At 28.2% G+C, this 66305-nt stretch overlaps 7 protein-coding genes across 9 annotated transcripts in view; 4 read left to right on the top strand and 3 right to left on the bottom strand.

The window, feature by feature from the left end:
- The first annotated feature begins 5694 nt into the window (after window positions 1-5694).
- On the top strand, window positions 5695-7745 carry LOC124835930 (transcription factor bHLH19-like). Its single transcript, XM_047310963.2, has 4 exons — window positions 5695-5815; window positions 5917-6489; window positions 6820-7203; window positions 7309-7745. Exons 1-4 carry the CDS (start codon window positions 5777-5779, stop codon window positions 7393-7395), a joined length of 1083 nt encoding a protein of 360 aa, XP_047166919.1. The 5' UTR covers window positions 5695-5776; the 3' UTR covers window positions 7396-7745.
- Window positions 7746-13878: 6133 nt separating this feature from the next.
- Window positions 13879-16209, bottom strand: LOC124835943 (transcription factor bHLH18-like). The gene is made up of 4 exons (XM_047310982.2): window positions 15901-16209; window positions 15357-15827; window positions 14437-14796; window positions 13879-14301 (listed from the first exon to the last, which is right to left on the bottom strand). The coding sequence occupies exons 1-4, from the start codon at window positions 15940-15942 to the stop codon at window positions 14203-14205; spliced, it is 972 nt and encodes a 323-aa protein (XP_047166938.1). The 5' UTR covers window positions 15943-16209; the 3' UTR covers window positions 13879-14202.
- Window positions 16210-19524: 3315 nt separating this feature from the next.
- On the bottom strand, window positions 19525-21805 carry LOC124835933 (transcription factor bHLH25-like). Its single transcript, XM_047310968.2, has 4 exons — window positions 21709-21805; window positions 21290-21619; window positions 19977-20324; window positions 19525-19903 (listed from the first exon to the last, which is right to left on the bottom strand). The coding sequence occupies exons 1-4, from the start codon at window positions 21742-21744 to the stop codon at window positions 19823-19825; spliced, it is 795 nt and encodes a 264-aa protein (XP_047166924.1). The 5' UTR covers window positions 21745-21805; the 3' UTR covers window positions 19525-19822.
- Window positions 21806-29549: 7744 nt separating this feature from the next.
- Window positions 29550-33664, bottom strand: LOC124835915 (transcription factor bHLH18-like). The gene is made up of 4 exons (XM_047310946.2): window positions 33448-33664; window positions 33192-33362; window positions 29886-30218; window positions 29550-29776 (listed from the first exon to the last, which is right to left on the bottom strand). The coding sequence occupies exons 1-4, from the start codon at window positions 33487-33489 to the stop codon at window positions 29705-29707; spliced, it is 618 nt and encodes a 205-aa protein (XP_047166902.2). The 5' UTR covers window positions 33490-33664; the 3' UTR covers window positions 29550-29704.
- A 10803-nt stretch (window positions 33665-44467) lies between these two features.
- Window positions 44468-46235, top strand: LOC124835864 (putative UPF0481 protein At3g02645). The gene has a single exon (XM_047310874.2). It carries the CDS (start codon window positions 44541-44543, stop codon window positions 46233-46235), a length of 1695 nt encoding a protein of 564 aa, XP_047166830.2. The 5' UTR covers window positions 44468-44540.
- A 5431-nt stretch (window positions 46236-51666) lies between these two features.
- Window positions 51667-55058, top strand: LOC124835866 (envelope glycoprotein B). The gene is made up of 9 exons (XM_088101407.1): window positions 51667-51748; window positions 51869-52008; window positions 52561-52751; window positions 52830-53111; window positions 53255-53313; window positions 53404-53440; window positions 53570-53641; window positions 53725-54052; window positions 54633-55058. Exons 1-9 carry the CDS (start codon window positions 51667-51669, stop codon window positions 55056-55058), a joined length of 1617 nt encoding a protein of 538 aa, XP_087957533.1.
- A 4180-nt stretch (window positions 55059-59238) lies between these two features.
- LOC124835940 (mediator of RNA polymerase II transcription subunit 15a-like) overlaps window positions 59239-66305 on the top strand; it is a 14674-nt gene continuing 7607 nt past the window's right edge. The window contains exons 1-6 of one of the 3 annotated variants that reach the window (XM_047310976.2): window positions 59239-59471; window positions 61099-61221; window positions 62277-62388; window positions 62510-62618; window positions 64251-65432; window positions 65517-65587. In XM_047310976.2, the coding sequence (XP_047166932.2) occupies window positions 61112-61221; window positions 62277-62388; window positions 62510-62618; window positions 64251-65432; window positions 65517-65587 (1584 nt within the window). In that variant the 5' untranslated portion in view covers window positions 59239-59471; window positions 61099-61111. Of the gene's footprint in view, window positions 59472-61075; window positions 61222-62276; window positions 62389-62509; window positions 62619-64250; window positions 65433-65516; window positions 65588-66305 lie in introns of those variants that run through there. The other 2 variants (XM_047310975.2, XM_047310977.2) reach the window with 2 other exon arrangements.

Here is a 66305-nt window from a genome sequence, read left to right as displayed (position 1 = left end):
AAGAATCAACACAAACACATACTTTTTATACCTTTCCCAAGGCAACCCTTTTGCTAGTGCCAATACTCACTTTCATATAATAATATGAATTACAAACAAAACAGTAAAGTATGGTCTTTTATTTCATACATCATCTTTTCTCTTCACTTCCTTTCAATCTTTCAACTCATCCCACAAATATGCAGACCTTTTCTCTTTTTCTTTCTTACTTTCCTCCAAAACTAAACTAAACTGGTTTTCAAGCAGTTCATAAAAAATATAAAACTTTAATTGTTTTGAGAAATTGATGCATGGTTAATTTATAATATATAATCAAATACAAATTTTATAAGATTGAATATAACTTAAAATTTATTTTCTAATATACTTTTTTACACTCGATGTTTCATGTTTGATGATCGAGTTTAGATGAGTATAATTTTTCATTGTAAGATGAAAGCCTCACAATCGATCGGTGACAGATAGTCAAATTGTTTCAGTAGGGATTGAGACCGAGACACTGACCTCGACTTGTGCGCTTCGCTTGTTTGCTTCCAGTTTGGACCGATCGGTCACCTTCAATATTGTCCGCTCGGTGAACGACGCTCAAGTTAGGAGCGGTTTTATGAATTGTTTGTTACAGTTAAATATTGAAGTCCTAATAGGACGTAAATAGGGCGTACTGTATTATGAGTTGAATCTGTCTTTACCTCAAACCTAAACCCTTATTTATAGTGTTTAAAAAAATCTAAATTAATTTACCTCTTAATGGTCATTAATGCAAACCTTAATTGTTTAAGCCGTTATCACATTCATTGTACGTTAACTCTGCTCAATAGTTGTCGAGACCGGATGTGAAGCTGGTCGAGACCGATCGGTAGCCTATGAGCCTATAGTAACACAAATGAATCATGAATGGATTGGTGGTTAACAATAAGTTCTAGTGAATGTGTAGGAGTAAACATTGTGTGTGAAACGGAGAGAATGTAGGTGAATGGAGCATGGGCGTGTGTGCGAGCGGAATTGGAGAAAGTGAAGTTGGGTTTTTGAAGAAGCACGCCAAGTGTTTGGTGTTGTGCAGAGTGGTCATTGTTTGGACCAAGAGATTTGGCATTGCTTGCAATTGCATGGAGTGAAGAGTAAGAATGCGTTCGGATTTTGCAAAAGAAAGAGAGAGAAAGTGTTTTACACAATCCCAAGAAGAAGAAGAAGAGACAAAGAAAGTGTGTTTCAATGATATCTTTATCATTTTCGTACTTGAGTGCTATGCCAATTCGTGTAATTTCTTCCAACTTTCATGCCTCTCTGCGAATTCCCACCTTTTGCCTAAATGATCTAACCTTTTTCTCTCTTCCATCTTCTTCTCTTTTCTCTTTTCTCCTTTTTAATGCCATTTATTTCATTATAAATAACTCCAATTTACTTATTTATTCAACTCTACTCATGGAAATAAAACGATATTGTATATTACTCAAATAACCGTAATTAATTGAATTCGTTTTACTCAAATTGTGAATTTCTTTTACGATTTTTAAACTGGAAAATCATTCTTTTAAGGTTTAATTTTCTTTTAAATGCAATTTAAAATTTCATATCACGGTTAGACTGTGTTTGGATTTGAATAAATGAATTTAGGTGGGAAAAAATGTGTGTTTGTTTGAATTAAAAAATATATAATAAGAGATGAAAAGATTTTAAATAAAAGTTGATGAATGATATAATTTGATAAATTAAAAAAATACTCTAATCGATAAAATAAAAAAAATAATATTATTATCTATATTAAAAATTAACTTTATTTAAATATAAAATTATTTTGATCTGCTGAAATAAACATGCCTATAGGCTTAGAGATATTATATTAATTAATTATAAAAAAAATTATGATATAAATTTTATCTTATAAACTAATTTTCTATGGATAAATATTGAACTTAAGTTCACTTCTTAAATGTGTAAAAATTATTTATATATGTTAAGTATGTATTATTGGTAGACCCAAACTGAAAGTGTCATTTCCAATTAAAGTACCCAAACCAATAGACCGGTTATCCTTCACCTTAAGGTAGCCCATACCCAAGCCCAAGCCCAACCTATTGTGTTGTTGCTGTTTTGGTTCTTTTTGTTTCAGGGAGTGCGACCACGTGGTTTTATGGTCCAAAAATGGGACAATAAAATAAACATACGTTTTTATTAATATATTGCATTTCATAGAAATAAAATAATGACAGAAGAACGTTTACTAAAATCTTAAATCTAATATGATTATATTCCTTTAATAAAATTTAATTAATGATTATTATTTTTTATAAATTTCGGAAATAAAAGCAAACATAAGCCCATCAATATATTTAAGAACACAAATATATATACTTTCTTTAGAGACAATTCGTCCTTTAATGTAGATTCTTCCCCACGTTTCTATCTCTTAAATCCTTGAATTTTTACAAAAGTTTTTCTATAAATAAATATTCTTTTCTAAATAAGAAAGTAAAAGAAAATGAACAAGTGCATAAAATAAATTATTAAAGCATATAAGTTGTAAAAAATTAGGAGATAAAATAAAAAAAATAAAATATTCCAATGAAACTGTTAAACTGTGGCCATAATTTGACACTGACCAAACAGAATAATATTTATTTCACAACTTAAATAATATGATTTTAATTATTTTCTTCTTGATTTTTAATTTTTAATTTAATTTTTTAATATACTTTAGTATATTATTAAAGTGGGTTGTAAAATGACTGCAATTTTTTAGGAGTATCAAAATATTATTTTTCACATTAAAAAATACGGTAGTAAATAGAGATGATAAACGACTGCAATTTTTTAGGAGTATCAAAATATTATTTTTCACATTAAAAAATACGGTAGTAAATAGAGATGATAAACGCACGGTTAAATGTTTAATGTTTGTAACTTCTAGTTATAATATAAAAATTTTATATTAATTAAGTATATTAAGTATGGATAGAGATAATTTTCGGTTTTTAAAATTGATACGAAATATTTATTCCCATTCTCATATTCATTTTAATACTCATCATCATCGTTTTGAATTACTATTACTAAAATATTTTAAATGTTTTAAACAATCTAAAAAGCTTATAATAAATTATTTTTTAGGTCTTAATTTAATAACTTATTTCTAATGCATATATTTGATAATTTTTACCGTATAATACTACAAGAGTATAGTAGAAATGAAAATCATAGAATGAATTATGTTTTTTAACCTTGCTAATTTTGGTAATGAATTTTCAAAGACTAGTACGAGTAGGAATGACAAAAAAATTCACGTCCGTAAATATTTGTGGATAAAATCTATAACAATGATATGCATAAATATATACTATTCCTAAGTCGCAAATATTTTAATATCCACTCGTAAACGAATTTGGTATTACGAGAAGCACATGCAGTAGTTTTCGTCCACAGCACACAAAAGTGAATTTCAGCATGCTATTCTGTATCCACTTTCTTGGTATACCTTTTCCAAGAATTACATGAAATCGTTGATTAGGTAATATATATTAACGCAAATGTTTTAGAACATTTTGATATAATATATAAAAATATAACTATGAATTTATATACACATAATATAATATATAATATAATGGTAAAATATTTTTTTACAAATAGTATGAATGTAAAAGTTTGGCACAGAACGGACAATGGTGAATATTTATTATGATAGCTGAAGAACTGTCATTGAATCGTCGTTGAATCCACAGTTACAGTTACCCGACAAGAACAACAATTTGTTGTAAAAAAACATCTAAGAATAAAGAATTAGAGAATGAAGAATTAGCGAATAAAGAATAAGGAATTTACGTGAATCGATGCTTGGATTTATACCATGTTCCGTAGAAGACAAATGCGAATGTTAAAAAGGACGTGACAAACCTCCTCCAGCGTAAGAACACGACAACATTTGGATGCTTTGGTAACTTTTTCATTGGACAGGTGTGAATGGTAATGCTCTTTGGGAACAGTGGATGAAACTCCAAAAAAATTAAATTTTATTTTATAAATCAGTTTTATAAAATTAAATTAAATTTATATTTACGTCAATATATACGAGTTATCTGTTACAATTTATTATAGTAAAATTATTATTTATTGCATTTATTAATACTGAGTCATATATATATATATATATATATATATATATTATTGAGGAAGTGTTATCTTTAATACATATATGCACGGCAAAACCTTGGAAGTTGCAACATGAAATGACAGTTTTTGTTGCTGATTCTTGTGGGGTGATATGTTTCAGAGAACATGCAATGCAGAAGCGATAATAATAAGAAGAAGAATAATGCCTTTTTCATTTTGACCAACAATGTCTTCTTTTTTTCTCCTGGTACTATGCAGATTACAGAGGAATCATCTCTTACTAAAACATAAACAAACAATTGCAACAAAAGTTTGTCTAATTTACGTATCATTTGAGATTTAATTAACCTAAATAATGAAAAATGTTTAACAGTAATACTAATTACCACCACATCTCTCACTTGTTTTTTTATTTTGTTTTTTCATTCTATTTCACTGTTTTTTCATCTGGGTACGTATAAAACAAAAAAAGGAAGTGGCTTTATCATTGTTCATTATTGCTCCCATAGAAGGTGTTGATTGCATCTTGATTGCTTTGTTTGGTGTCCGAGAAATTCGGCCTTTTATGCTTTATGTTCAGACATTAATTGTACTGTTTAAGCAAAAAGTTACTTTTACAATGAATTATTTTGTGATTTTTGACCGCGGAACAACAGCATATACCTTCCAAAAGTGACTGATACACAGCTTACACAGTAGAATATAGAAATGGGAGCAAAATAAAATAATATATCAGTAGTGTAGGAATGAAAGAAAAGAGAGAAATTGACAAAGAAGACGATGAAATATAAAAAGAGATAGAAAGGAAATGGAAGCAAGTTGTATGTAAGACAAATAATCCCAGAAAACAGTTCAAGATGTGATAGATATTTTGAAATCACAGGGTCAAAAAATCAGAAAAAGTAGAGATATTGTACATGCATGTGTATTATATACTTGAGAAAATTTAATTCAAAACCTTTGAATCCGTAACTATATATTCAGAAAACATAAAGGGGTAAAAGGTGAAAGGTATCTACAAATTACAGAAAAGAAACTGCTATACAGTATGAATTGTCTCGCAGAAAAGGCATGAATGTACGATGTGTGTTAAAGAATAGCAGATTTTCAAAGCAGTGTTTACAGAAAAAACTCAGTATATAAATATGGTTAATAACCGGTCAGGTTTATATATAAGTACATATTCTTCTTCTGTGTTATTCAGTGGTGGCTTTCAACATTTCTACCGTGAAAATATGTATGATAGAAAAGAACCAACAAAAGGGTGTTATAAGAGAAAGCAAGGTTTTCACAAGATTGGCAAATTTCAAAATAAAATTACTCAAACCTGCAGAATTATGTATCTGCTAATTATCTGGTTTAATGCTTTATTTCTGTAAGAGCGTCACCATCGTTAGAAGTGAGACAGATGAACCCGTAGCATATGTATGCTGCAAAAAAGGATGGTAGGTAAGATCACTGTCCCACCATGTGGTCCTTGCTCGTGATGATTTCCAAATGATAAGAACATTGCGTGAAATCGATGGAAATCTAACGGTGGAAATAAAAGTTGCATGTTCAACGAGTTTTTGTTTTCTGTCATTCTCATTCCCATTTATTATTCACCATTCTCCTCTCAATCCCTAGAATCAAATTCAAAACCGCTTTCTTTTCTGTTCATTCACTGCAAATGGGGGAGCCATGCCAAAAATATTGGTTCTCTGATATGGTAACACTGGCCACTCACACACCATCATAACATATATGTTTATCATGTTCCATAGTTTTATGTAAAGATTGGTGATTGAATTTTCGCATTTTGTTTCATAGGATATACAAGATTTTGATTTCTTTAACCAAAGCCACAACAAGATTGAGTCACTGGATGATGAGGATCAGATCTTTCGGGAGATCATGCATCAACCAGCTTTCTCTTCTGACAGTGAAACTCACTCTCCCAAAGTTCAAAGCAAATCAACCTACGGTGGCAGTGATTACACAGCCCTCACAAGCAGCAAGAGCAGCAACCTTGTGATGAAGACCAACAGCTCCAATAATTTCCTCTTCACATCACAACTTGCACCGGAGAAACCTGCCACAGCCATTTCTCCAACTGCGTACATTCTATCTTTCAATGACTCCACCGTAGTTGCGGCTACCTGCCAAACCTACGATGGAAAACAGCCGTACCAAGGGGATGCATTTGCAGGGAGTGGTGGCGCGTGTCTTCCCTCAAAAGGGGTCTCAGAAAAACATGAAATTGAACCTAAGACCAACTCAGCAACAAGAAAAGGTAGAAGTTCTGCAGAGACACTAGACCATATAATGACTGAGAGAAAAAGGAGACGGGAACTGACAGAGAGATTCATTGCACTTTCAGCCACCATACCTGGTTTGAAGAAGGTTAGTGAGTGATGTCACATAATTTAGTAACATTTCATATAACTGAGTTTAGTTTTCTATACACAATTGTTGCAAATCAAATGTTCAGAAGGCATTATACCAGAAATTTATAGAAAATGAGATTCTTTTTAAGTTGTTCTTCTTTCATTCGCGTGGAAGGTTTATACTTTATGTGATGCTATGTAATACTTGAAGTTCACAAATTTGATGAGGTAGATCAATACCAAGCAAACGAAGAAATCTATGTATCTACCTATCTCTCTACGTATAGTTTGAGAAATAGAAAGAATGAAAACCAAAATTGATTTGTATCTCAACAATGGAGTGTAGATTGACAAGGCCACCATACTTTGCGAAGCAATCACTTATGTGAAACGACTTAAAGAACGTGTAAGAGAGCTAGAAGAACAATGTAAGAGGACAAGGGTAGAGTCAGTGTCATTTGTTCATCAGAGATCCAACATTATTTCTACTGATAAAGGCACAACCTCAGGTGCAACGAAATCTGATGAATGCTATAAAACCAATGAAGCACTCCCTACAGTGGAAGCAAGAGTGTTTAAAAAGGATGTACTGATCCGGATTCACTGCAAGATACAACATGGCATTTTGATAAAAATTTTGGATTATCTTAATAATCTCGATCTCTCCACAACCAGCAACAGTGTAATGCCATTCGGAAGTTCCACTCTTGACATCAGCATTGTCGCTCAGGTACATTAGCATCATGTCTCTTATCCACCAAGAACTATGGTTAGACATATTTAGAGAGCATTGATTTTGCAAACTGCTATAAGCCTATATCTTTAATTACCGCAGATGGGTGAAAAATTCAACGCAACAATGAATGATCTAGTGAAAAACCTGAGACTGGTTCTGTTGCAGTCATCTGAAGTTCAAAAATGATCCATGCTAGTGAATCAATGATCAAAGGAGTCTGATGATCACAAACTTCTTCTTGTTAGCTCTCTGTGTGGGTTTGATCTAAATTCTGGAATTAGGTTATGTCTTGTTATTCATGAGGGAGAGTCTATTACTGTTTGATGAATACAATGATTATGATTTCATGCATGATACTTTCAAATATATATAGATGACACCATATTTATATAGACGATCGCTACGTTTTCTCTTGTATGAATTAGATCATCTAGCTGCAACTTGCAAGATAGCTAGGTTTGTTGGTCTCAGTTTGGTGAACTTACTGTCCTCTCAGATTATTTTTGGAATAAAGAACACCCTCGCATTCTTCTCTCGATGTACTGACTTCATGCTTTATATTTAACATAATATCCATACATTTCGTATGATTTAATACTGAAAATTCGAATGATAATTAACTATGTATTTCCATGTTGACTGAGGGAAAGACTCTATGATTGGATGGCAATTTGAAGATTTTGCATAACTGCTTAAAAAGTGAATTAAGTTAATTTTAACTGTTTATAATAATATTATGAAATTTACGGTTGAATGTAAGTCTTTGGAATTATACATCTACTTAAAAATAAAATCAATTTATAGTATAAAAGTATGTGAGTGTAATCCCCGTCTTATAAATTTTGTGAAGTTGAATTAATTTTAAAAATTCACTCCTTACTTATAATATTTTATGTTAAAGTTTATATACATATTCATCTCTACGTTTCATAATCTAAATGTGTAAAGATACATGAAGAAAAATCACTTTCTTTTAAGATGTTTTTTAAATTGGTTATAACATCTTTTATATTAGTATATTTTTTATTGTTGATAGAAAAAAAACAAGTTCATTTAGTTTGAGATATATGTAAAATAGAAGTATATTGTCGGATGAATATTGTGAATTAGAATAGATTGAGATTTTCTGTTTACTTTATTTCTTGTTATTATTTATTTACTTAAAATAATTATGAAGTTTAATTTTTAGATTGACAATATTTCTAAATTTAGAGTATGAATATTTCAATTATTATTTTGATAATAATTAAAAGGGTGATGGGGTGCGAGAACAATAGAATAGACATTCGTATGCTAACCAAATCTTCTGCAGCCATGTGGACTTGGCCCAATTTATTGTGTTTCATTTTATTTCTCATTACTTTCTATCATTCTCCATTTTGTTTTTGGATTACCATTAGAAAAGAAAAGTTAAATATCACTTTTGGATTTAAAATAATAAAATTTTGAAACTAAAACAATTATTTGATAATAATATAATAACATGAATTGATGATTAATGAAATATTTTAGTATGAAAAAAATTTAAATCTCAATTCATAATTTTTTTAAAAAGACATTTTCACAACTAAAATAATTATTTAACAAAAACATTATACTTCTTATTATTATAAGCAAGAAAAAATATATTTAATCGAGACAATTGGTTACTTCAACTTATATACAAAATTATTGAAATATATATATATAACAAAAAAAGATTTGCGACCATAAGGTCACTTTTTCTTGCATATGAATTTAACTCTTAATATTGTGTAAAAGTAAAAAGATTGAGCAACAGATAAAAAGAATACAATGCTTTAAAATTTGGTATTAGAAAGATGTCATTTTCTTATTTGATTTGTCTTATGTCTCGTTATTATTATTATTAAATATTTTTAGTAATTTTTTTTTTAATTTAGGAATGGCAATAAATCCATCCCTGTAGAATATAAATTTAGTAATTTTCATATTAATTGAGTATGTATGTGAATATAAATAATATCTAATTTTCAAATATCTTTATCTTTATATCTGCCCGAATATTATCTTGTTTTATAATTTTATTTTTCTTTCACTATATACTTTTTTTCATCTCTTATAATAGTTTAACTTGTTCTAAATCAACAAATCTATATAACTTATATAATTTAGTGAATTTACGGAACTATAAAAAATAACATTTATATAAACTATTAATATTTATAAGGTCAAATTAGTTTATCCAATCAGTGTTCTTTTAAAAGAAAAGTACTATTATATGCCACTTATTTTATTTATTTCGTAATTTAATTTTAAAAATTTTATTACGTTATTTTCTTTTGTATGATATATTTTGTGATAAACTTACATCGTTTTCCATACGAGATTTCGAGATCTGAAGCAATAAAAATGGAGGCCCCATACAGGTTTTGTCCCATGAAGGACACTAACAATAAAACATAATTTGCAGAATTTAAACCTTTGTCTTCGTGAAATTATCTTTTTCACCCCCAAACCAGCTCATCTTGTGCGATCTTCAAATCCAGTGGGGACAAAATAATGTGGATACACATTAATTAATTTTATCAATTTTACTTCATTTTATATATATATATATATATATATATATATATATATATAAAATACGTAAAGTTTTGTTATTACAAAAATAAAAATTATCGACGGTCATAATTCGTCAAAAACTATCAATATTTGTCGATAATGTCTTTATTATTGACGGACTAACGACGACTATATATTCGTCGATAAATCCTTTACTAATAATAATTACTGAAGGATATGACTCTCGGTAATTACGGAGGCCGTTTGTAACTAGCGAAGGTAAAGAAATATATATTAATACATGTATTTTTATAATATTTTGACACAATACACGAATTGAGAAAATACATTTATCTTTATTCAAAACCGTAATGCGATAGTTTAACAAGTGTTTACCTTTATATGTTGTTCCCTTACTTATTTTTTTATCTAACGTAGGATTTAGATTCTAACATATATTATCTGTATTGAAGGTCCCATAGCTAAAATATAAGACCAATTTATAATATATAAGTGGGTGCAAACCTTATCTTATAAACTGGTTTTGTGAGATTAAGTTAGCCTTAAAATTCAATAAATATTGTTAAAAAATTGAAGTGAAAATATCTTTTTATTATTAATATTTAAAAAAGTTGAAATATAATTTACCTATTTTTCCACGTGTTCATTTCTTGAAGATTCTACATTTTTAACTCAATAATGTTTCTTTGGACACACATGAAATTTGTATTGTTCTTAACTTTTTCTTAGTCAAAAAATGTTTTTTTTTATATATTTGTCTTTTTTCTATGCACCAAATACAAACTATTGCCCTGGTAGCAGGCAGAATTGCTTCTATCAACCACAGATAAAAGTTTGTTTGTATCTGCCTTTTATTTAACCTAACCTAGAAAGAGACACAAATTCTATACTCTAACTTATGGCATATTTACGTATATATCCAAACAAACAACAATAGTCCAAGCTTAAATCACCCATGATTTAAACAAATCATATTGAGCATCTTAAAGGGAATAATATAATATATTTAAATTAAATGTAATTTTAGTGTTTAATTTATATATTAGATTTTGTTTTTTTATCAACACTAAAATTATATGAATAATTTTTGGTCATTACACCAATTTTAAATAATAATACGAAATAACAGTACATTCCTTAATCACCAATATTATAACTTCTAATTAATTATTATCCTAAAAAAGATTAAAAAAAAATGGTAAATTTGACAACGAATTAGGAGACTGAAACTACTCCAACTTAATTTTAATTAGTATTAACACATTTAGAAAAATAACTTAATTAGAAAAAAAATGTTAATATTTATTTTAAAAAATGACTGAGGTGTTATTTTTTATCGAAGAGAAAAGAAATATCTAGACAACTTAGTTATTTAAATGTTTAATAACCTCTGCCTCTCTTTCGCTACACCCTCTTATAGGAATCGAAAAATTCGAATGGTGTGAATAAATGGAAATGAATGAGGAAATTTAGAAAACAAATTAACGAAATTTAGTATATTAAAACATATTAATAAGTGAATTTTAAATAAGTTATTTATGTTAAAAAAATAACAAATTGTAACACTTTAAAAACATTGTGAACACGATGACAACTCCAATAATGATAATTATAGTAATTTGGGTATATGGTATCATAGATTTTTTTTTACTAATTTTTACTTTATCCTTGGTTTTATTTTGCTGTATTTACATTTCCAGTTTCTCTGACATCTTTTATTTTTTTACCTTCATCTTTAATATTTTCATTCGTATCAATAAAAACAAAGTTAATTTTAATATTCAAAACCTTCTAAAGAACTAAAAATCCAAATTATTGAAAAATAGATTAATCCTTGATTGATATTTTTATAAAAAAACAAGACATATTTATAAAATTGATTCACAGTATAAACAATTTATAAATCACTTTTGTATTAATTGTGTAATCCGAAATTAAAATATTCTAACTTAGATTAAAAAATAAATTATTTACTAGTCCTATTGCAAGAATCTACATTCAATTGAATTAAATTAAATTGGTTCTAAAATAGTACATTAAATAAACACGGAGCCAAATTTTCTATAAGCAGCACCACATTGTATTCAATTAACTTTTCTATGGTATGTTGAAAAAAAAAAGAGTAAAAATAGAATTAGACAAGAAGTATTTTTTATTATATCAATCTTGTTTATCATGTTGTAATTATTTGTTATTATTACTATAGAAAAAGAAATATAGTTTAGAATAACGAAATATAGTTCGAATTTATTTTATGTCTTAATAATAATAATAATAATAATAATAATAATAATAATAATAATTAAATTTTAAATATTTATTATGTATGAACTCACACCACTTTTGTTTTCTTTTTCTTTCTTTTTTTTATTATAACCAAAGTCACATTTTCTTTCCTTTAAAGTCATAAAAAGAAATACGTCACCTTAACCTTAATCATTGTTCCATTTACTTTTTTTTTTTTTTTTATGTTTTCTTGAAGCTGATTGTAGTGCTAACGGTTTATAACTAACATAGTATACAACGTATTTTAAATATTTAATTAAAAAAAATTATATGTTGCTCATTTATCAATTTTTGTGATTTAAGAGAACCAAAAAAAAGACATAAATTTTTTAATTCTCGGACAAAATATATGACCAAAAATTTATAAAGCTTGTGACCTGAAGAATATATATCTTTATCTATCACTCTCAATCAAAAATCAAATATATATATATATATTTATATATATATATATATATATATATATATATATATATATATATATTTATTTGTATGGGTGTTTGAGTTTTTTTTTTAAAATTAAAAAGATCATTATTATCATAATTATATAAATGAATATAAATAATTTTTATTATTTTGTAAATAATTATTTTAATTTATAAAAATAGTAAGTTCTAAAATTAATTAAATAAAAAATAGATTAGACTTGGATTTAGTAATTATGATAAGGTTAGGCTCAAACCCATACAAAATATAGTTAATTTGAGTTGTTCTTCTAATTAAAAAATAAAAAAGGAAATTCTTTACAAGTTAAAATGATCTTATACATCACTTAAAGTTAAAATTTAAAGAAATTAAAACAAAAGTTATATAAAATATTTTAATTTTTAAGCTAATTTTAATTTATGGAAAACAATTATTTTAACTTCTTTATTTTATATGTATTTATAGAAAAAGTATTCATTAGTCAAACAGGCCACCTATGTATGCTCCACCGTCCAGTGAAGTGACTTTTTTTGAAGTTATTATATTGGTGTTATTATATAACAGGATATTTAATTGTCGTCACAGATAAATTTAATTATATAAAAACATTTCATATTATTCCATTTTCATTGTTTTAGTATTACTTTTTTTAAAAAAAATCCAACATGTATATGTTTATGCATGTCAAATAAGAATTACAATAAATTTCTTAAAATGAAATGAAAATTAAATTTATATATGTTTCCTATTTTTTCTCATGTTTAATTTGTAACCTCCTAAAAATTTTATAATCTAATAAATATGTTATAGATTTATTTGATATAAATATATGATCCATTAGTTAATATCATTAGATCATCAAAAGACTAGGACTTGTATACATACATTCGATCATCATCAAAAGACATTTTAATAATTGATAATATAATCATATAAATTTTAATATTTTTATATTTCACATCAATCAAATTTATTATAAACTTTTTATTTATTTTCCTTTAATTAAACAAATTCACGGTATCACTGGATTAAGGATGAAAAAAAAAACAAATAAAAAATAACTTTACGTTATTGGTAATTATATTATAATGGAATTTATGTGGATACAATAGTTGAAACATAATCTCAGTGCAATCATTTTCTTCACTTTGTCCATTAAAGTGAAACTTAAAAAAGTAACCTCAAAAGTTCACTCCATTCAACTAACAAAAAAGGAAGACAATTCTTCTTGCAATTTAGAACCCATTTTCTCTCTGTTTTGGACCTTTCGATCAAACCGTACGATGAAACATCAAAGTAAACTTCAGCATTTATGATTTGTCGTGCGCAACCTCTATCATCTACATTTTTGTTATTATTAATGCTATCATTCTCAATTATTTATTACTTTTTAATTATTAAAATAAAAGCTGATAATTAATGATAGAGCTGAACCATGGATATTTTTACCATAAAAAATATTAAAAATTACATATTTTTCTGCTTGACAAACATACATCAAAAAGGAGTTGTCGTACATCTTGTTACATGTGCTTCTCTTTCAGCATATTTCACTGAAAAACAACGTATCACTCTCCTTTTTCTCTCTCTCTCTCTGTTTCTGTCTTTATAAACAGCAACATCATACATGACAAACCAAGCCATATTGATATATAATCCACACGAAAGCCGACCAAAATCATAAACACCACAAACAAAAAATTTCCAATTTCACACTACAACCCCTTGTTTGATACACTAGTACGGATCACTGTCACTTACCAAATGAGACTTCGATAGAACTTCTCTCAGGTTTTTCACCAGATCATTCACTGTCATCTCATACTCCTCATCCATCTGCACTTAACAAACACCAAAGTGTTACAAATTTAACACCATTACAAATTTAGAATAACCATAGATTCATTGAATCAGATCACAGTGATTAGTCGATATAGAATTATTAAACTTGATTAAGGCATAATAAGATACCTGAGCTGTGATGGTAATGCAGAGAGCGGAATTCCCAAATGGCAAAACACTGCTACCGGTTACGCAGAGATGAAGATTTTCAAGATGGTCTAATAATTTTAGCTCAACACCATATTCTTTCTCACAGTGGATCTCAATGAGCACCTCCTTCCCCAACACTCTCGCTTCCATCTCAGGAAGCATGCTGGAGTTCGTTTCAGTGGAGTTGGTGCTGTCTTCATTTCCATTTGAGTCGGTTTTATTCACCAATATTACTGTCTCTGCTGCACTCTTTCTGTTTTGCTTCTCCAGTTCATCTACCTTTTCTTTGAGTTGTTTCACGTAATCGATCGCTGCTCGAAGCACCGAAGCCTTGTCCGTCTATAAATGGAAATTTCAATACTATAAGTAATTCCATTATTTTTTCCTTTTAATAATGACTATAACTTTTCTTTTGTAATCTTGTGCTTTCATCACTCCACCACGTGTTATCGCTCAGTGCTGACCTAAAAGTGATTCTTGTAGGATACAGATACACACAAACTCTAATCATGCGGAAAATTTGGCAGCCTTTTTTAAATCAAGTTCCCATCTTTTAACTTTATATCTCTTTTCATTACCTAATCCAACGAAAATAAGAAGATGGGTGTTTCCAATATAAGATTTTTCTAGGTCAATTCCTACGCACAATAATTAGTGAGAGATTAACGAGTTTACATCATATAATATAGCAAAGGTCGGTGACCCGGACAATGAATCTTCCTTTCACGATTGACAAGATCATATATATATATATATATATATATATATATATATATATACCAATCGATAATTAATCGTAGTGAAGTATGAAGTTGATTTAGGTTATAAAATGAGTTCAAGCTTCAATTTATGTTGTATTCGAATCGAGAACAGAAGATTGAGCCGATGAATTGGAGTACCTTGTTCAAGCCGGGAATGGTGGCTGAGAGTGCTATGAATCTCTCGGTGAGTTCTTGCCTCCTCTTTCTCTCGGCCATTATGTGATCGACGGTCTGAGAAGAGGTTCGGGTTCTCTTAGATGCTTGATTGGGCCTGGTTGTCGGGCTTTGAGTGTGGAGGGCCCGTTTAGCGGGTAAAAGGGAAGAAGGGACGGAGGGTTCGGGTGTGGCGGGTACCACCGTTGAGCTATCGAAGGAGAGAATGTAAGTCCGGGGAGCGGAGCGTTTGGAAGCGACGGTGTTAACGGCGGCGCTGGGGAGGAAGGAATTGGTTTGGACGGTCTTGGAAGCGCGAAAAGAGTGATCGCTTTCGCTCTCGGAGGAGAACGGCGTGGGCGGTGCCGGCTGGAGGATGATGTCGGTGAAGAAATCATCACAGTCATCGTTGATAGGGTCATAGTCGTAGAAGAACTCGTTCTGGCAATCCATTTCCTGCACGAAACGATCGATGAGTTTTGAATATAAGAAATCAACCAGATTTGACGGCGGTGGGTGTTGCAGTTACCGTTTGAGGATGCCAATCATTCTGCCATGAAACCTCCTTCATGGGAGTGATGAAATAATACAATAGATGTTTCTCAGGTAAGAGATAAAATAATAATAATAATAATAATAATAATAATAAAAAGAAAAAGGAGAAGCGGTGGTGTTGTGGTGGCAGAACTGCGTGTAACGTAGATATAATATAAGATAGGTAAGGATGCGACAAGATGATACTCGTTTTTCATGCATTTTAAATGTGAGTCGTTGGATGAGTGATTTTGAGATGTGAGATCATTCATGATGGGTCGCTGTGGTGCGCTCCAGAGTGTCGTATAGGCCCACTTTCACATCTCCACAATGTTAGCTCTCCTTTTCTTTACCATATCTGAGTTTATTTATATTAAAATTAATACGTTTAAACTATATTTTATACTTAAATTTTTAATAAATATTTAACTTAATACTACAAATTTATTGTTTAGGTGGTTAACAGTGTTAAACATTCTAATTTTCACACTCGTATGTCGACACGTAGACAAATATTTGATTAGAATAATCATATATATTAATATCATTAATTTAAAATTAATAATATATGTTTGTTAAATATGGAATAAGAAAGTACTGATTTTTTTTTCAGAGCTATAACTATGTTAGTAATGACCAATTTGAAAGTACAAAAATTTATTTAATTATATTTGTAAACTATTTTGTATTTTTCATTCAATACAAACAATCATTTTTTCTATTTTAATAAATTAATTTTAAATATCTAATAGCAAATGAAATAATAAATTTGACAAAACCAAATTTAGCTAACACTGTAACTTATAACTTTAGTATTATGTATTAAAAAATTAATTTTAAATAGTTTTTATTAGTAAATGAGTTTTAAATTTAATATAATCTCACAAAAAGCGATTTATAAAGTAAAATTTTTATTTAATTATGTATTTTAAATTAGTTTTATTTTTAGTTGAGAAAGGAATTTCTTTAGATTATTTATCTTAATAAAATTTATGATTGATTCGAAAAACGTCTTAAAATTTTGCTGATGATGATATAATCTGAAATCATTTTGATTTACTTGTACATTATAAATTACTGTTAAAAGTTTAGATTTTGGAAACACTTTCATTTTTTTCCGGTCAGGGTGAACAGGTATGCACATGCCGTGTTTGTGAAAATGAGTTTGGTGAGGAAGATTATCTCTTTGAAAGGCATTGAAGATGAAGATTTTCTCATGCAGGAAAATTCAAATAATGGAAAGGAAAATGATACTTGAACAACCATTTTTGACAACATTTAGACACGCGCACACGTGTCAAAATCTGAGTGGTCCAGTTGGAAAAATTAAATAAAAATGGACCACTCAGATTTTGACACGTGTGCGCGTGTCTAAATGTTGTCAAAAATGGTTGTTCAAGTGTCATTTTCCTAATGGAAAATGTTGTCATATCAAACCATAAATGCCTTTCTTCTAGCATTGATTGTCAACAATGGCAGCTCAGGGTGATGGGCCTGCTACTTGAAAGGTACAAATAAACTTCATAAATGTTATATATATATAACATCATAAACAGCAAGAAGAGAAAGAATAAATAAGCATTTTCCGAACATTAATTACACCAATAAGAATAGGTGTTGCTGCTTCTGTTAGCTCTGGGTGAAGCTCATGCTGTTCTTAATTAGGTCAAACTCAAACTCCATTAATACATATTTTTGTTAAGTCAAGAATTAAATATAAAATGAAATAAATATAAATTGTGAATCCAAGGTGATGATGATTCAGAATTCCATGCATGGTGTTATTATGATTGCGCATGTCAGAAGAACTGTACTCGTGCGAGTTTTCATAATTTTAGTGCCTACAGAAGAAATCAAATATGAGACGTATTGGAACTGGATCCTCTGCAATTAAAAAATAAAATCCACAAATATTCGTTTTCAAAATATATATTATTTTATAAATTCAAATATAAGAAAAGAAAATACTAGTTAATCATTTTTGTTTTTCAAACAGTGTCAAAAATAAAACTGTTGTAATGGATCGTGCTCCGAATTAAGGATATAAAAACATCCATGTTTGTAGATATCTTGAATGAAAGTGATACTCATCAACGTTTATTATTAGTAGGGAGATATTTAAATATCTATTAATAGATTGGGATGTGGGTATCATCTTTTGTATTTATTATTCGAAAAAAATAAAAATAAAATTTAATTTATAATTTATTAAATTAAATTATAATTTATATTATATAATTTTTTTGGATAATTATATAATATACTACGAAACTACGAAGGAAATGTTAGATATGAAGTTAGAGTGATACAAAATATTATATACATTTATCTAATTTAATGTTTTGATGAATAAAACAAGAAGACGTGGCTTTTGAAAATAAAACATGCGTACAATTATTCATTAGAAAATAAGCCAAATTTTAAAATTACGATAAAATAAAATATAATTTTAATAATTAATTTTAGATTATTATTATTATTATTATTTAACATCTAATATCCATATATCACACTTTATGGAGGAATCAAATAGCAAGAAAAATGGTACCAAAATAAGAAAACTAGTATGAATTATATCCTAAATACGTGGTCCTCTCATTTGGAAAAGGACAAAATAGGTAATTTCAGTCTGTGTTCTTTTCGCGCATGTGTTGCTTCTGTCTATCTTGGAAAATGAACGCAATAGTAACATCTCTAAAAAAGTATAATACACGTATTATATATATACATACATACATACTACAAAATGCTCAAATAGATTAGTTTTACAACCCAAATACTATAGTTTTTAAAATACTATATGCACCTCCTCTGTGCTAGGACGAGACGACTACTTTAATATTATATGTTTTTATACTAAATATCATTAATTATAAATAGAAAAATAAAACTAAGAATAAAACCATGCAATTGTATTAGAAATATAAAATTAATTATATAATTTTTATATGACATCACTTTAGTTATTTATTTATTTCTTTCCACCCTCACACTGATCCTTAAGCATTAAGGTTATTAAGAATGAATTAAATTACAACTAAACTAATAACTTGATGACTTTTAAAAAATACGCATCAAAATCTACTCACTATGTTTGCAGAAAATAAAAAATTGGATATTTCATTCCATTTAGTATAACAAATTTTCATCGACTTTTCAATCATAATAATAATATTTTTGTTTATGGTACGTGGAAATTAACAAAACCTCACTATTTTCTTTATATAAAAGTTTTACCACTCACTATAAGCGTATTCCACTAAGTAAATTACCATATTTTCATATTTGTAACTATGATTTTCATTAATCGAATTTAATAAAGCACAGCATCACATGTTTCCCCGCATATAAATTCATTTAACCTAAGTAACATTACAATCTTAAACATTTATCTAAATCAGTATATCAATCCAATTACGAAGGCATTTTCAACATGAATTAAATAATTACTTTAACGAGTTGTCTTATTTTTTATTTGTTGGAGTAATATTCTTTAAAAGAAAACATAATTGATTCAAAATTTTCTCTCATAAACAAATCTAAATTCTGCACTTACACAATATAACATTATTTAAGCATTTACTGTACTGCGCAAGTTACCAATTTCTACAACCTTTTTTTACCAGAGAAATTTATGGACTTTAAGCTACTATATTTGTTAATTAATTCTTTCAGATTAAAATAATATAAGTATATAAGTTTAAGTCTTATACACCATTGACAAAAGTTTTGCAGTATCAGACCTTTATAATGGATCTAGCTTTGAATCTATTGATCTTTTCCTTCCTTTTGTTCCATCTCCCGACATGGTGTTGTAGCATTTCGAAGAAATAAACGTTAAAAAAGAAACAGTAACATCATTAATAACGTGAGAACTTCAATTCAATGAACAAATGTTGGAGAACTCGATCACACAGTTACACCTCATAAAACACGAAAAGATTCTGCTTCAACGTCTTAACCAAATCAGTCACCGTCAAGTTGTACTCCTCACTCATCTGCATCACAGTCATTATTTATAATTTCAAATTATGATATTGTGGATCCTACGACAGAAATCAAATGGCTTACCCGAGCAACAATGATGATGTTGAGAAGAGAGTTTCCAAATGGCAATACGCTGCTACTGGTTACTGAGAGATGAACACCTTTTAGAAGGGTCATTAGGTTTAGCAAGATATCCTTTCGTTTCTCACAGTAGATTCTAATCAGCACTTCATTCTCTAACCCACTTGCTTCAACTTCAGGGAGCACTTCAATGTCAGAATTTGCTGAACATGATGCTGAACAAAGGTGTGATTTGGCTATGATAAACGGCTTTACACTGTTATTGTTGCTCGCTTTTTCCAACACTGCTATGCGTTGTTGAAGTTGTCGCATGTACTTTATGGCTTCCCCAAGGATTGATACCTTGTCTATCTATGTTTTAACAATGCATATTTTTACCCCCGAGAGTCAAAAACCAGCTTTCAAAAAGTAGCTTATAATAACTATTAAAATCTTTAGACATATAAAATAGCTAGTATTGAGGTAATTTGTGTTAGGTCTGATTGATGAGTATTTTAAACCTAACTTAATTTCAGAAAACAAATTTAAGAGTAAGGTTTGTATCCACTTATATACTATAAATTAGTTTTATAACTAATTGATGTGAGACTTTCAACAAATCTCTTAATCTAATATATATATATATATATATATATCGTGCATAAGACTAAATATTAAGAAATGATACTAGTGGTTCGATAATAAGTGAAACAATGTATCCACATAAATTTTGCTAAAATAAACTATAACCTGATTATGATATCATGTTAAGAATATTTTCCTCATTTGATCTTATTTCCTGATTTGAAACAAATACAATAATCTTAAGACATATATTTAGAAAAGTAATTCTTAATATATAATTAGCTAAAATACAGTAACAAAATATATTTACATATATATTTTAAGAAAGAAAACACATGCAAGATTCAATATGGTTCTCAAAAGGTGATAGTTTAGATAATTAGTATAATTCATGCCCTTTACACACTGTGTCAGTGTGTTGGACACTCTGAAGTTCATAACTCCAATCTCAGACTAACAAATTAAAACATAAATCAAAGTTTGTGCCATGACTAATGTTATAAGAGAAGGTATACACCATGGATAAAGATTGAATAACATAGATATATAGATAGATACATGGAGGTATGAGATTAATTCAGTGATAAAAATTAGAAAGGAAAATGAAGGAAGGTTGAACTTTCTCACTGATATTTGAAAGCTATCAAGGATTATAAGAAAAGTTAAGAAAGATCACAAGTTCAACTTCTCTCACTAAGAAACAAAATAATACTGACTATATATCGATAAAAAATAAAAATATAAATAGATACCTTCTTCAAGCCAGGTATGGTAGCTGAGAGTGCTATGAATTTCTCTGCTATATCCTGTCTCCTTTTTCTCTCAGAGATGATGTGATATTCTATCTCAGAAGAAGTTCTTGCCCTTTTTGTTCCTTTCTTCTCCCTTCCCTTTGCCTCCAACTCTTGATGCTTCTCGACACCCCTTTTACGCCAACAACACTTTGAATGTTCCTCTTTTACCTCCATACATGCTACCTCGTTATTGGAGCTATCACATCCCTGCCCAGCACTATTCAACCACATCATCTCTTCAAAGAGTACACCGTCATTGCTGGTGCACCCAAAGTTGTCATTCATTCCCTTTCAACACAAATAAACAGGTTAATTGGCTACACAACGATCGATCCAAGTCTGAACAAACAACATCTTATGAAACGATGAGTGATTACCAAATGAGAGAGCCAGTTTTGCCACGAGTCCTCCATCGTGAGAGCATGTGGTTGTGTTTTTTCTTGGTGCTTCTAGAATTAATGCTTGAAAACCTACCATATATTTTATGGATTTATTTTAAATGGATGGTTATGATAAAGATGTATTAAAGTGAAGATAATGTGCAGTGAGAGATAATACTGGATGTGAACCGTTGGATGATGGAGCATCTAATAATAGGGTAAAGGACTCTGAGTTGTCGACGGAGGAAAAAGCTGTTTGGCAGGTTGGGACTTGGGACATAACATAACGTAAGACGTGGTACACAGTATAAGAGTACGTACAGTAGAAGAGTACGTGTATAGTTTTTTAACTTTCATGGATAAAAAAAAAATAAATAAATAAACAAGTACGAGTTCCACAAACGAGAAAGTAGAGCAGTATATAAAAATGAAAGATTCATTAATTCATTATTTTAAAATTTTGAATAAAAAAGACGTCGATCGATGTCTTGTATAGTTGATTCACAATTCGCTATCGATATTCTTTTCATATTTCTTAAGGATTAAAAATTACTTTTCACAAACAAACCGGAAAGTATAAGGGTGGATATTACTAAGTTAAACCGTTAAACTGTAATATATAGGACCATACGAGTTCTACTGTGTTTAGAAACGAACAAAGAGATCATGAGAAAATTTTTGGACAACAAAGTCAAAAGTTTGGCCATGGTTGAGAAATAAAATATCAAAGAGAAAAATTTTCATACTCTTATTGGTGTCTATGTCCAAAAACATGTATTTAATTTGTCCTATATTAGTTTAGAAGTGAGATAAAAATAAAGGTCTCATATGTTATTATCTTTCATTCTAATCCTTATTGTCATCACATATGTTATATGTTGTTTTTGTTGTTAAGATTTTTAAGCAAACTAATTACAAAGATTAGCTATGTCTTGGAATCATGAGAAACAAGCACTTAAAAAAGAAAATTTCGATTGTTGATTCAGGTGGAAAAGATGATTTACGAAAATTTGTTGGACATCAATTTTTTACAGATATATTGTATGGTAGATATAGAATGTTAAATATATTTCTTACAATACAATTGTTTAAATATATATTTTTTTAATATTTTGATATGTAAAAATCATAAGTATCACAATTGTGTTTTGTCTTGTGGAACGTTTGAGTGTTGTTTGTTAGTTTTGTATGTTGAAAATAAGATACAGTATTCATAAGTTTAAATTTTTTTCATCTTTTACGTTTTTATCGGTATTGTACACGGTTGAAACATCCTTAATCTTTCATTCTTTTATTTATATATAAGTGATTATTTAAAAAATATTAAATAAAATAAATATTTATTTAAATATTTTAAAGAGTAATATTTTAATTATGTTGATTTCATTTTTTAATTTCAATTTTTAATATAACTTATTATATATATTATGAAAGTGGATTATCATATGAGAGAAAGATAATGATATTTTGACAACATTTTTTTATAACATTTTAATATCATTTACGTGTCATTTTATGATTAGTCTATGTCAATATTTATAATTATTATTATTGATTGTGAAGTAATTTTGAACTAATCACATATAATATGCAGATGATACTAAAATGTTGTGATAGTATCTCTGAAGAAATACCTAAAGAATGAGAAAGTAATAGATGTCCGGTTTAATGTCTCAATAGGTCCCTATTTTTGTTCAGAATTTGAAATAGGTTCCTTTATTTTTTGGCGTCTCAATTGGGTCCTTATTTTTGTTAATTTGATGCAAATAAATCATTTCCGTCAATTTCATCAAACGCGTTAATGAATGTGTGACGTGGCCTGAGGACAGTATTGACACGTGTAAGGCCACGTCACACATTCATTAACGCCGTTTGATGAAATTGACGGAAAGAATTTATTTGCATCAAATTAACAAAAATAAGGACCTAATTCAGACGCTAAAAAATAAAGGAACCTATTTTAAATTCTGAACAAAAATAGAGACCTAAAAAGACATTAAACCATAGATGTCCTTCGTGTAACAAAAATTAAAAAAGAAATAGTGAGTGAGTGAGTAATAACCCTAGCTTGGAGGCACAATAAATAAAGATGACGTGAGAATGTGAAAAATATACTGAAAAGGTCGGTAGAATATTGGATGTGTCCATAGCATAAGACAGAGTATTGCATTGATGACAGATGTGATTGAGCTGAGGACATAGGGAATGAAATAAATGGAACTAACAGCTGAAATTAATGACAGTATTCTGCTTTGCATCTGTACCTTCTTCACTTCACAACAAGATAATTATAATAATCATTATTTCTCTTTCAGGATTACTTTTTTTCTTCTTCTTATCTTATGTCTTAAATTACACTTATAGATATTAATTTTAATGATTTAAAATATGTTAAAAAAGAATTAACATATAAAAAAATTATTTTTAATATTTAGTATATAAGAAATCAATTTTATAACTCAGTCAATTTTTATAGCTACAATATCCAAACAACACAAATTTACCATATTATATATATATTTATGGTTATTAATTAAAAATAATATGAAAAAGAAATAATTTTAAATATAGTTAATTATAATGGATGTTAAAATTTTAAATGAGAGTCTAACTACATAAAAATGAAAGAATGAACAACTATATAAAATTGAAGATGTATTAACTCATTAATTTTAAAATTTTAAATATAAAGTAATATCAATTTTTTATATAGTTCGACTCAAGTCTCATTAGTTTTATGGTTGAAAGTTTCACATTGATTAGAAATAAGATCAGTTTAAAATATATAAATAAATACAAACCTTATTTTAAAATTTAAAATATATCTGTGGGATTGAGTTAGACTTAAATCAATTTTTTAACCTGATATCAGAGTTAGATTAGAATTTATCGACACTGTCTTGTTCAATAAACATCCTTCGTATACCCAAAATATTCCATTCCGGATGGATCCAACATGTTCTTCTCTTTCCTAAAGTATAAATTTGAAACCTTATATAGAATATTGAAATAGAATTGTAGATGTATAAAGTAGTAAAAGTATGGTTAAGTTTGGATTATTTGAATGTAATATAGGTGACAGAGTAGGTGTAGTATATAGCATAACTATTTCAAAAAGATCATGAATTATGAAGAAAGGTACACTATGAAAGCAGATTCACAATAGGAGAAGGGTTGGACCCCCCATTCGTGAAGATGACCCTATGATAGCACCTTTGCAGACTGCAAAAAGAAAAAATACAACAGCTGTATAATTCTTTTAAACCTATTATTAAATATGTGGTGGGAATCTAACTGTTTCTGTAACTACTTCTTTAAATATAAATAAGAAAGTTATTTAGAATTATATGTAATATCAAAATAATCTTTGAAAAATATAATTTTTTTTATAAAATTTGTAAATTTTTATATAATTTTATGACAACAAAACTATAAACTCTTCCTTTACAATTTTATTAAAAAATTATACACTCTTCTATTACATACAATTATCTAAATTTTTTGTATACTAAAAATATATTAAGTAACTCAGAAATAATTTAAAAAATAAACTCTTTTCTTTTATATTTTTCTGCTATTCTCTTATTCATAAAAAAATTAGTGAATATTTTCATGAAAATCAATATATCTCTTACCAAATGTCTCACACGTTCTAAATCAACAAAAGTTAAACATTACAAAGACGAAAATTCAAAAATTTATTGTTTTAAATTTTTTTAATAAGAAATGGTATCATTCTTTTTGTATTTGAATTAGATTTATATCTTAATGGCAGTGTGATTTTTGACCATCTTTTTTTATGAATATACACTTTAAAATCCCAGGAATGGTATGGTGAGATATAGTAGACTTAACTTAAGATTTAATTCATGAACACATCCTGAAAAATATCAAAGTGAAATTTTATTTTTATGTTATGTCGTTTGTTGAGAGACGTCATTAAAATTAATTATTATAATATGAAATATTGTTCATTTTAGAGATTAAAGTTTCATTATAATTTTATTTTTTTAAAAAAGTTAAAAGAAAAAAAATATTTAAATGATCTTAAACGTAGACTATTAAAAATAATAATAATATATTTTAGAAAGAATCTTTGTAAAAAAAAAAAAAAAGATAATATAGTAAAAAATGTAGAACAAGTGTGGTATTGTTACTGCTGTGTGTTTCCTCAAAATTTGCAACAGATATTGTCATATATGCATGTTATCGGAAAACCCCAGCTTCCAAGTGTAGAAACAGATTATGCAGGGAAAGTGAGTGTTCAACTATATAACGACACCGTATCAGATACAAAACATATACAAAAGGACAACATGTATTACATGATAGCGATTGTTCAACAATCTATACAGAACAATGCTTTTTATCTTTGCTATATTTTCATCTTCTTCAACAAGATATTGTTGCCTTTAATAAGAAAAAAATGTTTATTAGAAATACAATATTAATAAAATCTAAACTCAATCATATACAAAAAATAATAATATCGTTTATGACTATGATTATTGATTGTGGAGTAATTTTGAACCAATCACAGAATTATACGTAGATGATGATGTTAAAATATTATAAAAAGATATTATCACAGTATCATTATTCTATAAAAAAACTACATTCAATTCAAAATCTTTTTTAACATTCTAATAATAATAATAATAAATATAAATATGAAGAGAAGAAAAGCTTTATCTGGAAAGATAATTTCTTTTACTCTTTTTTAAGAGAAACAATTTAAATTTATAATTTATTAAGGTTAAATTTTGTCATTGCTATTTCTCTATCTATATTTAGCACGTTGTGTATTCTCTAATTTATTTAGTATACATAACGTTTATATTTTGTTTTTCGAAAACAATCCAGCCACATATTATACTGATCGAAATTACTACTCTGCCCCCCCCCCCCCCCAAAAAAAAGTAAATGGACACGTATAGTACGGCCCGAGCCCAACTATCTCACAATTCATAAATACTATTCACACTCCTTCTTTTCCTATTGCACCTCCTCTTTCTTTTTTTCTTTTTTATTTCCAACAAAAATACCTTTCTTGAAACTACATTCTTTATTTTTAATATTTAAAAAGGCTTGTAGAAAGTATTCAAGCATTTCCGAATGGCTACCATGGAAATATAAACTAAATCACCGATGAAAAAACAATTATATTATATATTAAAAATTTCACATTAATTAGTAATAAGACATATTTATAATATAAGAAATGATATTTGACACACATATATTTTTTATATTCTTTTTGATACTATTTTTTTACTTTTTATAAAATAAATATAAATATATGGCACACGACATCAAAATCTTTCAAAACCTATTTTAGCATGCTTAGAAATAAAACATATTTACAAAAATATTACAATGAGTAATAAAAGTAATATATATATATATATATATATATATATATATATATATATATATATATATATATATATATATAATAAAAAAAAGTGATTAATTAGGGTTTTGAATACCTCGAAAAGTGATGTATGCTCACATCTTACTCATGCCAACTATGGGTTCATCTCATGTCATGGTCAACAATATAATAGTATATGATAAGTCACAACCTCCATTGTTGGTCCAAGATCTATATATGAATAATGTACGAAAGCCACATTTCACATTTCAGATACTTCTTACACTTCTTTGTTGTTTTCCATCTTTTTCTGATATGTGTTACTTCTCTCGGAGGAAGATGTTCCTTTGCATCAAACCATATTAAATAAACCTAAATTATTTTCTGTTAAAATCATTTTTAAGAATTCAGTGCTTACTATATTCAGTAATTTCACTTTTTCTTTATCAACATTCTTTTGTCCCTCTTTTCACATATATAGTTTGAATGCACGTTAAAAATAATGATCATATTATTTTGACATCCCAAAATTTTTATACATGCTTTACATTTACTATTTTGTCTTTTAATATCTTTTTTCTCTTTAAAATACAAAAATTTACTTTTTTATTAATCAAAATATTTCTAAAATTGGGTGGGGTTAGAAAACATTTTCAAAGATAATTTGTACGTGTTCTCTGAAAAGTTCATAACACAGACCATGAATTTTCACCAAACAAATGTAACATTTTGAAGAGCATTGACCATTATATTTGGGCCTTTTTTGTCATATAACAGGAGAAAAATACTTTTAATTTAACCTTACACCTATAGTTATTTAATATATATAGTTCTCAATTAATATCTTAATACACTTCAAAATTCCTTATTTCCATTACTAAGATTAAACCATTTTAGTTTAGGAATCGATTCTAATATTTTTCTTTTCTCTCATCCAGTATTTTTCTAAGTTGATTGTATCACAGATTAATTTTCTTGTACTACCGTTATTTTTCTTAGTACCATGAGATTTTGGTTGTAAATAAAAATATTACGAGAAAAAATATATGTAACTTTATTATTTACTACTCACTCTTCAATAATTTAAGAAGAACAATTTTACAGTGTAGACTCTAACATTCATCGATAAATTCTTATTAAACCTAAATAAAATATTAAGATATTAACATCAAACACTGTGATTTAAAATATCTATCAAAAAGATATTTGTGAGCTCTTTATAAATGAGTCCTACGTTAATTTTATACAACGTAAATATAAATTCAAAATTCAAAATCTTAATACAATGAGTTTTTAAGTCTTTTTTGTATTTTATATTATGTATGGCCTATTTCTATTGTCTATAAAACTCTAAATTGTCCATTGGGATGTCCAACTGAACCCGTTACATGTTTAATACTGAGACTAACATAAAATTCAACTAATCTGTTATTGGGTCTGTCGATGAGTCAACTATATAAGGGTTCGGCACCACTCTCTACCAAAAACCCTTGAGACAATGTATTAATGAGTCTTTCACCTTTATATACTGGTCTACTTTCTCATTTCTATCCAATGCGGGACTTGGACTCACGCTTGAATTCCCAACATCTGTGTCAATAAATTGTCTCTCGTTATAGATGATAATGGTATGTGATACACCATACAACCATACTATGTTTGTCTAGAAAAATTTTGTACCTATTGTGCAGTAATGGTTGCTAAAGACTTAACTTCGATCCATGTAGTAAAGTAGTAAATGCTGACTAGTAAGAACTTGACTTTGGGCTTTGTTGGGAGCAAAATGGTCAAGAATGTCCATCCTCTACTTCACAAAATGGCATAGAGAGAAGACATGATGTAACTCCTCTTGCTTGCAGTTTATAACGTTGTCATGCAAAGTACACACTTCTTAACACAATACATAATTCATTGACAATTATAAATAGTTGAGGTTTTATCAAACTTAAATATCTCATTAAAATATTATTCATTGGTTGATGTGGATAAAACGTTAAGCTTTTGCAAAAACACAAACAAAATAAATGTTAAGGTTTAATGTTAAAATTAATATTAATTTTTTTTATGTGGATAAATTTTAAGAATTATGTAAATCAAACTTACCAAATAGACTTGTAAAGTAAAAATCCATTTATAACTTTAATTAATTGATGAAAGATTTCCAATACACTCTTCACCGGCCCACACATATACATATTTAACTTATATATCTTAACATCGAATCTCTCCAATTTATGTTGGAATCTTCCTACGTAGACGACTCATGTAGCTTACACAATCTATCCAATATATCTTTCTCATATAAAAAGATTGAGAAAATTAGACGTGGCTCGGTTCCTCTAGTCAAGGAAAAAACAATGAAAAAATGGTTGAATTCGAAAGGTGTGCCAAATCTAACACACCCAAACTTAAAATTAATGAGTGCATAGGTCAATGATCTGTGCACAGCATCCCACAAATGCTATTTTCGAAATACTTTTTTATTTGTGAAAAGAAAGATATCGAGAGTGACGTCTTTAACAGTGACATGATCATGAAATTTACTGAATAAAAGAATGTTGAAAAGAGTAAACTAAACAGTTTATTACTAGGTTTCTCAAACAGTACAATTAGCTCAGCCTACTGATTCAAGATCGTTAATCTCAGTGTCTCCACCAGCTCATCCACTCCCATCTGGTATCCCTCTCCCATCTGCAACACACATAATAATTCATCTTAATTCAGCATTTATTTATTTATTATCAAAAAATACAATAAAAAATTATTTATTCATTATCATGTTGAATAGAAGAATGTGTACCTGAGCAATGATGGTGATGTCGATGGTGGATTTTCCAAAGCGCAAGACGCTGCTGTTGAGCACAGATAGATTGATATTTTCGAGGTGTGATAGTATTTTGAGCACGATTCCTTTCTGTTTCTCACAGTGAACTATTATCAGCACTTCCTTCTGCAACACTCTCACTTTCACTTCTGGAAGAATTTGATTTGATCCATTGGAGTTCACTTCGAAGGAGCTGCTGCTGCTCGCGCAAACCTTGTTCGATTGAACTTCTTGTTCCAGCTCTCTCACTCGTTGCTCAAGCTGTTTCACGTAGTTGCTGGCTTTGTCTAGAATCGATTTCTTGTCCATCTTTTCATTCATTTGTATGCAAACAACAGTTTTTCATTTGTCAATGAGTTACCAAAACAGAGACAGTGAAGGTTTTCTTAGATCGTCGTAGGATTGTGTTGATGAAAATATGTTTCGTGTCGCAGTTTTCTGAAGTAAATATGTTAAAGAAGAAACAGATTTATGAAGTAAACCCTAAATATATACACACACTAAAATTCTTCTACCACTGTAAAATAAATGCACACACTACCATTGTCACAAAATAATAAAAGAAAAACTTAGTATGCAAAGATCAAACTTCTTTATTAGGAAAAGTTTTATTTAAGAAAATAACAAGAATAGAGCCAAATACACACACACACACACACACACACACATATATATATATATATATATATATATATATATATATATTAGAATATTATTGTGTTTGGTATTTTTTTTAAATTATATGATTGCCGACCAATAGTAGTTATATATGTTATTAGCATTATAATATGTTATTGATAAGTTATTAACACTGATATTAAAATTAATAGTGTATTTATCAATAATATAATAAGTTATTAAATATAGATTATAATATATTTTAAAAAATAATAATAAATACAGTAGATATAATGTAAATATATTATAAAAAATAATTGAAATATTTATGTATAAAAGATAATCCAATTAGATGTTGAATATTTACATTATATATTTTTAACTATTCTTTTTCTATTATATACATAATTATTAATTTATGTATTAATACGCTAATACATGATTTTTGCAATTAGTAGTGATAAAAATATGATATGGGTATAAATTTTATTGAGTAGAATAAGCAAAGATGTTGAATATTTATCCATTTTCTATTATATATCATTATTAATTTATCTAGTATTATATATATATATATATATATATATATATATATATATATATATATATATATAATTTCTCAATTATTAGTGATAAATATTTGCACTTTTTTTTGCTCGAGTAAGAGAGTAAAATAGTTTTAAAATTAGTATGAGATAATGCAATACATTTTATCCATCTTCCTTTATTACTCATATTTCTCTCTTTTTTCTTTTTTTTTTATTTCTCCCTTATGCTCTCCCATCATGCAGTAAGGCGTTCCAATCTCAACTCTAACGTTTCAGCATTTATTTTAGGCTTAATTATTTTTCTTTTCAATGTTATTGTTTATTTTTCTTTCATTATTAATAAAATGTAATTTATAATTAACATATACTAACAATTTATAAAATTATAACAACGTCACTTAGTATACGGAAGTGCTACGTGATTCCATTTTCATATATTAAAGGTCACATTATTATAGGAAAAATTATTTAATTTTTGTTTTACTTTTTTTTTTTGCAAGCCATTTATTTATCAGGTTAATAGTTACTGATAGAAAAAGAATCAAAATCATATAATAGTTATGATAATTGGGTAACCAAAAGTATTTAATCGAAATTTTAAAAATTAAAGTTATACTGTTACGTACTGTATTTGAGAAATGCAATTTAATCTCATTCAATCCTTGGTTTAAATTAATTTCCTATTTCTTTGTATACAGCATGTTGCAAACCAGTGGTCCCCCAATTAAGTGTTTTTAAAATCCTAAAGAAAATTATAAATCAAAGACCATAAGACATTGACTTCATTAGCTACTTTGCTTATATTATACTATATTAGCATATCTTTCACGATAAATAATTCATTAATGTGAAAATAGCTTCACTTTCAAGCTTCTTCTAATTAATAATTAAAGACCAATGTTTCATTAATAAATGTTCAATTATATTAAAATATAATATTTATTACGAATTCAAGAAGCAACCGTCATCCTGTGTCATGTCTTATTTTTCTTCTACAAATATTATTTTTAAGAATTTATACTGCTCAGACACTACTCTATTTGGATTAATTGATTAAGATACATGGATATAATTTCAAGAAAAAGAAAAAAAATTGCTTTTTTTTATAGCCGATGTAAGCTGTACCAGATTGTTAATTTTTGTATTTAAAAATAATATCAAAATACTGATTTTAAGGATTTTACCAGGTTGGATTACTATGATAATAAATTAAAATTGTGTCACAAATCTTTTTAAAAAAGTAATTGTAGGACACTATTTAGTGTAATGCATAATATCAACAATTATATATATATATATATATATATATATATATATATATATATATATATATATATATATATATATATATATATATATATATATATATATATTTAGGACAACTTGACAACACACCTAGAACTTCTGACTTTTTACTTTTTAAGAAAGAAAAGACAAAAATTATTTACACACACAACCATGCAAACAAATACATCATATGAGTGTTTATCAAAAATAGGTTTAAGTTAATCTACCACACCACACCTTTAAGTTTTTGTTCGAAAAATATTTTTACACAATTTGTTTTTTCAAAATTTTAATACAATATATATATATATATATATATATATATATATATATATATATATATCATTTTTCTTTGTTAATTTATTATTTATTTATTATTATGTTAACATATTCTAAATCTAATAAAAATTCACGCTGTGTTAAAATATTATAAAAAAATGTGTCGAGATATTATTTTTTTCCTTTTATTTTATACAGTAGAACATCATTAACCAGCCAATATGAAGTGGCATTTCCTACCATTATATGTATTTTCAAATTAACAAAAATAGTTCAAACACAACAACATTAATCTGTCAATCTACTTTGTTAAGTAAAAAAAAACACAGATAAACTTTAAAAAGGCGAACTAAGTTTTAAGAATAGAATAAAATAATAAATACATTTAAATTCAATATTTTTCCTCTTAAACAAGATTTGCAGTAGTTCATAAAGAATGATAAAAGGAAATAAAATGATTTTGAGAAGTAATAAAATTTGAATATATATATTTAGAATAGTCGGTGGAAGAAATTAAATTCAATGGTTAGTAAAATTGAGAAAAACTAACCTTCTGAAAACCAGGAATGGTTGCTGAGAGTGCAAGGAACCTCTCCCTGAGTTTCTGTTGTCGTTGTTTTCTGTCCGTACTTTTCATCTCAGGAAAGGAATCTCCGTCATCCTCCTCGCTCGCGAATTCTTCATCATCAAAACATAAATCCTTAACGTCATCACCTGCTTCCTATGCACAACAAACATCATCGTACGACAGATTTAGACATAAACATAGTAATTCATATCTCATATACATAGTATCATAGTTTTACCAAGTAAGAATCAGAAGGCCAATTTTCCCCTGATTCCTCCATTGATTTCAAGAGAGAGAAAGAAAGAGAGAGAAAGCGGTTGGATCTAGTAATTGTAAGGTGAGTGAGGGAGTGAAGAGAGTGAAGAGCTGCAGTGTGTGTGAATTGGAGTCATGAAAAAACATAAATAGAAAAAAAGAAAAAAAAAAAGATAGTGTGCTGAAAGATGAGATTGGAAGGTGGCGTGGTTATGGATATATATATATCTCTACAATACTCGCCAAACATGCTCGTTCCATCTTCACCGTTCAATTTTCTTGTTTTACACTTGTCATCATCCAGGGCAGGGTCAGACGGATAGCGTGGTTCGCGTGTTCTATGTTAGGACGTCGCTGCTGTTTTATTATTAAATAAAAGCCATCGAGGGTTAATTTTGTCAGTTTCTCATTACCAAATGCCGAAGGTGGTTTCCTAGGTTGTAGTCTCTTCTTTATCTGCTTCTACATATATTTTTTATTATTATTATTCTTTCTCTTCTATATCTTATTGAGGTGACTGTATATGAAACAAAATAGGATAGTTAAAAATTAAATATATAGAAATTTATTTGATGATTATAAATAAAGGGAAATACATAGACAAGTAAGATTGATATTTGATTGAATTGTACTTTATGTTTATGGATTGTTTGTAGAAAAAAAAACAGAGGGGAATAAATAGTGGGATTTGTAAAGGGAAAATGAATATATTTTATTTTTAATATAATAATGAAAAATATAATTTTAGTGTAAAATATTTTATTTCATTCATTTTGTTTAGACTCTAACATTAGTTGAAATAATTGAACATATGTTTTGAATTTTTTATTTTCTTTTTATTTTAAAAATTTAAAATTTTAACCTATGAATTCATTTTCAATATGATTTTAAAGACAATCTTATCATGATTATAATGTAAATCAATTTACCCTTATTTACAAATGCTGATTATATTAAGTATTTATTAATTAATATCATACTTATTAAATGATATATGTTAAAAAATATAATTTTTGTATGACTTAACATATAGAAATTTCATTTTGTATGATTTAATCATTCAAAAATTTAATTTTTATATAATTTAATTGTATAAATTAAAATTTTATATAATGAATTAAAATTTTATATAATGAATTAAAATATATAAATATAATTATATTAAACCGACATTTTAATTAAACAAATGAAAAAAGAAAATATGGAAAAAAAATAAAAAAAAAAGAAATTGAAAAAATTGAAAAAATAAGTTAAAATTTTATTACAAGGGTAATAGGTATTGTTTCTGCTTAAATGGGACAAGTATGATAAAATAAACTTTTTTATAATTATTTAAAAAATAATTTTCAAAATAAAATTTTCAAGTAAAAGGTTTTACCAAGTTCAAAATGTTTCTGCTAAATCTTTAATGAGCTTTAGTTCAAAATAAAACTTAATGTATATGTAAGGATCTAGAAAATAGAGTATTAGAGTAGATAGATATACTAAAATAATGAGACGAACATTTTATTTTAAAATAAATCTTATAATATAAATAGAATTTTCTAAAGCTCGGTTCATTATCTAAATACACTTCATCTCTCTAGAATATTATTCCTTAGAGTTCTCTGATATCTCTCTAGGATTTCTCTCATTTGAGCTGTCTGATTGACGATCAAGAGGTGCCCAAACACAGCGCAGAGAGCTACACAACTGACCGATCAATTTCGTAATTCTAGCTGGTAAGTTGTTTGTCCTCTTTCTCCGAACGTTCTTGAGTCTTGATCATGCAAATTGTGTTGTTGCATGTATCTTGTATCTTTCTTCTTCAATTCTTAGCTCAATTTAGGTTCTAAGAGCAATTCTCTATCACCAATTGGTGGATTGTAGGTTTCTGTTGAGTTTCCTTGCGGTACAAGGTACGATTGGAGTGATTCTGTGTGTTGGGCAGTTGATCTCTGAGGTAAGGGGAGCTAGTTATTGTTTTAACTTATTGTACAACATGTGTATATGCTGAATGTGATGTTATTCTGCTGTTTGAAGCACAAATTTGGGTTTTTAGAGTGAAGTGAATTGTATGTATTGAAAGGTTTAATCTGTGAAACTGTAGTGTGATGATGATGAACTGATTTGGATGAATTTAACTGTTGGGATTGAACATATTGGAGGTACTTGATGTAAGAAATTTGTTGTGTTGTTAATTAGATAGAAAGGTATAGTGAATTATGTATGTTTTTAGTCTTTTTAGAGGAAGTGAAGTAGTGAATTTGAGAGTTAGGGGTTATGGACTCAATTAGACTGTGTGGACAGCTTGGGGAAGTCAATTGTGACTGGTTAGAGTCATCAAAGTGGTATATTAGAATTTGGGTCCCTAAGTTGGTGATTTTGATGTTTTAGAGTAGGAATTGGTTCATAATCACTTAGTCAAGTCTAACTAAGTATATAAAACAATCTAGGGTTGTTAGAAGTTGGGAAAATAGTTAGAATTGGTAATTGGGGTTGAGTTGCATAAATTCTGCAGAATTTCGTTCTACAGATTATGCAGACTCGCTATGCGACTGGTTGGGGTTTGGGACTATTTTCAATTTTATTCGACTAACGAATAGGTGCGCTCTACGAGTGTTTAAGGAGTCTGAGCCACTATTTGAGGCTCTCGCATAGCGAGGTGAGGCGCTATGCGAGGGGTTTGGGTTCTGATACAATTCGGAGGTTATTCGCATAGTGGGTTTAACCGCTATGCGAATGTTTTTGAGGGGTGGGTCTCTGTCTGAGGATTCACACATCGAGTTTGGTCGTTGTGCGAGAAGCCTCTGGTTTCGCTCTGCGAATGTGTGCGAATGGTTACAATGAAACACATTGGCAATGACTTTGCAAAGCAGTAGAAACCACCACGAGTGCACAATCCGCCATAACACGGCAATCATTCTAAGTCCGGACAGTCTAAGTCAGTGTGGTGTCATGTGTGAAGAGTTTATGTGATGTGAATGAATAAGTATGATTGTATGAAACTTAGTAAATGAGTATATGATTAATCTTTGTTTAAACTAGCTTACCCTATTGTGTGCTTGTGTTTTAAATGTATTGGTGTTCTTTCTTCTGCAATAATCATCCTTTGGGTGTGAGCAGCGGAAGAAGAGGTGTCTCTAGGAGCAGGCATTGGATGGAGGTGATGCTGTAGAGTAGTTAGTTTAGTTGAATCTTGTATACAGTTTTGAGTTTCCTATTGTACATATATAAAGCTTTAAATTTATAGTGTTTTTGGATAAGTGTAAAGATAATACTTTATATTTTAGATGGATAATTGTTCTACCTTATCATGTATGTGATGACTCTCTCGTATAGTTTATACTATATTTTAGAGATGTTACAGTATGTCTATATTAGTCATAGCATAGTGAATTTTTATATTAAAAAAACATTTACATAACTTAAGAGCAGCGGACAGTGTCATTGGGGTTTATTATTAACATTTTGTATTTGTTTAAAATTCGAGATTCAAACTATCCCGGACTGACCAAGTGTGAAAAATTCTACGTCAAAATTTCTTATATATCCTAAATTTAACTTTATTTTTTATATATTTAGCTGATTTCAATCTTCAAAAATGACACACAAACATATATATATATATATATATATATATATATATATATATATATATATATATATATATATATATATATATATATATATATATATATATATAATCAAAATAAGTTCTTTTTCATCATTCAATATTCTTAACGAAAGATAAAGATAAGAATCATATAAGTATTTGCATAAAATATATATTTTATATATGTCCATATTTTATTATTATTTTATTTCTTCTCTCGTCTAATAATAATAATATATTTTATATATGGGAATAATATCAAAATGGGTAATCTGGTTCGACTCGGCCTGACTCACCACAGGTTGGTCAATTAGTGAGTCAACCCAATCCGACTCACTTATTAGTGAGATGAAAAAAATTCGAACCCGGCCCAACCCACCACGCGTTGGTGGATTAAACGGATTGGCTTACTGACTCATTTAATTATAAGTTTTTTACAAAAAAAAAATATGTTTTTTAATTGAAATTTAATAAATTTCACACTAAAATAATGTTAAATTCAAAAAACAATTCAAAATAAAAAAAGAGTATCAGTAATCCAAAAAAACATATATAAAAGGCGAATAAATAAGTTTTTATTTAATATTGATAATTTTTGTATCATTTGTCTATTTATAATACTAAAGTCTTGAATAGATAAATCTATAATATTTTTTTCTCTTGAAACATCTTCTTTATCATCATGTAGAATATAATAAAAAAATGCTAAATAATAATGCAAAATAATAAATAATTAAATTAAATTAGATTAAGTGGGTTGGTGAACAAATCCAACCCACCACGGGTCCAATCCGGTAAGCCGGGTTCTAAGTGATCTGGGTTGAAAACTAACATGTATAAAAAAATTACATTTTTTTCAAACCCAATCCGACTCAAACCCATGGTGGATCGGGTTGACCTAGGGATTACAACCCATTTTAAGAGCACTAGGAACAAAGATAAGAGTTGAGCATAGATTTGAAATAAAAAAATTAAAAATTATTATTGAAAAATATGTATTAGATCTGTAGTTATATTTTGAAGTATTTATAAATTTGTTTCAAATGTACTTTGAAAGATAACTTTATGTAGTTATGAACTGTAATATGAAACAATTCACCCTTAGTTATGGATGTTAATGAGATTTTATGATGTTTTTCTATGATTAATTAAAATAATATAAATATAGTTATGAATGTAATAGATATTATAAAATAATTTTTTATAGTTATTTAAAAAATAATTTCCACTTTGTTTTTTAAATTGGATGTAGAAATAAATTTTAAAATATAATTTAGATATAAAATAAGTTGTAAATTAAAATAAAAACTATTATTATATAAAAACTTATATTTCAGAAAAGTATATATTAAATAAAGTACTTTATAAAATATCATAATTTAAATTTTATATTGTTATTATTACTTTAACATTTTTTGCTTTAATTATCATTTATTTTATTTCAATATTAAAAATATATTAATAAAATATTTAATTACTTAATTGTATTTTAAATTTTAATAAATGTTAGTATTTTACAAAATTATATTTTTGAGAATATAAAATATATATTAATAAAATATTAAATTATATTCATAATCTCTTTTAAAAATAATAATATAATACTTATAATATAATTAATTACATTTTGCAGTAAAATTGATTATGGTGTAAGTATATAATGGATTGTATAAAAATTATTATCAATTATTACATTATTTCTTTACAAATATTTTTCTATGAGCGTGAAAAGTTCAACGTTAAAATTTCTCATATTTTTCATCATTCAATATTCTTAATGAAGAACAAAAATAAAAATGATATAAGTATTTGTACAAAACATAAGTTTTGTATATCCGTATTTTTATTATTATTTTATTTTAATAAGTTATATATATATTAAAAAAATATGTGAATTGCTATAAAAGATGTATAATAGAGTGTGTTTCATTTTGTGATATAACAACTTATTGTTTACTATTTTTTATTACTATTACTTAGAAATATATTTTCTTTTTTTATTACCATTTCTTACCAATATATTTTTATTTTTATTTGTAGTAACTATCTATAATAGGATTTTTATAGTAGTATTAAGGTTATTTATTGTAATTTTTTTATTAAGTACTTTTTTTATAACGGATAATGATTAAGGATGAGAAAGTGAATTTTGGTTCATCAATACACTTGGTGAATCAGGTTGGTATTTTTAACCTATTAATCCCCTTTAATTTATTTTGTCTAATCCACTAAATATTGACGGACTGAAACTGAGACAAGAAAAATTAATTTGTTAAATTAAAATTAAAATAGTTTAAAATATTAACTTTTTTTTTGCATTATATTATTTGTGCAAACATATAAAATATTATAATTTAAATTAAATATAGTTTTAATTGATTGAAAGTGAAAATCAATTTCATCAATATTTCAAATTGTTATATATTTTATTTTCAAACTTAAAAATAAATAAAAATAGATATTTTAACTCATTGACATTAATTTATATTTTATTTCTTAAATAATATTTTAAATTAGTGTTAAAGTGAAAATATGTTCAACGATATAAATAATTTAAATATCAACCTCAAATACTTGATATATATAAAAAATTAATATATTAAATAAAAGGTTTATATTTATTGATTTTTTAAATTTTAGATCAAAATATACCAAAATTTAATATAAAAACAAGTTTTAATTTCACTTCAAAATTTAAAAAATTAAAATCATATTTAACATTCAATTATGATAAAATAATTTAATATATACAGATAACAATAATTTATTTTAATATTATTAAAAATATTAGTAATGAATTAAAATCTAAAAAATATTTATATAATTAACTGCATTTTTAATATATATATCTATATATATATATATATATATATATCAAATTTTAAAAATACAGAATTAAAAAAAAGGTGGTTCGTCTTGTGAACTCATTGACTTGTTGGTTAGTGTTATCAAAACCGGTAACTCAGCCTACCCAATCTAGTTCAGCTTACCACGGGTTGATCATTTAGTTAGCCAAACCCAATCTGGTTCATTTATTAGCGGACAAAAAAAATTTGAACTCAGTCTGCATCACGGTTTGGTGGGTTAAATGGGTTGATTAACTGGTTTACTTAATTACAATTTTTAAAATTGTTTTTTTTGTAATTTAAATCTAAATAAATTTCACTCTAAAATGATGTTAAACTCCAAATACCATTCTAAATAAAAAAAGTACCAAACAATCCAAATTAATAAAAAAACAAGCACAAAAAGTGAATAAATAAATTTATAAAATTGATCACTTTTGTGTCACTTATTCATTTATAACATTACAGTCTTGAATAGATAAATTCATACTATTTTTCTCACTTAGAAACATATTTTTTCTTTATCCTCATTTACAACACACAAAAAAAAAAGTGTTAACTAATAACATTGAAATATAAAGTAATAAATTATTAAATTAAATTAGGTTATTTAGCCAACTGAGTTCACTACGGATTGATTCGGTTGAACCAGATTTTAAGTGGATCAAGTTGAAAATTGATCCATATCAAAAAATGATATTTTTTTCAAACTCAATTCAACTAAAATTCGTGATGAGCCAATTTGATCTACGAATTCTAATCCATGATGTTCAAAGACTAAATCAAGATATTTCACTGTAACGAGAAGAAATTATTTTTGATCTTTTACAAAAATCAATACAGATATGAATGAGATATTCCTATTTTGTGATATTGAGATAATGAAATATACAATATAATAAATTAAAAAATATATAAAAAACAATTAAAAAATATTTATTAATTTTAAATGTAAAACGAGTTTCTTAAACACATATCAGTGTAGTGTCAACGTGTACGTATATACGGATAAATCAAAAAACAAATTAATGTCTTTTGCCGACAACAATCAACACTTAAAAAATTTAATTGAAACTATTAAAAACTTGCAGGACTAAAATCAATTATCCAAATTAACTAATTCATACTTGTAATATTTAAACAATTTATTATTAGAAAAATAAGCAATCAGTAGAAAACGTTATCAGAATTTATTTCAATTTTGAAAAAAAAAATTAAAAAATATGTAACTTATATATATTTTGCAAAAATTAATTACACCTTTAGTTTGTTTGGTATTTCTTTACTTTTCTTTTGATCCATAATGTGTAGATATGGAAGTGTCCAAAATCACTTTTCTTAGTATTAATTATGGTGTGTGTGGTGGTTGAGAAGAGCTTACTCAACAAACATTATGGACAACTAACATAAAAGCTAGAATGGCAGTTGCACATATGGCAAACTTCTTTTGACAAGACAACGTGACAAGTTCCTCAACCAACTGTGTACAAAACTCAAGCAGTTTCCAAAATAACGTCGTACCATCCATTTTTTAGCCTCTGGAACCAGCGTCAACAGCAAACATGCCTTCAATTCTAACGTATTCTAAATGCGGCTCGTGCTTTTCAGCGCAACGAATACCTTTGAAACATATATTTCGTTTGAAAACATATATATTTTTAAAGGATAACGATATTTTCACAACATTTTTTATAATATTTTAATTTTATTTACGTATTATTATGTGATTAGTTAAAAATTACTTCAAATCAATAATAATAATCATAAACACTAATATAGACCAATCATAGAATGACACATAAATAATATTAAAATGTTGTCAAACCATCGTTATCTTATTTTGATTCTGGTGGAAGAAATAAGTATTATTAAAAAAAAAATTTCTTAAGTGTTTTTTAATTGATCTTCGTCCATTTTTTATTTAAAAAATAACATAATTTATAATAAAATCAAAATTTTATTATTTCTTCCATGGATGAAATAATTAGTCTCTTAAATTGTAAAGGTGTTCCGATGTTTTTAATTCATTTACATGAATTAAAAATGATAATAATACATATGAAATCATTCTCTAAAATTTTAAGACGAATTGAAATTTTCAAATTGAGCTCAGACGAAGAAGGTAAATAGGTTTTCTTTGTTAAAATATGTTGTTACTTTCTAAATGTAAAATTAAATTTTTTCATGTCTCAAACATTGATTCAATTTGATATTCAAATTAATATTTTAAGATTATATTTGAATTGTTGATATTATTTCATCCATTCTAATTTATATGTTTATTTGGAAAGTCATATAAAAAATTGAAGACTTCTAGATTAAGCCAATTATATCCATTACTTTTTAAACTTGTAAACCAAAATATCAAAGTTTCAACCGTATACAAATTATTCTTTCGCAAACAAGTTTAAGAAGTTTTTAGTTCTAATAATATTTTTTATTTATACAAATTATTCATTATTTTAAAAATAGGAAAATTATATTAAAAAGTATGTATTTTTTAACATAAAATTAGTATTAATTTATTTTAGAAAAAAAATTTAACTTTTAGAAACTGAAAAAAACATATGTAGTAAAAATTATGGTAAAGTAACAAGTCATCTTAGAAGAAATCATATTTTTAACGTCACGAAAAATTTGTAATTTAATATATTTTCGTTATAAGTTTAATTTTAGTAAAAATAAATAAATAAATACATTTCTTTCAAGTTCATAAATTTTTATTTTTGTTGGAATTATGCAGGATTCATCTTTTGTCTACTTGTATAAACAAATATAAATCAATATTAGTAATCATTTAGTCATTGACAAATAATGACATGAAAGTAAACGAGAAACTTAATAATTTAGCTATCCTAACATGTTTTTAATTAAAATAATCAAAATTAATTATTATTTTATATTAACTACAATATCATCTTATATTTTATCTTATACTTTATATTAATCGTAATATTATCTTAAATTTTATATTAAATATCATCTTATAATAATTTCATAATCTTACGTATGAAGATAATAAGTAAAATGTCAACAAGATACAATCATGTCTCCCATTTAGCAAAATAATTAAACACAAAAAGATAAATTGAAACTACTTATCAAAAAGACTCAAAACTTAATTAAACCTTAACAAAAATTATAAAACCACTTTATGTTAAATTGTTAAATATGATTTCATTTCTTATAATATATTTTTTATAATTTTGATGGAGTTATATTATTCATTTTTTGTCTCCAGTCTCAATTTTTATGTTCTTTTTTATCATTAGATTCATTTTAGTCTGGATTATTTATTTTTATTTCATATCTATATATTACATAAACGAAGGACATGTGGCAGCTCTTGAATGAACATTTTGAACATGTGGCAGTTCTTGAATAAACATTTTGGACATGTGGCAGTTTTTCATTTTTCCTAAAAATTTAAAAAGAAAAATAAATCTATTATTCAAACTTTTGATAACATTTTTATATTTTAAAATAGAATTTTAAAATTATCAATACTTTCTATATATATATATATATATATATATATATATATATATATATATATATATATATATATATTTTGTTATTAAGGATTTATTTTTTTTCAAATAAATTTTATGGCGCGGTGAATAGAATTTTTGTTATTATTATTTTTATTAAAATAACTTTCTAAAACAATATAATAAAATTTGTATAGTTATGTTTTGTTCAACTTTTTGTACACTTTGGTGAATAGAATTTTCTAATGCAAGGTGACATACTTTTTTGTTCGCACATAGCTATCATGTTTTTAAATTCTCTACTTTATCCCAATTTCTTCAAAGTTTCCATAGCTAAAAGAAATAATATAATTGCCAGTTGCTAACTACCAATGCACTTTTTTTCCTATATCTTCTTTTACCATATAAATAAGCGAAAGGAAAAAACGTTATTAAACAAAAAGACGCACGCAAAAAACGATTTAATAATGATCTAATGTTAAACCAAGGTTTCTTTGTTCAAATTTTATTTAATGAAAAATTACAATGTTAATATAAATTAACATTGTAAAATGTTAATATAAATTTTATTCAACAACTTGATATTAAGAATTAATCACAACAAAGTTGGTAATTCGCTAAGCCGTCGCTAATAAATCATGACGGTTTTTAGCTGTTTCTAAAAGATTATCAGTGCCTTTTTCTTTTTTAGTGTTAACATATTTTACATTGACTAAATTTTATCTAAAATCATCAAATCAAGGTCCACATATGTAAAATGACAATTTTTTTCACATAATTTGAAAAATTAACAGGAAAATACATATACAGTAAAAAAGAATTAATTAACATGAAAATTAAGTCTCTTTGTTATGGTACATGAAACACGTTTAAAACTATGTTCCCATTTCTGAGTTGATTGAGATGACTTCAAATTCAAAGAAAGTCACTGCTACCAACGTTTTTCTTACCTAGGGTTAGCGTGTTCGTGATAAACTGCGCATGAATAATGCATGAATAATGCATTCCTAATAGTTTAATGGAAAGTAATAAAAAATACTTTCATGGTTGGCTCTAATGGAGCTTCACCCACCTAATAAAGTTCCAATTTCGTACACAACACCACTGCAAAGTTTTTCTGCAAGCATTTCAAAAAGTTGTAAACATGTCTTCTCTAAGATCAACCATGTCAAATGGTCCTTCTAAATCAACCTTTGACGAGCATCGATGGGTGATTCACATCCGCAAAACCCTCGAAGAAGAGCTCGAGGAAGATGGTGAATTTGCTGTATCCATCTTCAGTGTGCCCAAGCTTCTCATGGCAAGTGATCCTGACTCGTACGTCCCCCAACAGGTTGCGATTGGTCCTTACCATTATTGGCGTCCCGAGCTATATGAGATGCAAAGGTACAAGATTGCAGCAGCAAAAAGATTCCAGAAACGTCTACAAAGCTGCAACTTGGATACTCTGATTGATCAATTGACCAAGTTGGAGCAAAGGGTTCGATCATGCTACCACAAGTTCTTGGATTTCAACGGGGAAACACTGGTGTGGATGATGGCAGTTGATGCCTCGTTCTTGCTTGAGTTCCTTCAGGTTTATGCCATGCAGGAAGGAGCAAAGGTGCAAAGGGTTTCCAGCAGCATGTCGCATTTAGTGGACTATGCTGGGAAGAAATCAGCTCACAATGCGATTTTGAGAGACACTGTGATGCTTGAGAATCAAATCCCGTTATTTGTGTTGAGAAAGATGCTGGAGTTCAAATTCTCATCACTGGAAGCTGCTGATGACATGCTGAGGATGATGTTCATAGGGCTGTTCAAAGAGATTTCTCCGTTCAAAATGATGGAGGAGTATCCAAACATTCAGGTATCAGAGAGCGTGCATTTGCTAGACTTCTTGTACGATGTGATAGTGCCAAAATCAGAACAACAACCAGACACAATCGAAGCTGAGGTTCAACAAGAAGAAGAACAAAACCAAGGGAATGAAAATGAAGAAGGAAGCTCATCAGACTCCAGCCATGTTAAGCAATTCTTCAGTGAAATATGGAAGCCTCTTTCAAAGTTAAACAAAGGGCCAGTGAAGTTAATAAAGAAGGTAATAACTGTGTCAAAACCTCTCGAAGTCATTGTTCAGTTGCCTTGGAAAATCGTTTCCAACCTTCCAGGACTCAAGCTTCTGAAGCAACCTGTTGAATATTTCTTCTTCTCTCAAGAAAAAGGAGAAAATATGAGTTCAAGCTCCAAAACTCTCATGAACAAGCCACCCTCAGTGGAGGAAATCACCATTCCTTCTGTTACAGACCTCTTGAACTGTGGTGTTCGTTTTGTAGCTACTGCTGGAAGCATATCAAACATCAGTTTTGACTCCAAAACGCGAACTTTTTATCTTCCCACAATAGGTTTGGACGTTAACAGTGAAGTTTTCCTGAGAAACTTGGTTGCCTATGAAGCATCGGTTGCATCGGGGCCGTTGGTTATAACCCGTTACACTGAGCTGATGAACGGGATTATAGACTCGGAGGAAGATGCAAAGATTCTGAGAGAAAAAGGGATAATTCTGAACCATTTGAAGAGTGATAAAGAGGTGGCTAACCTGTGGAATGGAATGAGCAAGTCGTTGAGATTGTCGAGGGTGGCAGAATTGGACAAAGTGATTGAAGATGTTAACAAGTATTATAACTGTAGATTGAAGGTTAAAGTTGTGAAGTTCATGAAGGCTTATGTGTTTAGTTCTTGGCAGTTTTTGACATTCCTTGCTGCCATATGCCTCTTGCTCTTGATGGCTTTGCAAGCTTTCTGCTCTGTCTACACTTGCAGTCGTTTTTTCCAATCTGCACTAAATTCCACTGATTAATTCATCTGTCATGGGATCTCCAAGTATTAATAAATGGAGTCTTTTTTAATAGAATATATTAAAAAACTATTTTGATAAGTTGTTAGAAGTCTATTGATAGATAACATCAATTTAGAATATATAAATGGATGCAAACCTAACCTTACAAGCTGGTAATTTTGTGGGATTGAGTTAGGCTTAAAGTCCACTTCTTAATATGGTATCAGATTAAGTTTCACATCGACTAGAAATAAGACCAATTTAGAGTATATAAGTGGATATAAACCTCATTTTACCAGCTTATTTTATAGAGTTGAGTTAGACTTAAAATTGATCTCCTATCATAAATTATTGGTATTTTTTTACTAAAGGTTTAATAGCCAATTTTATCTCCAGTTTCGTTGACAAATCTCAATTTAATCCCTCGTTGTTTTAAAAGTGTTTAAAATGGATCCTTATTTTTAAAATTTTAAAAGTAAAAACATATTTCAAACATTTTTAAAAAGAGAAACTAAATTGAGATTTCTCAACAAAATTGGCTATTAAGCCTTTACTAAACATGCGTTAACTAGATCATTTTCCTGTTTGTACCATATAACCCAAATTCACTTTCTATAAAATTTGGATTATCGGATTAATTTTTTTATATTCTTTTTACCATGTCTTCAAAGTATATTGGTCGGTAATAACTTTAATGTTTTGAAAATATTAAAATAATTATGATATACAAAATCAATGTATTTTTATTAAGGCAAGCACAAAACAATACGAATAATAAATTTAGATTTGTTGTGATATGCATGTCAGTTGGTCACTTGGTGATGATGAAGATGATTCGTCTTGTTTCAATAATTAAAGCCATTTTAAGATTCTGTTGTTTTTTTCCTGTTTTTTTAAGTTATTCTGTCTTGTACTGTATTTTTCTAGATTTCAGTCACTTGTTATAATGAAATCTTCATAGTCCAATAACTTTCTGTTTTTTATAATTATAAAATTTTACTTTTTTTCTAATTATCACTAAATTATTCTTTATCAAGCTAAAAGGTGGTTAGATTGTCAAAACATCATTTTGTCTATGAGTAAATTAGTTTCTCATTGATAGAATTTTTTATATGCCATGTTGTGCATGAGGAACAATAATTATATAAGTTAAAGCTTATCCGTTTAGATCTTAATGTGAGAAGCATATATAATCTATTTTAGTGAGATGTCCATACTAGTAACTATTAAAATTTGATTTCCCTTTTTTTTACACAATTTTTAAATTTGATTATTATATATAATTGTAAATATATTTAGATGAATCACCCATATAGAAAAGAGTTTTTGTCATCGATTATTTGAGATACTGTTTATCAAAGTTTATTATTTAACTCATTAAATAAGCCCAAGGAAAGTTCTGTTTTTAGGAGTATAGTTATTCCTATTTTGTTAATATATAGTACTTAGATTTGATTTTTTTTCTGTTAGATAAAAACTTACATAAGTAGTTTCGTCTATTTCTAATGATGAATAATATTCATTCTCAATATTTTCTTGAGTCAATTATTTCTAGTTACAACAACTAGTATAAATTTTTGAAATTGAGATCTCGTTGTAATATGTTTCATTTACTCTAAATAAAGAAAATTTTGGAAGCCCAAATTACATTTTTTTTTTGTTATTTATAGTCATTTTATCTAATATAAAAAATACCATGGTTTATAAAACTAATTTGTAAGATTATAAAAATATACTATTTTTTATTTTTACAATACATCCAATTGTCCAGCTAGCATGATTAAAAATAATATATATATATATATATATATATATATATATATATATATATATATATATATACACACACTCACGCGACAAATCCAAATAAATAAAGCGAACATATCCATCTTTTCTGCTATATACATGACAGCAGTTAAAGTTCATTAATTTAACTCCACAATCTTTTATTTAAATTAACCTGCATATATGAACGGAAAAGAAAAAAGAACAGATCTCTATTCATTTAGTTTAACTAATAATAAAAAACCCTAACAAATTTTAGAAATATCCTTATTTTCTCAGCCAATTATATTATTTATTTCCCTTGCACAAAGTTGTATATTTTACCATTATTTAAAGCTAAATCTTACTTTTATACAAATTTAGCCAGAGCTAGAAAATAAGATATAGTTGAAATGTTGTATTCTTTTTTTTTTAATGAAAGTGGGATTGCTCATCATGAGTTATGTCATGAGATGGATACTTTAATTAGGAGAATTATGGCAACAAGCCAACTTCATAATTATACATTATTTAGAAGCAAGTGGCAGAGATTACAATGATTTACCTTTTCTTATGGTCAAAGAAATCTTTCAATCTTTCAATTAATAGAACTATTTAAATGAAAGTGAGGGTTCAACATGCGACAAACTTCACTTTTTTCCTTTTTTTCCTTTATTTCTACGAACTGTATCATTCCTCACGAAAATAATATTGTTCTTACATTGCTCATTTTCCTCATTCATTGAGCACATGTTTAAAAAAATTAAGGTAACACAAACCTATGTAAAACTTGGGAGATCCAAGTTTCCAAGTTAAAGCGACTTAAAGTTTCAAGCATATATCAATGTGCCAACTTGAACAATAAGCACTAGGAAAAACATTTGTTTGAGGGAAGAATGAGTGTAACAAAAGATTGATCAAATACAATATAACTATTACTTTTTATTTTTATTTTTTTAATAAACTTTCATTTAATGTCGATCTCAAGCATGTGATCCAGACTCATATATCCCTCAACAAGTAGCTCTTGGTCCTTACCATTATTGGCATTTAGAACTGTATGAGATGTAGATACACAAGCTTGCAGCAGCAAAAAGGTTCCTGAAGCAATTACGTACAAAGCCCTAATTTGAATAATTTTTTTGAAAATCTCACGCTGACTAGAAATAAGGTTAATTTAGATTATATAAATAGATGCAAACTTTACTAAGTCAGTTTTGTAAGGTTAAGTTAGGTTTAAAGTCCATTTCTTAACATTGTATTTAGAGTTAGGTTAGAGCCTATCCTAGTAATATTTATTGTTTGTTGAAGATATTGTTTCACTGACCATCTATTAATGTTTAATCTTGCGCGTGATGAAGTGTGTTGGAAGTCCATAAAGTTAGAGCTCAAATTCTTATCGCTAAGCACGCGTTGATCACGAAGATCATTGTCTTGTTTAGAGAGATTTCTCCTTTTAAGATCGTGAAAGAATATCAAAAAACATTATTCAAGTCTCAATAAGAGAGCACATCCGGCTAGATTTCTTATATTACATGATTGTTCCATATATGTTGTTATTAGAACGAGAAGATACAATTGAAGTTGAGCTTCATAAAGAAGGAGAAAAAGAAAACGAAGAATCAAACATTAATTCCAGACAAGTTAAGAAATTATTGAGAGAACAACTTTCAAAGTTAAACATGACCAGTAAGTGTAATAAAAAAGTCTAGATAAAAGTAATGATATACGAATATTTGTAGTATAAATCCTGTATTAATACTGGTATTTTTGTTCATATTATATATCTTGTTAAGTTTTCATTTTTTTCATTTTTTATAACTTGAATTACGACAGTTATTTCTCTAAAATATAAATTCAATTGTTTCAAAACTTTTACATTTAAAAACTTACTTTTTAATTTCATCAATGTTTTTTTAAAATTTTGGCCAATTATTTTTTATTTTTAAATATTAAATAAAAAGGAAAATATTACTTCAATAAAAATAAAAGAGGTAAATATTTATTTGAAAGAAAAAAATAGATTATTTTACTAAAATTATAAAAAAAACAAGAAATTTATATTTAAATGACTGAGAATATTGTTACCAGGGTGCTAAAATTGGAACAACTTCTCTTCAAAATCCTTACTGTACATCACACTTGTCTATCAAGATTTAGAAGTTATTTTTTATTATTAAATGACTTTTACATATTATAATAACACATATTAGCTTTGTTAAATAATTTTTTCCGTTAATGGTGATGTGAAGCATAAGTATTGGTTACTTGCGAATGTGGTTAGGTTAAATGCTTGTAATTAATGATTAGAAACCCAATTAATTTACTTTGTCCTAATGATTTAGAATCTTTTCCAACCTAGATGCACGTGACTCTAATATTCTTCACGTGTATTCTTTATTTGCCTAATGTATCACTACATTTAGTTTAAAGTGTAATTATTGTTTGTTTACACAATTTATTACCTTTTAATCTTTTTTTTTAATTTTTTATGTAAAACTATTCGAGTAAAATATACTTAAATACACATTAATTAAAAATAATTAATATAAATTATAAAAACATATTTGATAAAGGATAATATGTGTTAGTTTAGGATTATAATGATATGTATAACTTTTTTCTAATCAAGTAAATTGAGGCTTTAAAATTTTCCAGTCTAGAATATATTTTTTTAAGAACACAAGAATTATGATAAAAATAAAAACTAATTTAATCTTTTAATTAATTAGAAATAATTGATAGTCTTGATAATATAACTTTGATGAGATTCCTTTAGGAAAAGGCTACTAGACTAGTGATATTGTAAAATTGAATGAATTGTGACTCTTTTAAATTTAAATTACATTTTGTGAATGGTTTTAAGACATAATTTTTTAGTTATTCTATTGTTGATATAATGTATTTTAGTTTAATGTTGAATTTGGGTTTACTTTGCATAAAGATTTTTTTCATTTGAGTGTCCAAAGTTAGATATATGTACATAAAAATAAATGCAACAATGAATTGAGTAAACAGTCATACCTCGTAAATTGTGAACTTTTATATTTTTTTTATGGACCTTTACTATATGTATTGAAACCTTTTTTCAATTTGATATTTTCTCAGTGTGCATATGTGTTTATTTTTAAATATACCATTTAATTTAGACCAATAAAAAATATATAAATATATAATTGAACAAGATAAATAAGGGATTTCATTAAAATATATATAAATATATACTGAATTTCTTTGTTAGAAAGAATTTAGGAACTCAAAGATTGAAAATCAAGAGAGATATAAAATCAACAAAGTTTTCTATTTAAGTCAAATGGTTGTACCTCCTATATATTTCATAGCAGTAATACGATTAGATTTCTAACCTTAAACATAGTATAACCAAAAACCGTATGTTGTGGATTGGATTGCCTTTTACTAAATTGAAACATTAACAAATTTCGTAGATACCATGATATCTAACTATAGCTTTTGTGTTTTGTTTTCATTCTCCACTTTTCCTAACACAACATCCTTTTTCCCTGTTGGGAAACAAACATCTTGAACTATGCATAAATCATTTGAATAGATACTCCTCCTATTGTGATAAACCCAACGAACTCAATTAAAGTTCATATTTATGAGCGTCCCAATCACAATTGCACCACCAATATTGTGATTGGGAAGCTACTATCACCTTGTTAACCCAATGGTTCGTCTCGTTTCAATTCTTGTTCTTTCATGGATCTTGTTTTCTCCATGCCATGCAGAAGATTCAGGGTCCCCAAAAGGTTTATTTTTTGGACATTAATGTCACATCAAATGTTGTCGTTTTGAATATTACCTCTTGTGTTGTTTCCTAGCTGCTTTTAAATTATGGTTGATATGGGAAATGTTTTTGTTTATCACAGAAACCCAGAATGGAAACTCTGCACCTGAGAATAACTCAATAATACCATTAGCAGCAACAAGAACGTACAGAATTGACCCAAGTAATGATTTCAATTACTACGATGGTGGATGGGATATTACCAATACACATTATTATATGGTGTGAACCTCTTGTTTTTCTACCCACATGCATCCTCATTTTCTCCACACATCAATGTTTTTTACAAGCCATGATCTACTCTTTTGCATTGTAATATTAAGCATCTTCCTACCCTAACCACTACTTTAAAGATGTTAGATAAAAAATCATAAGTTTCTGAGTTGGAGCTCATACATATATATCACAAATCAATATGTAAAATTGAATGTAATATATCTACCAAAGTTTACAATCATCTTCATGAATTTACCTTAGACAACTCAATATCAAATGAACCCTAATAGCATGTACTTTTCATCACATGTTGCAAATTTTGCATATGTTGTAATATTTAGTTTTCCCTTATGCTTGTGTTCCTTTTAACCATGATATGAAGCTTGGACATGCCTCATAAATGGTGTGTTCATGTGTCTGACAATCGAACACTGATACAATATGACATATATGACATTTATATGACACGTATCGAACACCGACACAATACGACACTTATATAGATAAAGATACATATATAACATCTAATTGTCTTGCTACAAATTGGTTGGAGTGTAGTCTCTTGCTTTTTCTGGTGTTCCTCCGGTTGCTGTTGCTGTCTGCTGGTTTTTCATGGTGGCAATTTCCTTCACCCTCATAGCTTTATTGAGCTGTTGTGGCTGCTGCAAGGGAAAGCACAGTGCTGAGTGCTCTCGAATAATTTATGTAGTGTCACTCAGCTTTATCGTGCTCTTCTTGATCATGACAGCGTAGGTCCCTTTTATCCCTTCGTATATTTTTTGAGAAACATGCTTGAATCCATGTTAGTGTTCACTCCCACGTTGCAGAATTGGAGGGTTTTTCCTTTACACTGGACTGGAGAGATTCCAGATTACTGCAAACGATGTATCAGATGTTCTGGTCACGAAAGCAAACTCAATATTCAATATTGTTCAAAACGTGGTAACCAATCTTGCAGCGGCCAAGAACATACAAGTAGCTGGTTTTACTCTTCCAGATGATATCAAGCAAGGCATTGAAATGGCTGAAGAATTCACCAATGAAGCTGATATTATCAGGAATCAAGCAGAGAAAACTGCAAGAATCTCAATGGAATTCCTGAATGCTGTGTGAGTGAAAACATCTTTTAGGTTTTACTATAATCTGTAATAAATAATGAAGTATGTTGCTATAGCATTTGTTTTCTGCCTTTTGTGAAACTTAGGTTAAGGAATTGAATTCATCTTACTGAATCAGTGTCTGTAAATTCCAGAAGCGAGAGTCTGGTCATTGTTGGCTCTATGATGCTTATTTTGGCAGCGATTGGCTTCAGTAAGTATATAAACTCCTGCATGATTATTTCCTTTGAACAAAAAGTGCATGCATTTGACTCATTATACATTGTTTTAATTATCATTGCAGTGGTCTCTTTTTTTGGCTGGAAAGTAGTCGTTTATATGTAGGTGACTTAGTTCCATTTCTTTCTTTCTTTCTCTTGAATTAATTGTCTATTTTTTTAATTTTTTTGTGTTTTCAATTTCCCTCCTAGTACTATGTTTCTTTTTATGATGTTTTTTTAGTACTGCAGCTTGCTTTTCTTTGGGTGGATTCTGGTCACAATCACATTTCTATTGAGCAGCTTATCTTTGGTTGTTCATAAGTAAGTGCTATCAAATTATCACAACCATGTTCATCTTCAATTTGTAGTTGATTTGTTTGTTTATTTTTGATTTCATCTTCCAGTGGTGTAGCTGACACATGTGTTGCAATTGATGAATGGGTTCAACACCCACGAAGTGAATCAGCTCTAAGTAAACTTCTTCCTTGCATGGATGAGGCAACAACCCAGAAAACCTTGGACATAAGCAAAAACACCTCGTACCTTGTGGTAAATTTGGTTAATGAATTTGTAGTTAATGTTGCCAACAACGATAATCCTCCAATGGCTGATAAGGATATAAAGTACAATCAATCTGGTCCAGCCTTGCCCCTCATCTGCAATCCATTTTTCCCTAACATGACTGAAAGAAAATGCGACACCATGGAAATAACCTTAAAGGGTGCACCTACAGTAAGTTCAACACTCCATTTTCTTCTCTCAAAATTTCGTTAACCATCATGCAAGGCCTTAATAAAACATACAAAATCTATTAAACAAGTTTTACTACATCAATTTTCACGAACTATTATATATTATAACTCAATTTTACAATAATAAGGTGATTGACTTATAAAATAAAGTTACACTTACTAATATATTATAAATTCGTACTATTGTATATAATAACTCAATTTTATAAACCAGCCAGTAAGTTGATTGACTTATAAAGTAAAGTTACAACTTACTAATATATTATAAACTAGTTTTATCTATAGTTAATAATATCTTTAATGATATGAAAATTAAACTCAACAAACTCCACTTTCATACGCTAAACATTTCTTGCATTGCCTTTATATATGCTTTAATTAAAATGGATAAGATGAACAACTTATAAAAAAAAACTCATAAATTTATTGGCTTAAGGTTTGAATTTAAGATAACATCAATTCTTTATATAGATCGGACTCTTATCTTATTGGTATTATTGGTATTATGGTTTTAAATCTTATTGATGTTGTGTTTATCTGTTAATATGGTTGATCGACAGGCATATCAGAGTTTTTTATGCGATACATCTCCATCTGGTGTATGCATTACAATGGGGAGACTGACTCCTTCCCTGTACTCAAAGGTTATGGTGGCTACCAACTTGAGTGACTCACTGTATCGAAATGGTCCAATCTTTGCTGGACTATTAAACTGTTCTTTTGTCATAGCAACATTTGATCAAATCAATGACCATGATTGCCCTTCGTTCAAGCGAAACAGCCACCAGATATTCGTTGGCTTGGTGGTGGTTTCAACTGCAGTAATGTTTTCTGTGATTTTGTGGGTTGTCTTCGTCAAAGAAAGACAAGTTCAAATGTCTGCAAAGAAGTTAAGGACAACAACAACAACACCTGGTGTAGTTCCACAAAACCATGACCATGATGTAGTTCCACAAGACCAAGAAAACCATATTAGCTCACCATAATTTCTCTAATATGGAGCAACTTTCACTCTAAGCAAGATCTTAATTAACTTGGTAAGAATTCAAGATGGTGAATTATGATTACTAATCATTTAGTCCTTTTTCTTTTGAGTGGATTTCAGGGTGTAAATTTGAGGGGATTTGAGAAGATTTGAAGATAAATTTTTTTGTTGTTTATTTGAGTGAATTTAGAGGTAAATGAGAATGAATTTAGAAATAAATTTTTTTCATTTGTCACGTTAATACAATTCTATACTAATTCTCACAAATTTTATTTTCAAATTCACTCTCATTTACCTCCAAATTCACTCAAATAAACGACAAAAATATTTATCTTCAAATCATTTCAAATTCTCTCAAATCCCCTCAAATTCACTCAAAACAACATGGCCTTGAACTAGAATGTAATGTAGGTATTTTATGCTTTGGAGAGTGAACTGTATCATCTTTTAACAGTTGTATATATATACTTAATACGTTGCTTACTGTATTACAATCATTTAATTAATCCACCTAACCTCGTTTTTTAATTAATATTCACCTTTGATTTAAAGAATATATTAAGAAGTATTATAAAAAATTGTCACTGTTTTATTTCTCTTCTTTCTGACATGCATCTATATTTGTCAAATACTCAAAAATCTCTCTATTTTATAAATATATAACACAGAAATTTGAAGGAAATTATCCCTTCTCAAATGTGTATTCTCCAATTTATTGGTTTGAAAGAATACATTGAAATGGAAATCCGAATTATAAGTTGGCTTGAAAGTAAAGTTAGAACGAAATGGAAGGAGATTCTGAATTTAACTTAAAAGTTATAAAATTGGCTTGAAAAGTTTGAAAGAAGAAAGTAAAAAAGATTTTGATTTCAATTTTCCAACATCTAACATTTGTTATAAAATAATATTATAAATGAAAATTATATTAAAATAAAGTTGAAAAAATGGAAGATTGTTAGCCCAAAGAGAATCCAAGTGAAGATTCAATAGGTTAATAAAACAAAGTGGAAAGCTGGTTATAAATATAATAATAATTATTAATTGAAGTTACATTATAACACATTAAATATTTAAATCAATAACTAAGCCTCAATTCACAATATGCTATTTTCAGGAAAAAGACAACACTTTATTAATAAAATACTACATTACGTCAGCTAGCAAACAATCTAATGAAAAAACTATTTAAAATTTAAATTAGATAATGGTGATGGTATATTGGATAGATGAATTATTAATATTCTATAACGCTATTTAAATTCAATAAGATCAACTATAAACACACCTTACTAAATTATATTCAATTATCAAAATTCTTATAATGATTAAAGAATATAAATAATTATAAAAATGTTTGTAGATTGCTTGGTACCTATATTGGGTTTTTGAGATCAGTCTTATCTTTTATTTAAGTAGAGAGAAAGTTAAAGTTGGAATTTCAAAGCGAGAATTAATTTACTTTCTAATCAAAATTAATAAAAGAAACGGTATATTCTTTATTTTTAGTTATTTTACTATATATTAAAAATAAAAAGAATAATAGTAACCACCACTTTATATTTATATTTTTATGGGGTTTCTTTTACAAAATGTTTGTGAATTTTATAATAGTTACCATCACATTTTCAAATTCTTTTTTATAAAAAATAAAATTGCACTAATTAAAATTTGAGCATATCATAGAAAAACTTGATATGAAAAACTTGATATGAATTTTAGTTATGTTTTAATAACCAAACTATTATACTCTAACAAAAAGACTAATCAAACTATTATAGTCTAACTAAAATGCTTTTATCCCCTTATTTTTACTGTATTTATATGTATACCGCTTTCAACTTTTACATGATACATAGGTTGGTTATGCTTTTTATACATTAAACATGACTATATTAAATAATGTAATAGCATTAAATAATTTTATATAAAAGTTCTTTTGAGAATTTTAATATTAATAAGTTATTAGTCTATTATTAACAAATTCTCTAACTTTCAAAAATAGAAAAAGTTTTTATTTAATTTTTTTTTAAATTTACTCTTGAAAAGTAATAGAAGAAAGAATGGTATACATTTACTTTTCCTTGACATACTTATTATCTAATTAATGTTTTTACATATTTTTTATATTGTTTTAATGTTTGATAGGTTTTTAAAATTTTATCTAATTAAATTTTGAAGACCGATTAATAATATCACTAAAGTTACCTTAATTAAAATTGAATATAAACTTAAGTAAAATTAAATTTAAAGATGATCATGCAAGTTGGTCCTTCTCATTTTTGTCCGTAAAAAGCTGGTCAGTCTTGTTTTTGTCCGTAAAAAATAAGTTCATGAATAAGAAATACGAGCTAATTTCTTTAATCCATTTCATATAATATTTAGTTTGTAGTTTAGTCCGTGACTCGCATAATAATTTTTTTATATTTATAGTCTAAATAAAGTACAAGCTTGTTAAAAGTATAAATGATTTTAAATTCAACAAAAACAATAGAATAAAGGTAAATGAGAAAACTAATTTTGGATGGATTGGACACAACTGAACAAACTATATTTGAATATACAAAAAGAAATGTGGATGAATAAGTTATTTAGAAGAAACACTAGTATATGTTGTGTTGATGCTGATCGATTTTAAGAATTTAAATTAATGCAGGCTAAAGCTGTCAAAATGGGTTATAACTCACGAGTTAATTGGTTCACCACGGGTCTGTGTTGGGTTGAGTTTGAAAAAATTGTACTTTTTTTTATGTGAGTCAGATTTAAACCCGGTTCATTTAAACCTGTTTATGCGGGTTGAACTCGTGATGGGCCGGGTTGGCACATCAATCCACATACCTAATTTTATTTTATAAAAAAAATATTTATTATTTTGTTTTTTTTTGAAAAAATTATGTAGGTTCCTTATTTTCAAAATTAATTAAATACCCATGTTGGGAGTGAAATTTGTTTAGATTTGAATTCTAAAAAGTTTGTAAATTTTTTTATTTAAAAAGAAAATTATAATTAAGTAAGTCAGTGAACCAACCCGTTTATCCACCAACCTGAATCGGGTCGAGTTCCAATTTTTCTGACTCGCTAATAAATGAGCCGAGTTAGGTTAGCTCACTAAGTGACCAACTCATGTTGGACCAGGCAAGGTCGGACCGGGTGTCCCGTTTTGACAATTCTTATAAACCATGCAAGCCAAATATTGGTATTATGTATTGGAAGTTGTCATTTCCCCCTTATCATCCATAATTAAATCATTATAAAAAGATGTATTTCTTTTGTATATAGGAATATTTATATATTTCTAATTCTTCAATAATTAGTAAAATAATATTTTATAAACATTTATTAATGAATAATATGGTTTAAAATACTATTGAAAGTATCTGTATAATTTATTTTTTTCCTTACAATAATGTCTTCATATTTTTATAATAAAAACTTAGAATATTTGTCAAATATTACTTTTACATTTATAAAATGTTAGATGCAAAAATGAAATAAAATAAAAATATGTTTAAATAAATAGAATGTTAATAGGAAAGGAAATAAATTCAAAGGACTAGATGTAAATAGTTATTTATCTCCTAAAAAGGTAAATTGAACATAAATTCCAAAACAACTCATACAAATTATAAAAAATTATTTTTCTTATTTACCTGCCTATGATTATTTTAACCCCATAATTTTTAGTAATTTCAATATAAATTTTAAAATTATTTTATTATAAAAAAAATTTAAATTTTGTTATTATGAAAATTTTAACATAAATGCACTTATACGTATTTTCACTTGCATAACGTGTAATAATGAAAACAATAATTTATAAATTAATAGTACAATATAACAATCAACCTAAATTAATTACATGTAAACACGAGAATGGAAAGAAGTCTTATATTATGATGAGATATTATAAAATAATATATTTTAATAATTCTAAATCTTGATTTAATATCTCAATAAAATGTTTAATTTAATACATTTTGACTATAAATTTAATTTAATCTCAAGAAAATATTATTCCCAAACTTATCTTTTTGGAGAAAAGTCAAAAGAAGTTAGCGTGTAGAGGAGGAACGTTTTGTAAGTAATTTTGCTCCTTTCGCAATAACCGCCTGAAATTATTTAGAAATTAATTATTTATTTATTTTTAATTTCAGTGTTTGTTAGTCTCTGAAGGTTAGAATTATACCAAAAGGCAAAAACCTCTCTAAGAAAAATAATAATTATATATTTGTGATTTGTGAATGATCTGTGTGTATTTAACATGAAAAAAATGTCAGATTGACTGGTTCATTACCATAAACTTCTGTGAATTAGGCTGAGAAAACCTCAGTTCTCTGCAATTTCCGATTTGGAGGAGCCGTCACCTGACGACTCTTCTCTCTCCGCCCCTGCTAGTCACCTTTGATCATAGCCCACGGTACATCTCTTTTGTTTTTGTTTTCTTCTTTTGTTTATTATATTCTATTTTTCTTTCTGTTCTTCTGTGTAAGAATTGAATTGTTTGAAACTCTGAATAATTATAGTTTTGTAATTGATGAGGATGGTGATGGAATTGGAATTGACGATATGTGTTGAATTGTTGTGATTTTGAAAATAAACGGAGAATCTGCGCTGAAATTATTTGTAGAGTGTTCTAGATTACAGGAAGGAGTCTGAGGTTGGAGGAATTGATAAAGAAAGAAATGAAATGGGAGTAGAGGAGAATACCTATAAGCTAGGTATTCTATTCTTTGTTCAGGATTTAGTTTTTCCTAGATGAATATTTTATTAGACTATAACATGAGGAATCCACAAACACAGTTAGCTTTTGACTGAGTCAATTTGATCTTTAAAGGGATTTTTCTTTTTTCTGATGAAATTCAATATTTGTCGTAAGAAATGAGATATCATTGGGTTATTATTGGTTTTGGAGTTATCTATTTATCAATTTTAAGCTCTAGGTTTTTGGAAGTTTTAATATGTGATGCTTTGTTTATACTATTAGCATAAATCTTCTTCCATCTACTCTAGATTTGGTCTCTTCAACAACATTATTCAGTTCTTTTAGGAATAAAATTCATCATAATTTTATTGTTTGGTGTGATGTGGTTTAGATCTTTATAAATATTCCTGTTTTGAGGATGAGTTCCAACTCAACTGTAAAGTTGCCTACTGTGACCAGTTAGTCACAGATTGGAATCTAAAATCAACTTTGTATATACAAGGGGAAGAAGGTTGCATATAATGAACCTCCCTCATCCATTTTGTGAAGCAAGAAGCCTTTAAGGATACTTTGGGGTGTTAGATTTTGCAAGTATTCCTGTTGTATAGGGTCCTTTGACTTGTTCTCTTTTTTGCATTTCCAATCTGGATAAGAAGGTTTCATCTCTTGTTTCTACTGATTTGTATTTTTGCTATGTTTTTCTTTCATCGTCTTCAAATAAAGTGCCTTTCTTGCTAAGCTTAAAAATTTCAGATCCCCTTGAAGGACAAGTCTTTTGTTTGGACAATGATTTTAGTGAAATTAGTACTGGTGATGCACTACCGCTTTTGATATCTAAGAGTCATCTGCCTGTTTTATGCAGTTCTAGTTCAGAAGAACTGCCTAGTTATCTTTATATCTTGGGAACTACTGAGGTTGGGCACATTTGGACAAACAACTTAATTAAGCGCTTATTCAATATGTTTATATTTGTAAGCCTAACTGAAAAGTTTAACCGTGAAATTCGTTGAGATAAGCTAAGGATTTTATGGGAAGATTTTAACCAAATAACTGTAAAGTGCTTATATGATAAATCAGTTCCATGAAGACTCTTCCAAATGTACCTTATCCCTTTTGAATCTACCACAGTTCTTATTAACTTTTGAGGTTTTGGAAATTGGAAAGATTGAAGTTGGCAAAACTTTATGCTTGTAGTTCGTTTGTGTGCTTATATATCAGTCGTTACCATCAACCCTGTAGCCACAATATAGATATGATGTCTTTTATTGTATATGTACCTCCCTTTACATGTTTCCATCTAAAATCTGACTTGATTATAGCATTTTGTCTTCGAATACTTCAGGTGATTGAATTTGATGGATTCCAATAATTGGAGACCTAATCAAGGTAATAACCCCACTATGGATACAAACGACTGGAGAGCTCAACTACCACCGGAGTCACGCCAAAGAATTGTCAACAAAATGTAAGCTTCAATTTTAATTCTGTATTCTTGAGATTATTTGATTAGTTCTTTTACCAGTTGTTACCTATCAAAGTCAAATTAATAAATAAATAAATAATGAATCCCTAAATTGACAACATTTTCATAAGGTTTCTTTTGTTTGTTATATAGAAGGAATTCTATCTAATATTATTGTCATTGTTGTTGTTGTTGTGATTTTACAATTTGCTGTACAACTTGGTCTTGGTGTTGCGTTGCATAACTTGATAGAACAGACCTTTTTGTATCATTGGTGAGCATTTGGTCTGTACTCTAAATGCAGAGCACTTCTCTTTTATTTAGTTTGGAGATTTAGAAAGAGAAGGGAGAGCAATGCTTTGCCAGTTTAATATATTGGTAACATTTTGGAGCTTTTGGTTGAAGTGCCATTATAATTAAACAAAAGATATGTCTTGAGTACACTACTTCGGGATTTTGTATTTGGTTCCTCCGTAGTGTTGTGCTATTTTTTTTTTCACAATTTTGGTTACAAATTGATATTTAGTAATTTTTGTTATAAGATATATTGTATTGCCAGGAAATATAAGAAGAAGAAATGTGGAAGAATGAAGACGTGATAGGTAGTTATCATAGAAAATTACCTTCATTCTCGTGAGAATGTAGAATATCCACATTTCGCTATGGGAAGAAAGCAAGACTTTATATTTTATATTCCTAGAGATCCACAATATATGGAAACGAGTTTCTAAAACTTGTAAAAAATATGGGAATGTGATATTGCCTAATTCCTTTATTGGGAATAATTGGTGATACTTTGAAACAAACACAAACTTTAGAGACATTGGGTGAAAGGTTATCGTAGCTAAATCCCTGAATACCTAAGACGATGTTATGAAGACCATCATGGCAACTCATCAACCCTACTCCCTCTCATAGGTTGGGTGTGTGGGCTTTTTCAGTGGTTTCATCAACTTTTAACAGATAACCGTGTTCTGTCGTTTTAGGATTGGCTGATATTCTTAACATCTCCGTCCTTAAATTATCTAATTGTGAAACTATTGTTTATCTTCATGTAGAATGGACACATTAAAAAAACACATTCCTTTTTCTGGTCCTAACGGATTGCAAGAACTTCGGCTGATTGCTCAAAGGTTTGAAGAAAAGATTTTTACTGCTGCAACAAGCCAGGTACGTCCATTTTGAAAATTGGGGATCCTCCATTTCTTTTGTTGTTGCATATGCAAATACATAAATATATAAGAAAATTATTCAAGGTTTGACCCAGCACTGGTGTTTTGTCTTTTTTCAGCCTGATTATCTACGGAAAATATCTATGAAGATGCTTACAATGGAAAATAAGTCCCAAAACACCCTGACTAACAGTCAAGTTGGCCCTAGCAATAAACCTACCGATCAAGGTTAGCATTTAATGGCCTGAGTTTGGTGATGATATTTTGATGTGGTACCAAGTGTTCAATCCTAATTAAAGTACAAGTATTTGGAATGGTGTATTCCACTCTCTTAAGATTGGAGAATTTGCAAAATACTACCAAGATGTTAATCAATTATCTCATAAACTTTAGTCAGTACTATAATATATCCTTCCGGTTAAGCTATATTAAATCCTTAACAGAGGTGCCATGTATGATATAGCAAATTTGGAGCCCTCCATAATGATATAGGAAGATAAATAAGGAAGCTATGTGACAGCAAATCAATTTAATTAGGATTATCAATCAGATTAATTTTGATTAAGAATCAATTTAATTTAGTTTATTCTGTTAGGATTTTTATTTATGACATTGATAGTTAATTGGTGTAATGCAGTTCTATAAATAAGCATACTCTAAACAGAGTGAGGAGATCTGATTTCTGAATAAACTGTCTCGTAATCTTCCTCAAATCAATATATTTTTGGATTCTATTCATTCATTGGAATCCCTAAAGTGCTGTAGTTGTTTGAATAGTTTTATTCCTAGTTCTACCTACATCACATAAATTCTTCTTTTCCAACTTACAAAATATTACATCATACGAAGTTTGCTTGCAAGACATTAATGACCAATATGGTCTGGTCATCAATTTTGTTTGACTTTCTAGAGGATCTTCATCTCCTTGTCAATAATTCTCCACTTCTCTGAGAGAATAAAATCCTCTTTCTCTTTCTAGAGCCTTACCCCAACCTAGCACAGTGCTCCTACTCAAGCATACCAAATAGTGACTACGGGTTGCAACCAATGCCACCCCCTTGTGTCACTGAAGAACATACCAGAAAATACAAATGATCAACCAAAAAGTTAAAAAGCAAGTGATAGTAACAGTTTTGCTACAACGTGATGTTTTAGCAGAGACAAATTGTAGGGATTCCAAATATGTTGAAGATAATACTTTATAAATCAACTGGATGATGAGAAAAGTTAAATTTGACTTTATAATTTGGGTTGATCAGTGTGGAAAAAATGTACCATTTAGTTATTTATTTGTTTTCAAATATTGCATTACTTTAATTATGGAAATTACTGAAATTAGATAAAATTAAACTTAAAATAGTAAATTACAGAGATGGATGGTTGAGATTTTGCCACATGGCATTTCTGTTAAATATTAATGCAACTAGCAAGAAACTATTGGAGTGGTAGTTAAAGTTTAAGAACTAAATGGGATGACTTCAAATTTCGTAGTGTTACTTTACAAATGCCCCAAAGTTTAGGGGAGCCAAATTCACACAAGCCTTATATATTTGATTAATTTTTGGCATTCTTGTCCTTTTAGTAATATTCTGATTTTCCTATCCAATCATGTCTGCAAGCTGATGCTATTGAGACTATACAATATCCTTCAGCTTAAAATATCATAAACAAATAAAATTGATTTTATTGGCCATTCATATTATCTGTGTAGTTTGTGTCCTTGTTCTCTGTCTTCTTAGATATCCTTGTTTTGAATGTTTATGTTAATCTTTTCCACGTGTTATTAAATTCCTGACATATTGATGCTTTATTGTTATCAATATGTTTTACTTCTCACCCAGCAAATAAATTTTTTCATAGGACTTGTTTTGCAGCCTCAAGTTCATAATCTTGGGCAACAACATTCTGTTCCGTTGTCTAGTCAGATGCAGTCACATCAGCAGCTTCTATCTCAAAATGTTCAAAATAATGTTGCATCTCAACCTAACCTTCCGCCTGTATCTAGTCTAGGCCAGACTCCCAGCCAAAATATTGTCCAGAACTCTAACATACAGAATATACCTGGGCCAAATTCAGTTGGAAGCACTATTAGCCAAAATTCCAACTTGCAGAGTATGTTTCCCGGTTCTCAGAGAACAATGCCAGGAAGGCAGCAGGTTGGTCCCTCACAACAACAGCTGCAATCACAGAGTCCACAGCAATTTCTTTACCAGCAGCAGTATCTGAAGCAGAAGCTCCAGCAGCAATCTCAGATGCAGCAGCAACAACAGCAAAGCCTTATGCAACCAAATCAGTTGCAATCTTCTCAGCAATCTACTAGTATTCAACAGTCAATGCAGTCCATGCCTCAGCAACATTCACAAGTTATGAGGCATCAACAACAACAGACTTCTATGGTACATCAGCAACAAACACCAGCCACTCAACAGACAATCTTACCTGCACAACAACAACAACTTATGGGGCCTCAGTCAAATACAGCAAACATGCAACATTCACAGATGCTCGGGCAACAGAACAATGTTGGTGATAAACAGCAACCTCAGAGGATGCTTTCACAACAAAGTAATCTTACAAGCCTGCAACAACAGCGACAACAACAATTAATAAATCAGCAAAACAACCCAGCAAATGTACATCAACAACAATTGGGAAATAATGGCCCTGGGTTACAGCAGCAGCATTTGCTTGGACCTGACTCTGGCAATGCAGACATGCACACAAGTCTTCACTCTGCACACATGTTGCAACAACCAAAGGCTCCAATGCAGCAACAATCACAACAAAATTCGTTAAATTTGTTGCTACCTCATTCACAGCAGTCACAGCCATTGGGTTCACAACAGCAATTAATGCCTCAGATTCACACTCAGTCTACACAGTTGCAACAGCAATTGGGCTTGCAGCAGCAGCAGCCAAATCCCTCACAACGTGATATGCAGCAAAGAATTCAAACATCAGGATCCTTACTTCAACAAAATGTTCATGATCAACAAAAGCAATTGTATCAATCTCAAAGAAATCATTCAGAAACATCAGCAAGTATGCTCTTACACTTGCGTCTTTCTCCTTGCCATTATATATTTTTGGGAGCTAATAGAAGCTTTCATTCCATACCTATTGCAGCTTCTCTGGATTCTACAACACAGTCTGCACAACCTAGTGGAAATGATTGGCAAGAAGAAGCTTACCAGAAGGTACAATGTTTCTTATCACTTTTATTTCGTTACCTTTCATGAAATAAAAATCACTTGTTATTGATGCGTGAAATTTGCAAGCCAAGTAATGATATCGAATCCACAAGGATTGTGTGTTTATCACATTTTAATATGAAGCAAAAGGAGAAGGAATTCGTTGAAATTGAGAATTGATTATGAAATACAAATTTGGGGGGAAAATCAAGAATTTAAATGAGAATGTAACATAATTAAAAGATAAAATTTATTGTGAGAAAACTTTCAGGATTGAGTTTGACAGGAAGACTTTCTATTGATTTAATGTCTTACTTTATGCTCTTTTGATTCTTTTTGAGGGTAAATTAACCAAAGGTAATCTACGCTCCCTCTCAGAATACATATATGTATCTAATTGATTTGACCCCTGCTCTCATAGTGGCTATGTTCAATTATACCCATTATTATGTCCTTTGTTAATTCATTTATTGCTTGAGGAATTAAATATATTCTTATGTTTTAAAACCTAAGTTCATCCCCTGTAGGTTCAGCTCTTGATCTTTCCCCGTGGCTATGATTGTGAAAAACGAAAACAATAAAAGAACAATCAAGAAGAGAAACCAAAAGAAAATAATAGAAAATTCAATTAAAGATCAACAATCTTTAGGGGTTAAGTTCCAGTCCTAGAATGAAGGGAACTATTCACACATAGCCAAGAGCAATCCTTCAAGAGAAGAATAAA

This window comes from Vigna umbellata, chromosome 11 (genome assembly GCF_029865625.1).
Source record: "Vigna umbellata cultivar VRB3 chromosome 11, Vumbellata_1.0, whole genome shotgun sequence".
NCBI lineage: Eukaryota > Viridiplantae > Streptophyta > Magnoliopsida > Fabales > Fabaceae > Vigna > Vigna umbellata.
This window is presented reverse-complemented; position numbering and strand designations above follow the sequence as displayed.

What these genes read in the sequence shown, in the direction of transcription:
- LOC124835930 (XM_047310963.2), top strand. Translation starts at nt 5,777, where the DNA reads ATGGGGGAGCCATGCCAAAAATATTGGTTCTCTGATATG. An exon ending in AATATTGGTTCTCTGATATG is followed by an intron (nt 5,816 to 5,916) that starts GTAACACTGGCC and finishes TTTGTTTCATAG; the next exon opens with GATATACAAGATTTTGATTT. An exon ending in CCATACCTGGTTTGAAGAAG is followed by an intron (nt 6,490 to 6,819) that starts GTTAGTGAGTGA and finishes AATGGAGTGTAG; the next exon opens with ATTGACAAGGCCACCATACT.
- LOC124835943 (XM_047310982.2), bottom strand. Translation starts at nt 15,942, where the DNA reads ATGAAGGAGGTTTCATGGCAGAATGATTGGCATCCTCAAACG. An exon ending in ATGATTGGCATCCTCAAACG is followed by an intron (nt 15,828 to 15,900) that starts GTAACTGCAACA and finishes CGTTTCGTGCAG; the next exon opens with GAAATGGATTGCCAGAACGA. An exon ending in GCATTACCATCACAGCTCAG is followed by an intron (nt 14,302 to 14,436) that starts GTATCTTATTAT and finishes TGTTAAGTGCAG; the next exon opens with ATGGATGAGGAGTATGAGAT.
- LOC124835933 (XM_047310968.2), bottom strand. Translation starts at nt 21,744, where the DNA reads ATGGAGGACTCGTGGCAAAACTGGCTCTCTCATTTG. An exon ending in AAAACTGGCTCTCTCATTTG is followed by an intron (nt 21,620 to 21,708) that starts GTAATCACTCAT and finishes TTGTGTTGAAAG; the next exon opens with GGAATGAATGACAACTTTGG. An exon ending in CCATACCTGGCTTGAAGAAG is followed by an intron (nt 20,325 to 21,289) that starts GTATCTATTTAT and finishes GTTAAAACATAG; the next exon opens with ATAGACAAGGTATCAATCCT.
- LOC124835915 (XM_047310946.2), bottom strand. Translation starts at nt 33,489, where the DNA reads ATGGAGGAATCAGGGGAAAATTGGCCTTCTGATTCTTACTTG. An exon ending in GGCCTTCTGATTCTTACTTG is followed by an intron (nt 33,363 to 33,447) that starts GTAAAACTATGA and finishes TGTTGTGCATAG; the next exon opens with GAAGCAGGTGATGACGTTAA. An exon ending in CCATTCCTGGTTTTCAGAAG is followed by an intron (nt 30,219 to 33,191) that starts GTTAGTTTTTCT and finishes ATGAATGAAAAG; the next exon opens with ATGGACAAGAAATCGATTCT.
- LOC124835864 (XM_047310874.2), top strand. Translation starts at nt 44,541, where the DNA reads ATGTCTTCTCTAAGATCAACCATGTCAAATGGTCCTTCTAAATCAACC.
- LOC124835866 (XM_088101407.1), top strand. Translation starts at nt 51,667, where the DNA reads ATGGTTCGTCTCGTTTCAATTCTTGTTCTTTCATGGATCTTGTTTTCT. An exon ending in CCAATACACATTATTATATG is followed by an intron (nt 52,009 to 52,560) that starts GTGTGAACCTCT and finishes GTTGGAGTGTAG; the next exon opens with TCTCTTGCTTTTTCTGGTGT. An exon ending in TTTGGCAGCGATTGGCTTCA is followed by an intron (nt 53,314 to 53,403) that starts GTAAGTATATAA and finishes TTATCATTGCAG; the next exon opens with TGGTCTCTTTTTTTGGCTGG.